General features: G+C 33.1%; 4 protein-coding genes across 6 annotated transcripts; 3 read left to right on the forward strand and 1 right to left on the reverse strand.

Annotated features, from left to right (window-relative positions):
* Nucleotides 1-8,660: 8,660 nt before the first annotated feature.
* On the forward strand, nucleotides 8,661-13,598 carry LOC106775044 (calcineurin B-like protein 4). 2 transcript variants are annotated; one of them, XM_014662074.2, is made up of 9 exons: nucleotides 8,661-8,809; nucleotides 10,507-10,717; nucleotides 11,505-11,587; nucleotides 11,689-11,748; nucleotides 11,977-12,085; nucleotides 12,259-12,311; nucleotides 12,502-12,582; nucleotides 12,690-12,802; nucleotides 12,898-13,598. In XM_014662074.2, the coding sequence occupies exons 2-9, from the start codon at nucleotides 10,609-10,611 to the stop codon at nucleotides 12,959-12,961; spliced, it is 672 nt and encodes a 223-aa protein (XP_014517560.1). In that variant the 5' UTR covers nucleotides 8,661-8,809; nucleotides 10,507-10,608; the 3' UTR covers nucleotides 12,962-13,598. The 2 variants fall into 2 exon arrangements, with proteins under 2 accessions (XP_014517560.1, XP_014517561.1); XM_014662075.2 differs by having other exon boundaries at nucleotides 8,662-8,809; nucleotides 10,507-10,690.
* Nucleotides 13,599-19,184: 5,586 nt separating this feature from the next.
* On the forward strand, nucleotides 19,185-23,879 carry LOC106775917 (dipeptidyl aminopeptidase 4). The gene is given in 6 exon segments (XM_022787198.1): nucleotides 19,185-19,239; nucleotides 19,242-19,621; nucleotides 20,297-20,524; nucleotides 21,130-21,159; nucleotides 21,444-22,553; nucleotides 22,984-23,879. Coding segments are annotated over 6 exon segments (2,340 nt in total). The 5' UTR covers nucleotides 19,185-19,199; the 3' UTR covers nucleotides 23,536-23,879.
* Nucleotides 23,880-42,277: 18,398 nt separating this feature from the next.
* LOC106776253 (phosphatidylinositol 4-kinase gamma 3) lies at nucleotides 42,278-46,265 on the forward strand. 2 transcript variants are annotated; one of them, XM_014663645.2, is made up of 4 exons: nucleotides 42,278-42,437; nucleotides 42,992-44,755; nucleotides 45,667-45,853; nucleotides 45,937-46,265. In XM_014663645.2, exons 2-4 carry the CDS (start codon nucleotides 43,379-43,381, stop codon nucleotides 45,951-45,953), a joined length of 1,581 nt encoding a protein of 526 aa, XP_014519131.1. In that variant the 5' UTR covers nucleotides 42,278-42,437; nucleotides 42,992-43,378; the 3' UTR covers nucleotides 45,954-46,265. The 2 variants fall into 2 exon arrangements, with proteins under 2 accessions (XP_014519131.1, XP_014519130.1); XM_014663644.2 differs by having other exon boundaries at nucleotides 45,667-46,265.
* An 11,863-nt stretch (nucleotides 46,266-58,128) lies between these two features.
* On the reverse strand, nucleotides 58,129-62,411 carry LOC106775959 (probable pectinesterase/pectinesterase inhibitor 34). Its single transcript, XM_014663222.2, has 3 exons — nucleotides 61,321-62,411; nucleotides 60,474-60,610; nucleotides 58,129-59,023 (listed from the first exon to the last, which is right to left on the reverse strand). Exons 1-3 carry the CDS (start codon nucleotides 62,208-62,210, stop codon nucleotides 58,323-58,325), a joined length of 1,728 nt encoding a protein of 575 aa, XP_014518708.1. The 5' UTR covers nucleotides 62,211-62,411; the 3' UTR covers nucleotides 58,129-58,322.
* Between the last annotated feature and the right edge of the window lie 9,678 nt (nucleotides 62,412-72,089).

Consider the following 72,089-nt stretch of genomic DNA (forward strand, 5'->3'; position numbering starts at 1 on the left):
TGACTCTAGTTTATACACTAGTACAAAAAGAGCTTTACACGTTTGTTATTTTGGGCTTTTAACGTCAGATCGAGATCCGACATCTTTGTGGGTGACGTTAATCAGACGTCGAGCTGGATATCCCCGACGTCTATATAGACGTCGGATGTGTATACAACAGACGTCTATATACACGTCGGATGTGGGTACACCAGACATCTATATAGAAGTCGGATGTACCCATATCTGACGTCTATATAGATGTCAAATGTATCCATATCCGACGTCTATAGGCCTTGGAACGAAGATCAATCCTAGGAATTCCACATATACGTCCTGGGTGTTCGAGCTTTCCAATGGCCGTTGTTAGAATGTCGTCCCTACCTTGGCCAGTAAATGTTCCCTGTGTCTGCTGCTCAACCAACTCATCCTACACATAAAAAAAACTTTGTTACTTAAAAGACATGCTATGATAAATACACAAGCAAACGCAAAAGCCAATAACATGCATACACAAAAGACAATAACACGCATACAATAAAAGTTTTCAACAAAGAAGTTAACTTTTTTAGCAAATTAAAAAAGCAATGGAGGGAAATGGAGGACTGCACGCCCAAAAACGTAGGCCAAAGAGGGTCAAAAACGTCGCCCAAGAACACGCCACAAACTACACCAAAACATAACGAAAACGAATTTTAATCGGTTCAAATGGAAGGTATTTCATCAAAGAGTAATTTAATCAGAGTAAAAGTAAATTTAAATGGTTCAAAAGAGAGAAAACGCACCTGAAAATGCGATGCCAAGAGAGAAAATTCAATGAGGAAGACGATGAACAATGACCGTAACTGCTCGCGGGTTCGCGTTTTCCTGTATAAGAGCCTATAGACATCGGGTGTTGGGGGGGACTGACGTCTATAATAGTATAGACATCGGGGCCCTCACTAATATGACGTCTTTATGATTTAAAAATTAATATCTGCGGGACATATAGACGTCGGTTACTAGGGGCACGACGTCTAATTGAACTTTTCACCTACCTGTCAAGCACATAGACGTCGGTTACAGGGGGCAACGTCTATAATCGTATATAGACGTCGGTGTGGCGGGATCCAATGTATATATGACGGAAAATAATGATTATTCACTTACCCGTCAGGCCTATAAACGTCGGTTAGGAGGGACCCCGACGCCTATAATATTATAGACGTCAGGGCCCTCCTAATTGACGTCTCTAGGTCTGACTTATTTACGAAAATGTCATCGGTCAATAATTTACGTTAGATCCCCTCCTAACAAACGTTTATGGAATAACGTTAAAAGCCAATTTTGCACTAGTGATATAAGTTGATTTACGAAAAAATATATGTGTACAAATTTAAACGGAAAAATGTAAAAGAATCCTTCGCATACATAAGATGAAAGCCAAAGAAAAATAACCGAATCATATAAATTATAAAATTACCATGATATGAAAGATAAAAAAAAAAGCAATTTTCATCAAAATAAAGCAACCAGAATCAATTCGATTTTTTTATATTATATATAATACAAATAATAAAATAAAATAATATGAATAATAACAATATAAATAGTAATAATAATATAAAATAATAATAATAATAATATTAATAGTAACAATAATCATGGTAATAATAATAAAGACAATAATAATTATTTATTTAATAATATTAATATTATTATTATTAATGTTAATAATAATAATAATAATAATAATAATAATTCAATTAAACTAATTATATTTTATATTAAATTGATTATAATCACAAGAAAAAAAATGATAAGTATATAATTTTATTAATTAAAATATTTTTTTAATTTAATAAGTTCAATATATTATTCACTTATATTTATAATTTTTTTTTTTGTTTTTTAGTGTTTTATATTTTTTTAATCCAAACAACTTAACTGTTTCTAAATTCAGTATTTTAAATATATTTTTAGAAACAAACACAATAAAAATAAAATTATGATGAAGTTCTAAATTTAGAATTGAAAATATATCGAATGTGACCATTTTTTTTTGTAATGGATGTGATCTAAGAGAATTGAAATATTAATTATGTTGGTGAAAACTCGGAGATAAATTTCAACCTTCAAAAGTTTTTTCTCGGTATTATTTCAATAAATCTGAAATAATAACTATGAGATAAGAGAGGAAAAGGAAAAGGAAATTTCGGCCTTTGTATTCGATCAATCTCAACTTTATATTTTTTTAATGTATTAATTTCTATATGGTGGATTTTTTTTAAATTATTTATTTTAGAGTGCTTATAAGATTAAGACTAGTGATTAAAAGTATTATAGATTTTATAGTGGTTGTTAAATCAAATTCAGAAAATGAAAAAGCAAACACAGTACATTGTGTTTTAAGGTGACACCTTTTCTTTTTCCTATTCATCGTTACTTTTACTGTCAGATCTCTTTTCCTTTCTTTTTCCGACCTTTCTCGTTTTTCCGTTTTCCTTTTCCTCCACACAAAAGAATAAAAATTAAAATCTTCGATGTCATTAAATGAGGTTCTTGCATCTTCCACCAAATCAAATACTTTTGTAAGAATTAGTGGACAAAATTGAGAGTGGAAAGCTGAAAGTTGAAAGCTGATGGTTTGTAATTATTTTAGAGTGTTTTTCTCACTCCATTTATGAATGTATAGTGTAGATAGTAAGTTGGTGGATTCAATTAAATGTAAGAGTTTTATTAATATCCTAAATCATATGAATAAATGTCATTAATAATGAAGAATGATGGAGATTTATTCTAATAGAGAATGAAATATAATTTTAACTTCATAAATGTCATTTTCTTATATAAAATATATATCTAATGGCATGTCGTTTATACGTCCCAAATTTTATGGTTTAAATTATGTGAAAAATGATATGGTCGGATATGTTTAGAAGTAATAAATACTTAAAATTTGATCATGAACTATATTATATAATCAATTACATATATCCCATTTTTAATAATATAATAGTACTAAATAATACGTTACACAGATTATATAAAACAATTATATAAAATTAAAGCTTCTTTAAGGAAAAGATCTATACCTATAATAAGCTCACATTTTATTTTTTACTGTAATAAACTCATACCATTTAGATGATCATTGCAAAAGAGAAACATACACAAAGACAGATAACACAAAAGCAAGAGTAAATTAGTGTACAAATAAAGCATCATATAATAATTTGGTTTAACAATTTACAACATTCAAGAACGAATAATTCATATAACCACAAGACCACTAAACTCACTTATCCGGATATGATGTTGATATAGACTATTGAAGACCTACACCAATGGTAGTATTTATACTCTGTAAAGTCATAAACAAGGGTAACTCAACTTACTACCCATGAGGTAAATCTTTCACTTCTAAAACCCAAAGGTGTAGGGTAAAGAACTCCTATGATTCTCTCTGCCACCTCATTTAACTCTACATGAGTTAATGGTTGGTAGAATATCATGATTACCCTCTTATTCTAGCCTCTCTATCAAGCATCTGCCATAATTTACTTGAATATGGAATCTCTCCTTGAGATCCTTATCATAGCACACTTTTCTCATTCCCATATAACATTTCACATATATACAAAGTACTCAAAATCCAACAATAGTAAGAAAATAGGTTAATATAACTCATAAACCAAGAAACTAGAAAGACACTTTAAAATCATAACTTTGGAAGAATTAATGTCAAAGATGCAAAGTTGCAACCAGAGAGCTTCACAACCTAGCTGTGAACATTTCCACAACTTGTGGATTTATCTCGAGAGAAACAAATTGAAAACCAGCAAGTTCAACAATTGAGTTGTGACTTTTTCCACAACTTGAGGATTTACTTTAGGAGTAAAAAAAATTGAAACTAGAGAAGAGCACAAGTAGATTGTGGATTTTTCCATGAGTAGTGGAATTTTCAGAGCATATACTAACCTTTCATAGATACACTTCAAATCTTGACTTGGACATTTTTTTCCCACATTCTATTGATTCTTATGACCTTCTATACCCATAGAAACATTGAAAAACACCTTCCTAACTCAAATTAGCTATCTCATGCTCACTTAACAACTTAACACCAATCAAACTCCATTCTATACCTTTCAACATCAATTCTCTCCAACTAAAAGTTTACACAATTCTTAATAGACTTAATAACAGCCCCCAAAACCTCACATTATGTCCAGACCTTCTTAATCAAAATACCACTAGTGAAAGCCCCTAAACTGAACTAAAAATCATACAAAACACCTCCAAAAGATGACCAATCATTTTTACATCAGAATTTGTTGTCATAACACTCAAACAAGTCAAAATCAACCCTTAGACCCCTGCCAAAACACAATTTAACCAAAATAACCCTTCTCTTAACTTTTCACCTATCAAAACCCCCTTTCTAGCCTAAAAGTTACCTATTTTTTCTGCTGAAATGTAAACAAAGCTTTATACAATTTGACAACTCCTACTTCACCCAATTTAACATCTTCAAATTTATCATACATAAACTTTACATCAAAATCACATTGCACCTCACAATTAAATCAGTTTTCTCATCACACATATTATACACAATCAACTCAACATACTAAATTTCTCAATTCAATGCAATTTCCCAACTCAATCAATATTTCATTGTACAAACATTAATTATAACTTGTTTAACAAACAAAATCAAAGAAAACTAGCTTCCCTTACCTTTTTAGAAGACCAAACTGTTCTAGAAGTCCTTATATCGCTTTCACAGCTCAAAGAGCTTTATCTGCACCTATAGACCACATAACCATGATCAGGATACTCTGTTAGAACCACTGATCAACAAATAACCTAAAAGAAGACTCATACCATATATGCGATAGAGCAAAACCCCACATGCAATGGAAAACGTGAGACCAAAGAAAAATAACATAAAATTGACTTACTATATTTGAAGAACTGATTGGGTAGACTTGAAGATCTAACCGCGAGGAGCACACAGGCGGTCTCTGATCTTCAAACAAAACAAGGTGCAAGAACTCTTAGAGAGAAGACAAATGACTCTAGAAAAGTGACTTCTAAAGATATAGAATGTTTTAAACAATGAAACTCGTTTATAACAATTCATTTTATATTAAAACTTTTTAATATTAAAATAATAGAGTCTCATTATTTTTAACTCATACCATTTCTAAAGTACTATTTTCTAACTTTTCACATATACTATTTATTTATATAATAAAGAAAATTTTCTATTTTAATGTACATATTTTGTTTTCAACTTTATCCTTTTTAGTATTTTTTTAATTTTTTATAAATTTAAATATTCTTATAAACTAAAATAATTATTTATAATAGAATAATTATCTAATAATACAATAATTATCTAAAACATTATTTAAATTATTTTTCTAATAATTATAATAATTTTTGTAAGGCCTATTAAAAATATAACAAAAAGTGTGTAAGCGCATGGCAGCATAGGATAGGTTGAACAATATTAGTAAAGTAAAAACTTAATATTCTAAGTTCATAGCCAATTTGTTTCTGAAGAACAATTTCCCCTTTTCTTTCAAGCATTCTCTCCTTTTCTTCTCTGCCTTACCACACCTTCCATCTCAAACTCAGATTCTTGATCCTTGGCTTGTTGAACAGAAGATACTTAACTGATCAGGGATTCAAGAGCAACGTTTCTATCGTTTGAATTTCCGTTTCCTCCAACCGGTAAGAAAACCCTTTTCTCGTTTGCCCTAGGGCTGTAAGCATGCGATTAAACTTGTTGCATGCAACCCATTTCGTTTTCTTCCATAATCTAGCTTCTATTTAATTCTAAAACTCATTCTCCATCATCAATTGATGATTTATAGGTGATTCTAATATTTTGGGAGTGCAAGCGAGTGGTTTAGGGTTTCTTCTTGAGCTTGGTTGTCTACACTAGAGGTAAGGGGAGCTAATTGTATTTTTGATTTTACTGTGTGAAGTGAATGCATGAAAAACTATGAAGTGGTATGTTGTTGGAAGCATGAAATTGATTCTTTAACTTGAGATGCATGTATGGAAGGGTTTAATATGCGAATTTGGTGTGTGAGGACCGTATGCTGTTTTTGAACGATTTAGAATGCTGAAATTGTGTATGTTGGAACTTTTTGTATGAAAATTCTGTTGTAGTACTGTTAAAAAGGAAATCAAGTGTCTTTAGGGTCAATTTTAGGTCATTTAGAGGAAGTGAGGTAATGATTTTGAGCAAATGAGGTCTGCAACGTTTTTGAACTGTTGGGGCAGTTTTATCCACTGCATTTTGACTTGTTTGAGTCACAAAAATTGGTCAAAATAGGTGCAAAGAGGTAAGATTGGGGTTTGGGTCTCTAACTTGGAAAAATTGGTGTTTTAGAGTTAGAATGGAGTGTAAATCGCTTTAGAAGGGTAATGGAGATGTTTAGAATCATTGAGATAAGTTTAATTGTATCTAAAACAAGAATTAAAGGTGTTAGAAGTTGGTAAAAATCGTTAGGAATGGTCATATAGGGTGTTGTCCTGATTCTGCATAATTTTGCAGAATTCTACAGAATTTGGCCGTTCGGTCTTGTGTGTTCTCAGTCAGAGAAGAATTGGTTCTTCTCATAGTCGTTCGGTCTTGTGTGTTCTCGGTCAGAGAAGAATTGGTTCTTTTCATAGCCGTTCGGTCTTGTGTGTTCTCGATCAGAGAAGAATTGGTTCTTCTCATAGTCGTTCGGTCTGGTATCGCTCTTGGGCCTTGTATTGTTCTCAGTCTTGTGTGCTCTCGGTCTAGTATTGCTCTCGGTCTTGTGTGCTCTCGGTCAGAAAAGGTGGTTGGTTCCTCTTGAGCCTTGACAGTTTATAACCGTTAGGTCTTGTATTGCTCTCGGTCATAAATGGGTTCATCCCTCTTTCGTTCGTGCCAGTTCATGACCGTTCGTTCTATCAAAGAGTGCTTGGTCCTGCACTGACACTCAGTTCGTTCCCAGTGGTCGGCCAATGCACTAAGTGCTCGGCTCATGCTTAAAATGTTTGGTTCAAACTTTCTAGTTAATTGCTTTGGGTAAATTAAGGGTGTAATAATTTTAGTGCAAAGTAAGAATGGTTGATGTTGTATGATGTGTATATGACTTAGTATAGCATTGGAGGTACATTATTGATTTCAAGAGGAATATCATGTGATTTAAAGTGGTCGGATTGATTATGAAAGTAAGATCTCTCGGTGAGATCAATTAGTGTATTGAATGAATGTGAGAGACTTCCATATGGGGGTTATGCCTAACACTCCAACGGTCTTTGATTCTCACTTAGAGAGGATTGACACGTGTGGTGGGAGTAGTGGGAGGTCCTAAAGTAGGCGCTATCACTGGAGGTCTATTCCGCGGTAACGGACTAACCTTGTGTGTGGTCGGATGAAACGCCTCGACAATGGCTTTGCAAAGCAGTAGAGGCCACCACAAGTGCACAACCCGCCCCAGCTCTACATACATTCTAAGTCCAGACGAGTCTAGAAGTCTTAACATGATAGGATGCTTGTTTTGATGAGTTTTATGAAATAAACGTTTATGTTTATGATGACTTACATGTTTATGTGTGTATGGATATTCTCGGAAATGCTAGATTGATTTGAAATGAATTGTATGTTTGTTTGAGACCTAGCTCACCCTTGCATTGTATGGTTGTATATGTTTGCCTTCCTCTTTGCAATGATCATTCAATCCTTTGGATGTGAGTAGTAGGTGATGATGTACCATTGGAGCAAGCGTTGGAGATTGAGGAAGAACCAACCCCTAGTACTTAGGACTTCTACTAGCTCTTAGTTTAATTAGCTCGTTATTTTGAAAAACTTCTAGCTTTATTTTACCATGATCGGTATTTTTTTTTTGGAAACACTCCTTAGGCATCTTTAAAGTTTAGTTAGCCTTACATTTTAGAGAACTTTGGAAAGTTGTACTCAAGTTTTATTTCGTTTTATTTTCCTCTATATTTTGGATGACTGTATATATATTTAAATACTGTTATCTCTATCTCTCAAGTGCTTTTATATATTATAATAGTTAAATCCTATTATATTATACGTGTATATGATATTTTGGGATGTCACAATTTTATTATATATTTAATATAAAAGAAGTGGATTTTCACTTTTTTTTATGATTTATTATCATGAAATTAAATATAAATAATTTTTATAATATTATTGTAAATATTTTTTTATTTATTTTATAAATAATTTTACAATTAAGAAAAGTTAAATTTAAAAAAAAACCTATCAAATTGAAAATAATCTATTAAGTTTTTAAAAATTGATTATTTAAAAATAAAATTAATAAAATAATTACTTTAATTTAAGAAAATAATTAAAATAACAAAATTAGAAAATAAATATAAATAAATATAATTCTAATATACCATCATAATGTTGGCTATAAGGTCCTGAGTCTATGGGTCTGAGTCGTGTACAAATTGGCAAAGAGAAGATGTGATGACTTAAACAGCTGGAATAGGTAAAAGAATTGGAAAAAGTCTTTTTAATAATTTTTTTTACAACTCATAGACAATATATACGTAGTGGTTTGTAATTGGATCCGTTTCAGATATTTCTTTAAGATAAATTCAAATAGATCAATTAAATGATGACACGTGTTTTATTGTTAAAAAGTTGTTAAAATATTACTGTAGGAACAAATTTGTGCCTCGATTATGATGCCACCACTCTACGCTCTAATCTAATACCTCCTTCCTTATAAATACATTATAAATATACAACGCCCCCATTTGCATCTCAAGCAACTTCTCTCCTCCGCCATCTTCATCCCAACACACACAACAGGTTTGTCCCTCTTTTTCCCATTTTCTTCTCTCATTCCTCTCTGTCTGTTCTAAATTATGTCTTCCTTTTACGTCTATCTATCTTCTCCTTCCTCCATTGCCAGCTCTTTTTAGATACAACAAATCTACATTTCCAATTTTCTCGGATATAATACCATTATCTTTTTATTATTTAACCCTTTCTGATTCATCCTTCACTGCAATTTTCTCACTGCCTGCGCTGACTTCTCTACTAACTGTTTCCATATTCCAACTACTCTGCTTTTCCTTTTGCACCTTACCTGTACCGGATGAATGGAATACAGAATCTAGACAACAAATGATTCGGAAGACTAAAAATAAATAGAAAATTAAAAATAGAAACCTTCTACTTTTCCTTTACTAAACAATGATTCTCTAATATTTTATTCAGTTCCATTCTTCTTTTCCCATTCTCTTTCTTTTTGTCTAAAAGTATATACTGAAACTTAATACTAAGTGTATTGTATACTTTGAATTGTAATATATGATCGTCAGATTCGTCTACAACCTCGAGTATTGTGAATTTTTTTTTCACTGAAGAGGTGAAGATTAAATATAACTAATACCTTTTTAGAAACTTTATTTTTAAAATATTATATTAAAATATCATATTATAGAAAGATATTAATTAATAATGGATGAATGAGTCAGCGAGCTGCTATTGTAGTCTCATTGATTTTGGTTTTTACGAATTTTATTTGCAAGAATTGCTTTTTTATTTCCATTAAAACCAAACAATTAACCTTGCCCACCCATCCTTCGTTATTTTGATTTTGATTTCGAGCTCTTCTAATGGCTTTTTAATATTTGTTTTTACGAAGAGAGCCTTTTTTTTTTTTTTTCATGTCCTTTTCCTTTTGGAAAACGAATTTGAGCCGTCAATTAAATTTATTGAAAGTAAAATTAAGACAGTGGAAGTGTATTATAAATATGTATGTTGAGGGTGTGCTGTCAAGTTGTTTTCATTGTAGGTTTTTTACTCTTGAGAACAGTTGACTATAATCCGATATTACATACAGACAAAAAAAAATTGTTATTCTTAATATCAAGTTAAAGGAAGAGTAGGTTAGATTTTCTTTTTTAATTAGTATTTTCATCTTTTTTTATATTCGATACTAGAGAAATGCGTTGAAAGATCTGAAAAGAAATATTACAAAGAAGGAAAAAAAAAAAAAAGAATCTGTCCTTAGAATCTTAGAGCATGCTTGGGTCACCAGAGTTGTTCTGTCTGATGTTTTTTTCCAAAATGCAAAAGGAGACACTAGTTTTTTCTTCCTTTGTCTCACTTGACATCTTTGAAAAAACTTGGATAGTAAAATGTGGTGAGTTGTCTGGCAAACGGATAATCATTAATTTGCTTCTTGCGCTTATCTTGCAAGTATAAGGGTCACTAATTGACCATGTTCATGAACCTTTGAGGGATGAAATAACGTAAATGAATAATGAAACAGAGATATTTTATATGTTTTTCTTTTAAAGTTCTTGTCAGCTTTACGCAATTTATCCGTGGCTAAATTTTTACTTTACATTGGAAAGTTGTAAACTGAGATAATTATGTTATTTTTGTTTTTGTTCAATTTTGAAATCACAAGTGAATTGTCTTGAACCTGAAGATGAATATTGGTCGATAAGAGTCTTACGTATTCCATGCAATTGAAACTTGAACTAATGTTGCAGATATTCATATTGAGCATAACTGTGATAAAAACTTAGGCCCTTTCCTGGAATGAATCCATTGTTTATCAAAGAATTTGGGAGAGAGTTTTGCAGTTCTCTTTAATGGGCTGCTGCTATTCATCTTCAAAGAGAACCAGAACGCCAGGTTATGAGGAATCCACCGTTCTTGCATCTCAGACACCTTGTGAGTATCATGATCCATCATTGAATGGTAAATCCTTGCTGCTTTTCTGTTCAAATTTTGATTTGGCTTCTGCTAAGAGCCATCAAGGTCCTTTTACTAATCTACTAATCTTATACTCTTGGGGGCATTTCATCTCCGGTTTCAATCTGTAAATTTACTCAATTTATGATTTAGTTTGCCTGGGACTCGCTAATCTTTAATATACAATACAGAATAAGCAAAAAATCAAATTTCCAAATTCAGTGTCGCAGTTCTTTCAGTTACTCCTAATTACTGATAGTTGATTGTGACAAATTATATTCTAATGATCATGTATGGAAAAATATGGGTTTGCTGTTCAATATTGTAGAACTTTCTGTAGGGGCATCGAAGTATTGAAATCTGATTTTTCACCGTAAATACAGTTAACTTGCAATTCCTATACAGCAGTACTCTCATTTTTCCCACGGATAGTTTCTTTACTCTCTTTTATGTTTTATGTTTTCCTCAAAGGATAGGTACAGATTTAAGTTCAAGGTCAAGGAAATTTTAAACTAATTGTTTAAAAAGGAACAGAAATATTTTAAATTTAAAGAAAAGTTTTTTATAATCACAAACTTTCGAGCGTTTATATTTTATACAACTTGTTAGAATGTTATAAATACAGTACCAGTGGATATAGAATCAATGTACTTAATCCTAATATCTTCTGTTATTAGGTTTATAAGATTCTAGCACAGCTGTTTGTTGAAACCTCGTAAGTGATTCGTGATTCTTTATGAGCTCAATATTAAGTTTCAAAGGTGATAAAAAGAAACTTTCTTTCTTTCAACAGTTACTGTTAGTGAAGTAGAAGCTTTGCATGAGCTCTTCAAGAAGTTGAGCAATTCCATTATTGAAGATAATCTTATTCACAGGGTGAGTTAGGCTTTAAAATTTCCAGTTTAGATGAGATGTCCTAAAGTTGGCACCTAAGTAATCTCTTTGACAATTTACTTCTTGATCTTCTTGCATTCCAGGAAGAATTCCAGCTGGCACTATTCAGGAACAGAAACAAGAAAAATCTGTTTGCAGATAGGGTTTGTGAATCTAATCCATGTTCTATAGTTTAAGATTATTTGCCCATAAAGTTCATGGAGGCTATATGCTAGCTATACTTACAATATCCGAAGTTGCGTACTTTTTTCTGTGGAATCTTTTTATCTGATGTATTGTTTTGTTCTACATTTACAGTCATATCACTTCTTTTGACTCTCATCCTTGCACTTTTTTGATTCTGATGCATACTCACATTTGTTTCTCCGTAGATTTTTGACTTGTTTGATGTCAAGCGCAATGGGGTCATTGAGTTCGGCGAATTTGTTCAATCATTGGGTATTTTTCACCCAAATGCACCTTTAGAAGACAAAATTACTTGTAAGATTGACCTTCCAACATAAATATTTCCTGTTAATTTCTTCTATCCCCTTAATCTTAGAGTTTCCTATATTAAGTTTATGCACTGGTTGTTCATGTTCAGTTGCATTAAAGCTTTTCAGTCACCTACATGATACTTATATTTCCTTAAATTGGGAATAATGAACTTGCAGTTGCTTTTAGGTTGTATGATCTGAGGCAGACAGGGTTTATTGAAAGAGAAGAGGTATGGTTTTCTTTCCTTGTTGAAATCACAACTTGATTTTTTTTTTTTTGGTTATTGATTTAATTTCACGTTATTGTTTCTATAGCTTTATCCATATCTATAAATACATATATTTATGCTCGCTCAGTATAAGTCTAGATCAACCCTTAGCTTTCACTCCTTAGCATAATAGTCTGGTTTATGTCTGCAGTTGAAGGAGATGGTATTGGCACTTCTGCACGAGTCGGATCTTGAGCTTTCAGATGATATGATTGAAAGCATTGTGGACAAGGTTCATAAATCAGAAAGTTTAGCTTATTTTTGTTACTTTTAAGTTCTAAGATGAGCTCCCTTTGAACTTGGCGTTCCTCACGTTGTTGTATACCTTCTTACCCACAGACTTTTAGTGATGCTGATATAAATGGTGATGGAAAGATAGATCAAGAAGAGTGGAAAGCATTTGTATCCAAACATCCATCCTTGATAAAGAATATGACTCTTCCATATCTGAAGTCAGTATATTCGTTCTCCATGAATCTTATTTTTTCAGCAACTCAAATTTCAGAAAACTTTCCTTTTCATCCATGTCTCCTCCCCAATGTTTCAGGGATATTACGTTGGCATTTCCAAGTTTTGTTGTAAGAACAGAAATTGAAGAGTCGGATATGTGAATTTTGAAGGTTTTGGCTTCATAAAAAATGCTATATATACTATATACTAGTTTATAGTATCTTGGATTTCGTCTCTTGATATTGTTGCTGCCAAGAGATGACCTTAGCTGCGGTGCTAAAGAAAAGAACATAATATGGTTTCCCCTGCGAAGTGTGTAAACCCGGTTTCGCAAATGCACAGCTACCAAGTGAAATTCTCTCTAGTTAGGTAGATATACCAAAGGGTACGAGTTATTCACTTGAATTGTTCGTTCAAATTCAAGGTTAGCTTGTACAAGCATTTTGTGTATATAATATATATGCACACAAGAGATGAAAGTAGGGTATGGTAACCCAAATATGTGTAACTCGGCCATCAATGATCTCTGTGTTGGATTTATGAATCATAGATCAAAATTAATAAGCAATAAACTCTTACAAAATAGAGTAATTCTCAATTCTCTTTAGAACAAAAAACGAAGCATAATGGAATGATTGACCATTGGGAACATTTAATGAATCAATCTAGATTGGTCTCTAATATTTCCTCTATAGAACAACTTAGGTTTCCTCTTATATTTTCTTCTATGATGGGGATGAAAGAAACATGAATAATGAGCATGCTCATGACCCTTTTATGTAATATTTGTTGGTAACTTTTCTTAAGTTTCAATGTTTTCAATTTGACCTTTTAATAAATTAAAATTATTATTGGTCTTTACACAATAAATCTTTCATGACATATATTCCCTTAGTCATAATTTACTTAATTAGACTATTTTATAATTGGCTAATAAAATACAATGACCCTAACATTTAATGATTTGTTATATATATATATATATATATATATATATATATATATAAATCTTTACAAATGTGTTAGACTTTATTGTCATTATATATCTATATCTTGAGTATATCAAAGGTCCTCCTGTCCATTGATTATATTTGCATGTAGAACCAAAGCAATTTTTATTGCACCAATCGCAATCAAACCTCATAATGATCACTAAGGCTGGCATAACCAAATGATACGGATTCATCATGTAATGTGTAGCATGAAAATTACGTGAAGGTGACATGTACACATCTATTTTCAATTGGTCCTTATTTTATCTCAATAATATCAATACAATAATCTTAATATACAAAGTGCAATTTCTAAATAATGAACCAAAATATATGCATACATGAAAGCCAAACATAGAACACAAACACATAAAAATGACTAACGCTTACTTAACCAAAGATTACTTAAATTGTAAAACACTCATAAAAGCAATATGCTTATAAAAGACCTTGGGTGTAAGAACCTTATTAAGAGAATATACTACAATGTTAAAATTCAATTCTTTTGGGTGGTGACTCATTTTTAGTATGTCATCATTATTCTATTTTAGTGTTCAAAATGTATAGGAGTAACTCTCTTATTCACGAAAGTTGGATGTAATGTATTTTAATTCTTTGTGATTTGTACTATTCTTTCATCAGTTTTGTGTTCTTTTCTCATTCTTAACTATATGATCATTTATTGATTTCATATTTGTAGGTATATGATTATTGGACACAATGTTAGAACCTATACTAAAATAGAAAGAAAAAAACCTATACTAAAATAGAAAGAAAAAAACCTATACTAAAATAGAAAGAAAAAAATTAATTGTGCATCTAGACATAGAATTCATCAATTGATCATTCAAAGCATCCAAATTTAATGCTAAATGTAGACTTTTAATAAAAAGATTTAAGACATTAGGATTTTTATTAATAAGCTTATACTTATTTCTAAAACTTTAGGAGTTGTTAAATAGTGGTATATAATGTTAGAGTATGAATTAGAAGTACATTGTTTAATGTTTTTACATTAAATTAGATTATGAAATCTAACCTTAACGAATTCTTTATTGCATAAGTACTTTCATACATTTAATTACATTCTAGATCTGCAATGGTTCTCATAAAATTTAATTATTTTCATTTTTCAGAAATTTTTTTTAACCTAAATCAATAAAAAAAAATAGTTTTCTAAACAATTTGAGTATTTGTGGAAAACAATATATAAACTTATCTACTTTATTATTATTTTAAAATATTATATAATTGATAAAAAAAATCATAAACAAACGTACAAGTATATAAGATGTATTTACAAATCCTCCATCAGAAAATCAAAACTAAACTTTTAAAAGATACTTAATACTTCATTAGCGAGAATGATTTATACAATACAAAACTTATATATATATATATATATATATATATATATATATATATATATATATATATATATATATATATATATATATATATAAAAGCAACTCTCTTTAAACAATCAATAGTCTTATTGCTTCACAACTCTTTCACATGTAATATTTCTCTTACATATAACATATAATGATTGCAGTGGACAATATATCATTGTACTTTATCCCTAAGAGTCACCACATTCACACCATCCACACATATCTAATCTTTCTTCAATCCAAATTCATCAAACATGGAATATTAACCCATTCATCATTATCCATGAATAATCATATAAGCTTAAAATAAAACATTTAAACATGGAAGATAGCATGTTGCAATGGTAGCACCCAACAAAACTCACTACACTCAACATCCAGCAAAACTCATTGGCACTCAGTGCCTAAAGCCCTTAAACCCTTGGAATTTAATTCCAAGTGGTGCTAGTGTGAGGAATAGGGTGCCCAACTCAAGACCTATGACACCTAGTGTAAACCCGCTGAAGCCCACTAACTTGTGAACGCCTAAAGGTACTAAGGTAGCGCCTAACGCCCTGAATCCCTAGAGCTCGCTCTCTTGAGTTTTATGAAAGACATCTAGCGGTCTTGTGATACCACTTGAGGTTGTATAAAAAATATAGCTTCTAATTTGGTTAAGATAGGTTATTCAACTTGCATATCGATCCAAGCAATTCTAACTAAATCAAATGAGTTCCACAGATGACATTTCTAATTCAACCAAATCAGTAATTCAAAGTGATACGACAACTATTCAAATGCATCATCACACTTTACTCATCATTTTAAAATAAATTAGTCCTTTTGAATAACTAGCTTCCTTTACCTACATAGATGCTCCTAGCTAAAAAAAGTGTTTCACACAAACTCTACCTTACACATGTTACTCTACTTGCACACAAATCATCGATCAGAACACATCTTAATAATTCTAACTAAACAAAGATTCATCTCGAGTCCTTAACGTCACATACAAGTCTAAAATACCTCACATACAATATATTTCTTAAAAGACCAAAAAGAAAAACAAAAGATAAACTTACTTTAATCAAGGTTTCAACCATATAGGATTGTAGACCTTTTTGTTGATCTTTAGTCACCAAGCAAATGAAAAATAAGTTCCAAAAATTAGAGAAAAGACAAAGGAAGTTCTACATTTCTTTTCAAGAAAAATAATGACTTTTTATAAAATAAAACTCATAATATTAAATATATTTATATTTAAACTTTTTATAAATAAAATAATAAAGTGTTATCATTAAAATCATTATTATTGTTTTCTAGATAAATCAAATTTAAACCATTATTAATCAAATGACTTTTATAAATTTAGCACTTATTTCTAAAATCCCTTTATTTATTTTACATACTGATAATTTACATTAACAAAATACATAATGCAATTTAACAAAATATATAATCCAATTTCATTATTTACATACAATATTGTTGTATACTAATGTTCTCCGAAATTTTGACTTCTACAACAAAATTAATTAAAAATAAATTTACTTACCACAGTATATTAAATTAAAATATCGAACTACACAGCGTTTATTAAAATTCAATATGTCAAAATCTCATAACATTTTATTTAAGGCATTATAAATAACCTCTATGTTTTCTCACTCACTTTACATATCACGGATATTTTCAAATAATATTAAAAGATAATACGATTGAAAATAACTTTTTAGCTTCATTAAGTCGAGATACTTAATCTTAAAGTTGTAAATTTTATAAGCTTTTATGATAAAATATTAGTGTATTTATTTTATACGTAATTAATTATTTCATTCATTTTTATTTATTGCAAAAATTTGAATTTCATTTTTAAATTTCTCTCCATATTTCCATAAAAATAGGATTATGAGCTCCACACTTAAAATTGGTGACTACAATACCTAAATATGACTATGTGAATATCTTTTGTATGATGAATATCTTTAAGCCTTTTAATTTTTGTATGTTGTTCTTTTCTTTTTGGTCATGAGGTAAATGATTGCACCAAAGCACTTATTGATTTATGTGAGAGGTGGGAGCCAATTCTTTATGCTCAATCACTTTCTTAGACATCACAAACTCATCTCGTAAGCTTTGTCATTTCTCTTCACCAACAATAATTTAAATTCCCTTTCAATTATTTTAACATTATAAAAAATTAACAATTATATCTTTATTATTTTTAACCTTAACTTCACCTTATATAACTTCTTGTTCAATCTTACAATGAAATAAAATACTATAGTTACCTCGTGATCCACACTCATACGTAAACTATGTTTGAATTTTATCATTTATTCGGAATTTTCGAGGTCATCACATAAGAATTTTCGTATGTTTCTCGATTCGATTGGTTTACTAGAATTCTAGTGATTGGATTCAGAAACCAAATTATTATAAATTAGTATGATGATTCGGGTGATACCATTATATATATATATATATATATATATATATATATATATATATATATATATATATATCATTGTGTTAAATCAATCATAATTACTAAATAAATAAGCTTTAAATCTCTAAAACATCAGTTATTTTGAGATGAAAAAAAGTTAAAATACCAATCTTATGAGAAAGGGATGATAGTTATTTGTTTCCTAGAAAAACATATGCATTGAATAATTTTAATAGAAGCTTCTACTATTTTCTTTTTTTTTGTTGTTTCTTGATATTTGGCTTTTTTTAGTATTTTTTTTATAGCTATCTATGCAATTATGAATGAAGTAGCAGAGCTAGATGGGGCATGGGAATCATCCTGTGTCCTCTTAGAGTTGTTTGATAACATCGAAAACCATTTTTAAGGCAATGATAATATATAAATATAAATAAATTAAATTCTGCAAATTTTATTCAACCTTTGTTTCCCTACCTATCCATCTATCAGAGTCCAACGCCACCAACTGAACACAGAACAACATCAACAACAACCTCTACTTGGTGCTTCCTCTTCCTTCTCCACCAAACCTTAAACTTCCACATAACCCAATCAAATTTTGCTTTAGATTCTCATTTCCCGTCAAACTATATCTTTGTCTCTCTCTTTCTGCGAATCCTCGGAACCCAAAATATTCCAACTAAACATTTCTTCTTTTTCATGGCAGATCCTACCCGTCTTTCATTCAGGTTAGATTTCAATCACCCTTATACTCAATTAAACTGGGTCAGTTTTGATTAAGGTTAGTCAATTAAAAAAATGATTTTTTTTTTGGGTTTTCTGGGTTCTAGTTTTACACGCAGTTTGCGATCGGATCCGGTTACAGTGGATAGACTCACAGGGTTTTAATGGTTCTGCCCTCCTTAGTAATTATAAGGGACTTGAAATGGGTTGTAGTATTTTAAAATCTATTATGTGATGAGGTGAAAACCAAATAAACGCGAAATTCGCATTCTTTCCTTTGGTTTGTTGCTCACTCCATCTTCTATCTTGCTTGGGGTCCAAGGTTTTTTTCGTGTTTTTTCAGTTTTGCTGCATTAGTTTATATACAGGTAGAAGCTTAGACTTAAAACAAGTTTCAAATTATTCGTGCCTGTCAGTATCAAGGGTAACTTTTATCTTCTTTTGTCCCTTTTATTAATTTTTGTTTTTAGTCCTCCTTTTGTTATTCTCCACCTGGATAATATTCTCAAATTTTTAGGTTTCTTCTCTACTCATATAATTTCTATTGATTTTATGTCCTTTATTACAAAATTAAAGTTCTCCAATTTTGGTCTTTCGAGCACATTCTTCAGTCGGGATCAATGGTTGGGGAAGTATTCGTGATAAGGATTGAAGAATCCTTTAATTCCTTTCTATTAAATTTATTGTAATTTAATGTTGGTGCAAATGTTGTTAAACTATTTAGCTTGCTTATTGTTTCTTTGAAGTTAAACTGTTACTTTTATTTTTTGTTCCGTGAAAATGCTCTCATCCTAATAATCCATGCTCTGTTGCAGTTCAATCTCATACCCTTTGGCATATCTCTGATGCAATCAGTTGATGAATGAGAAGAGAAATTCGAAGCGTCCAAAATCACTGCCTTACAACATGCCTGTGACAGACTCAAATGAACCGCAGAATTTTGATGATAACATTCTTTTCCCCGTTGAAGAGATTGTACAATACCCATTGCCCGGATACGTGTCACCAACTTCAATAAGTTTTAGTCCTGATGATAGTTTAATCTCTTACTTGTTTAGTCCTGATCACTCTTTAAACAGAAAGATTTATGCTTTTGATCTGAAGACCAATGCACAAGAATTGTTATTTAGTCCCCCAGACGGTGGACTGGATGAAAGTAATATTTCTCCAGAAGAAAAGTTGAGGAGGGAGAGGTTGAGGGAGCGTGGTTTAGGCGTGACACGATATGAATGGGTGAAGACAAGCTCGAAAAGGAAAGCAGTCGTCGTGCCATTGCCTGCTGGGGTTTGTTCCTTTATCCTGACATGCAATTGATTGAAAATTTGTCTTATGTTTTTAATCAGAAGAGAAAAAGTGGTAACAGGTTTTAAACATACATGTTAAACTTTAATTCCTAATGCTGGTGGGCACATCCCAGAAACACATGGACACACAGGCTTACATTACTCTAATAATTTCATCATGATGCCACCAGAATATTATTTCTGCCCTGAAGTGTAGCACCTCCTTGGAACTAGCTGTCAGGATTTAGATGTTCTATACGAATAAAATTGACNGAAGCTTCAAATGCTGATTTTTATATATTTATCTTTTTTGTTTAGGGTGGCCTATCATTCTGCAACTGCTAACATAATTGAAAGGAAGTTGCTGGAATTATTACTAACCTCTGCAATTTCTTGTTGTACCTGAGTTTGAAAGTTGTTTTAACTGAAATAATTACTGTTGCGTCATTGTCATTGGTATTTAGTAGGCTTAGACAACNCTGACCTGATACTAGTATAGGAATCTTATTTACATAACAATGCTATATCAAGCTGTTTACACACTGTTGTGCTTTGTATAGGTGTGTTTTAGAATGAATATTTTTCTCTCCTTTTGTATTTTATGTTGAATTTGATATTGATTATTAAATTCAAATAGTCAAGTGTNTAATGATTATCTCTTTTTCCATATGAGCAGATTTATATTCAGGACCTTTCCCTTTCAAAACCAGAGCTCAAGCTTCCAAGTGTATCAGGTTCACCTATTATTGATCCACATCTCTCTCCAGATGGATCAATGCTTGCCTATGTAAGAGATTGTGAGTTGCATGTTCTGAATCTCTTGTCAAATGAATCAAAGCAGTTGACCCATGGGGCAAAGGAACATGGTTTGGTAAGTTCAACACTTGGTTGTCCTTTACTGTATGTTACTAAATGCATTTGAGTTCAATGAAAAGCCGTTGATGATTCTTATATATTGTCACCAGGCTACTTAACCTAACCTTTTTAGATAAAATGTCATNAAGGAAAAAAAATTAGCATTAAAAGATTGTATGTATGGTAATGTTTCTTTTTAAAACATTCCAAGGTTTTCCTGCTTTAAATCAACTNCACATATTATATTTAGTGTTTTTAACTCTATCTTATGCTTTTGACTTGACATTAATTATGAGGTATTTACTGCTGAATTTGGTTAAGCCTGGTCCTTCTGTCTTTGTTGCCATTGATTGTCCTGGATGATGGTAGTTTAGTGTGCAGTGTTGATTCTCTTCTAGTTCAATCTAGTAGGACTTCGATGTTTTTCTTTTCTTTTTTTCTTATGAAAATAAGCGAGACTGAATTTGAAAATTGGAACTTCAGAACAGTCANTTNTTCTTGATGATCCAGTAGGATTTAGGTTTGGACTTGTACATTTGTCATTCATATGATTGCATAAAGTTTTTAGTTTGTTTTGTAGGAGAAGAAATGTTTTNTTTGACTTTTACATTATTTCAGTATGAGAAAATTTGACACTGGGTTTGGGTTTTGCAGATTCANGGGCTTGCAGAATACATAGCTCAGGTGAGATTTGGTTTACACTTATTTTTGTGTCTATATATCTTTAGACTAAATATAATGCTTTGCATTCCTTGTACATATTAGTCCTTCATTCTAGTTGTGACTGAGCAAGTTGCATAATAAATAGGTTTTGAAATGATGGTATTGCTTTCTACGTCATTGTTAGCTTGTTAAAATTTTCATTACCTTTGAAATGCCAAAAATAAACTCTTTTTATAGCTTAATATGTTATGTGTTGTGGGAATGATTTTTATATTTAACAATAACATGTATATTTTGGATTTCAGGAGGAGATGGATAGAAAAACTGGATATTGGTGGTCACTGGACAGTAAATATATTGCTTTCACCGAAGTTGATTCTTCTGAAATACCACTTTTTAGAATTATGCACCAAGGGAAGAGCTCAGTTGGTTTAGAGGCACAGGAAGACCACCCTTATCCTTTTGCAGGAGCTTCAAATGTTAAAGTGCGCCTTGGGGTTGTTGCAATAGCTGGAAGCTCCATTACTTGGATGGATCTTCAATGTGGGGGCACAGAACAGCAAAACAACGAGGAGGAATATTTGGCAAGAGTCAATTGGATGCATGGAAACATTCTCACCGCTCAGATCTTGAACAGATACCACACTAAAATAAAGATTGTTAAATTTGACATCAAAACAGGCAAAAAGAAAAATTTGTTAGTGGAAGAAAACAGCAATTGGATCAATATACACGACTGTTTCACACCTCTTGATAAAGGAGTTACCAAATTTTCAGGTGGATTTATCTGGGCTAGTGAAAAAACAGGATTTAGGCATCTTTATCTTCATGATGCAAACGGGGTTTGTTTAGGATCCATCACTGAAGGTGAATGGATGGTTGAGCAAATTGCCGGAGTGAATGAAGCTACAGGTCTAATATACTTTACTGGGACCTTAGATGGGCCCCTGGAGTCCAATTTGTATTGTACTAAACTTTTCATTGATGGAAGTCAACCACTTCAGGTCCCTGTCAGACTTACACACAGCAAGGGGAAGCACATTGTGGTCCTTGATCATCATATGCGAAATTTTGTTGATATTCATGATTCTCTTGGTTGTCCTCCTAGGGTGTTACTGTGCTCATTGGAAGATGGAAGTGTAATCAAGCCTTTATATGAGCAGTCATTTACAGTTCCAAGGTTCAAAAGGCTTCAACTTGAGGCACCAGAGATTATTGAAATACAGGCTAATGATGGCACTACATTGTATGGAGCTTTATATAAGCCTGATGCTTCAAGGTTTGGACCTCCACCTTACAAAACTATGATCAATGTTTATGGTGGTCCAAGTGTACAGCTTGTCAGTAACTCTTGGCTCAGTACAGTTGATCTGAGAGCACAATATTTGAGAAACCAAGGCATCTTAGTTTGGAAGGTCAGTTTTCTGAATTTTACACGATTATGCTCCACTTTTTTTTTTTTTTTTGGTTGTGCTTGCTTTTAAATCTTTATGTATCCACATTACAATGACAACTGCATGATGAAACTCAAATGTGTAGGACATAATTATGTAAACTATGAACCACACTTCCTATACACATCTTTAATTGTGAAAATCTGAAAATGTTTTCACCCTTGCATTTTATATTTCCATTTGTGGCAGTGTTCTGATGTTCCAAATGCATAGCCTCTTGTCCCTGGAGTTTTTAAACTGGGAATGTTTTTTTCTTTTTTTTTGGTAACAAACATGGAAGTTTGCCATTATTTTTAATGTACGATCAAAATACATAGAGCTTTGGCCTCTATCATGACCATATATACGGTCAGCATATTCTCATGTTAAACATTGCTCTCCTTGTTTACAGTTAGACAATAGAGGAACTGCAAGACGAGGGTTGAAATTCGAAAGCTATCTAAAACACAAACTCGGTCAAATTGATGCTGATGATCAGCTCACTGGAGCAGAGTGGCTTGTGAAACAAGGGCTTGCAAAAGCTGGTCACATAGGGTTGTATGGTTGGAGCTATGGCGGATATCTCTCTGCAATGACACTGTCGAGATATCCAGATTTCTTCAAGTGTGCAATAGCGGGCGCCCCTGTTACATCATGGGATGGATATGACACGTTTTACACAGAGAAGTACATGGGGTTGCCATCTGAAAACAAGTCAGGCTATGAAAGTGGTTCTGTTATGAACCAAGTGCACCAGTTGAAAGGGCGGTTGTTGCTTGTGCATGGCATGATTGATGAGAATGTTCACTTCAGGCACACTGCAAGGCTTATCAATGCTCTTGTGACAGCTGGAAAGCCATATGAGCTAATAGTTTTCCCAGATGAACGCCACATGCCGCGGCGTCACAGTGATCGAGTTTACATGGAAGGGAGGATGTGGGACTTCATTCAGAGGAATCTGTAACATAACTTTTTATTTCACCTCTAGTTTTTGGGTCTAGTTGAATGGACATAGTGGTTTTTGAAGTTTTTTTACCCAATAATCGGTTCTATTTCTTCTTGCCTTATACCTGATACTTCGATGGCTATTTTTCCCAACTTCCCACCCTAAAAAGAAACTCTTCTGGTATCAAAGAACTGATCAAGTCTTTAAAATTCAGATAGTTTCGGAGGAGGTATTATCAATAGACTAGTTTGATCTAAATTCTGAAATAGGTTGCTCTTCCATCTAGTACCAAATGAATGCTGTGTGATATACTTGTAGCTGTCTAAGTATATTTTTGGTACAAAATGAATAGCCTTCACATATATTAATGTCTTTCATCAACTTACCAATACTTACCAGTGAGAATGAAGTCTTTCGAGACTCCATAACATGCAGATGATCTTTTTCTTCTACTTGAGGTTTCTTAATTTGAAACACATGTATGTGATAATTTTAAATTAAATCAGTTACAAATAATAGGTACATAAGCCTAAATTGTTTTTTAAAGATGTTGTAGATGATTTTTTTTTTCTTGTTGAATCCTTTCGGTTGAGGATCCCATTCTTGACTACTTGTCATGTTTACCTTGTGAATTTGTTGGTTGAAGATCACTATAAAACATTGATAATGGAAAAAAATAAATTTTAACAAGGATGTGATCATGAAAAAGAAGTTCCAACAGAGACATAATGATCAGTTATCTAGACATATCATCATGAAGAAATATAAAGCATAAAAAAGCCTTAGACATGGTGGAAAAAAAAAAACCCTAAATAACAAATGGTATGATACTCAATGTAATACTTTTTAAGTTAGAAAGTTCAAAAAGTGCAAAATGTTATGATCTAGTTATAGACGTGTAACAAATTTGTGCAAATATAACAATTGAGTAATGGTACACAATAATTTAAAACAAATAATATCAAATAACATAGAATCTAATACAATATAATCATGTATTTGAAAAAAAGAATAACTTTTAGTAATTTTTTTAACGTGTATATAAAATAACAAACTTACACTAACAAACAAGCACATATTCACAAATACATCAATATTAATCACATCATACATTCATATATTAACCATATCAATGAATTGGGTGTTATAATGAGATGCATGAATGGTGTGAAATTTGACTTGTCTTCTTAAGCAATGTTTTTTAAGAACTTATATTACGTTTCTGAGTTAGAAGCCTAACTAACTCACAAACCCACTCAGACCAAGGCTCACAAACCTATTTACACCAAGGCACACAAACAGAAAAGAATAAAGAAAACATATGTATTCACAACAACGAATAACGAATACAATGATGAATTCGGGAGTCTAACCCTCTTCACAAGGTCTAAGACGTGTTTATACAAAGAATATGTCTAATCAACTAACTGAAGTACAAATGATTCTCCTTTTATATTCACTCTTCCCGCCTTCTCCTAACATTACTTCCCTATCTTCTTCCTTCTCTCATAAACTTTCCAGCTCCTAACATTATCCCCTTCCTGAAGATCAACCTTGTCCCTAAGGTTGAACTCAAAGAATTGCTCTTGAATGGTGATCCTGTCCTCCCAAGTTGCTCCATCCATCCCTTCTTCATGTTATTCGATCAACACCTACTCTTTTACATCTCCTTTTGTTGTTGTTGTCTTCTATCCAGAACATGTATGGGCCAACAAGAAGGTCCTTCCATATGTAGATCGGTTGGTAACTCCTTCTCTACACTCTTCGTTCCAACTGCTAACTTCAGTTGTGATGCGTGGAATACCAGATGTGTTCTAGCTGTGTCAGGCAGTAACAATCTAAAAGCCACTTCCCCCACCTGTTGCACCACCTTGAATGGCCCACAGTACCGAGTAGACAGTTTTGGGTGTATCCTTGCTGACATAGATGATTGTTTGGGTCTAATCTTCAAATAAACCCAATCATCCACCTTAATTGTTACTTACTTCCTGTTGTGGTTCGCCTGTTTCACCATTAAATCTTGAGCCCTTACCAAATGAAACTTAAGCTGTTGGAGCGCTTCATCCCTAGTTTGTAATTCTTGTGCCATCGCCTCCACCGATGTTTCTCTTGAAATGAACCTAATCAAGGTTGGTGGTGCTTGCCCATAAACCGCTTCCAAAGGTGTACATTTTGCTACTCCTTGGTAGCTTGTGTTGTACCAGTACTCTACCTAGGGAAGAATGATGCTCCGAACAAAAGCACCTCAGGTATCCCTTTAGTACTCGATTCAACACCTCCGTTTCCCCATCCAACTCCGGGTGATATGCAGTGCTCATATGGAGGTTTGTTCCCTGCAACTTAAATAATTGTTTCCAGAACAAACTCAGAAATAAGGGGCCCCTATCACTTACTATAGACTTGGTCACTCCATGCTACTTCACTACTTCTTTCAAAGATGCCTCTACCACTGTGTGAGTTGTATAAGGATGCTTCAAAGGGATGAAATGTCCATACTTTCTTAGACGATCAACCACTATTAAGATAACATCATAACCCTTGGATTTTGGGAGTCTAACAATGAAATCCATGCTGATTTCCTCCCATGTTGCTTTGGGAATGGGCAAAGGTTGTAGTAATCCTTGTGGTGAAGCTGCCAAGTACTTATGCTGTTGACACACCACACAATGAGCCACATAGTCCGTCACAGTTTTCTTCATTCCTATACAGTATAGGGATTGAGCCACCCTCTTGTATGTGCGTTACACTCTTGAATGCCCCCCTGTTGTAGACGCATGAAGCTCAGCTAGGATCCTAGGAATCCATTTTGATTTGGTAGACAACACTAACCTGCCCTTATAGTGTAACCTCCTGTTTTTCAAAGTAAATGCTGGATGCATAGTAGGGTTCTTTGTAGTATCTTCCACAATCTTCTTAAGCTCTTCATCCTCCTCAACTTCATCCAGTACCTCCTGAAAGTCCCTTGAATAGGGCCTCACTATTATTCTCAATTCTTTATCCCCCTCCTTCAAACTCCTGGACAACCCATCTTTTTCCTCCATTGCCTTCATTCCCTTCCTGGACAATGCGTCCTTCACTTTATTCATAGCTCCAGACTTGTATATGATATCAAAATCGTAGCCCAAGACTTTGGCAATCCAATTTTGTTGATTCTTGGTTGTTATCCTCTATTCCAACAAGTATTTCAAACTCCTTTGGTTTATATGCACTACAAACTTCTGGCCTCAAAGGTAGGGCCATTAGTGTTGGCTGACCATCACTAGGGCCATGAGTTGCTTCTCATATATGGACTTGCTCAAGGATCCTTTAGACAAAGCTTTACTGAAGAAGGCAATTGACCGCCTGTTCTATGTTAAAACTGCTCCAACTCCAACTCCAGATGCGTCGCACTCAACATGAAAAGGTTGTGGGTGAAATCAGGTAGTGCTAACATAGGTGCAGTTGTCATGGCTACCTTTAACTCATCCATTTCCTTCCTAGCCAAATCTGTCCACACAAAGCTGCCCTTCTTCAGCATATCAGTTAGAGAGCGCACAATCTTGCCATAATCTCTCACATATCTCCTGTAATATCGAGTAAAACCCAGGAACCCCCTTAGCGCTTTGATAGTTTTGGGCTCCTCCCATCCCAAGACTGTTTTCACCTTTTCTTGATCCATTTCCATCTCCTTCTCATATATTAAGTGACCCAAGTATCTTATATGAGTTCTTCCAAACTCACACTTCTTGTGGTTTGCTACCCACTGATGTTGCAACAATATATTCAACACACATCCCGCGTGCTCCAAATGTTCTCTCCAAGGCCTACTATATACCAAAATGTCATCAAAGAACACCAGAATAAACTACCTCAAGTGTTGTTTCAACAAGGCATTCATTGCACTTTGGAATGTGGCAGAGGCATTGGTAAGCCCGAAGGTCATTTACCAAGAACTCGTAATGCCCTTGGTGTGTGTTCTAAAGGCGGTTTTCTAGACATCTTCCTTACCCCTTCTAATTTGGTGGTAGCCTGCTTTGAGATCTATCTTGGAGAAATATCGCGCCCCTCTCAACTCATGGAGTAACATGAGAAATTTATCCAGGATAGTAGAGCCCTATTGAGAGCTTTATAATCTATGCAGAAATGCCAGCTCCCATCCTTCTTCTTGACAAGGATGAATGAGCTAAAATATGGGCTAGTACTTGGTCGAATGATCCCTATTCTCAACATTTCCTCCACTTGCTTCTCTATTTCCCCTTTCAAAAAAAGGGGTGCACCTATAGGGGCGTACGACCTGCCCCCTCCTTCAGAGCTATCATGTGCTTCATCTCACGGCCTGAAGGTAAACCTTGGGGCTCCTGGAACACTTGCTGGTATCTTTCCAGCACATTCTCCAACTCGCCCCTATGTTCCATAGTCAACCCCTACTTATCTTCCTTTTCACCAGGCACTTCCATTTGTCTTAAACCCTATATCAACGTCACTATATCTACTTCAGTGATCTTGAGCAATGCTTCTGGTGCTATCACTTCCCGAGCTAGAGTCGGGTCTCCTCTGATTGTTATCTCCTTTCCTCCTTGTTTGAAAGACATGGTTAATTTGTCCCAACTGATCACTACCTCCCTCAACTTAGCTATCCATTCTACTCCTAGAATCAAGTCTACACCCGAAATTCGAAGACATAATATTGCTCTGTGATTTCGGCTCCTCCCAACTACAACACCACCCCCTTACAACTCCCCTGGGTTTTCTTCCTCTGTCCAACTCCCAAACAAACTAGATGAGACTGAGCCTCATCTACTTCCAGTTTCATTTCCTCAACCAACGCCCTGGATATAAAATTGTGGCTGACGCCACTATCAACTAGGACCAACACCATCCTTCCTCCTAAAATTCCTTGGAGCTTCGTGGTTCTTGGTTGGGTCAACCCTCCTGTATAGAAGGATGATAATTCCAACAACTTATGATCCAACTCTACCTCTGCTTCTCTAGGTTCATCTACCTCATCCTCACCCAAAATTGTCACCCTCAAACTACGTTCAAGATAGTGGTGACCAAGGTAAAACTACCCCCTGCATCTGAAACAACGCCCTTCTTCTCTCTTTTTAAGTTCTCTTGATATGACAGATTTCAAACCCCTCTGCCTTTGGTATCGTTTCCCATGAAACTTGCGCTTCTCACCATACTATTCATTGGGTTTCCTTCCTTCCTCATAGATCCTACGCTCTCCACACTCACTGTCCGCCCAGTATGGTTGCGATTGGGTTCAACTTTGGTTACTGCCCCTTCTTCGCCCCTCCTAGGTTGTCCTTTACATCTCTTGCGATTCACATTGCCGCCATCAATTCTTACGGATCGTGCAGCCTGATGCAACTTCTTATGTTATCCTGTGGACCCACAAGGAAATATCCCAAAAGCTGTTCGTTTGACACCCCACTCGTTTGTCTTACCATGATTTCGAAATCTTGGATGTACTCCTCTCAAAGATCGAACCCCAATTTCTTTCCCCAAATCTTCTAATCATCACTACCTTCAATCCTTCCCAAGTGTGATTCTTTGCTTTCTCTCTCCAAAACCTAAACCAATAGCCAACACTCCTTCCATGCTGACATAGGCTAGCCTTACTTTCTCCTCTTCCATCACCCCCTATAACTCAAAAAATCTCTCAGCCTTGTTGATCCAGTTCAATGGGTCCACTCTTTCGAATACGAGTATCTTCACCCTTTTACTCCAATTGAATTGTCCTTCTGGTCGATCTGTCTCTTTCCCTCCAATTTCCTCCTGTCATCTTGCCCTTCGATTGACGTTCACGGACACCTGACTTACATCCGATTGGCCCTCGTGATCGTAATTGCGTCCTCCCAACATTCGCATAACTTCTTGAAGATCTTGGCATATGGTCGTCGAGTCTTGTCTTAGCGCCGCTACCTTGGCCTTCATTCCATCTACTGCAATCTCCATAGCTTCCAGCTAACTCTCCACCACATTTAAGCGTCCATCAATCCTCCCTTCCATCTCATCTTTCTCTCACAATTAGATCCGACAGGTTGGACCAATTTGTTAGGTTTCTGAGTTAGAAGCCTAACTATCTCACAAACCCACTCACACCAAGGCACATAAATAGGAAAGAAAAAAGGAAACGTATGTATTCACAACAACGAATAACGAATACAATGATGGCCCCCTCATAAGGTCCAAGACCTGTCTATACAAAGAATATGTCTAACTAACTAACTGAAGTACAAAGGGTTATCCTTTTATATTTACTTTTCCCACCTTCTCCTAACTGCTTAGGAGTTAGGAGTTCTCACTTACTTCCGGTCAGTTGAACCAAGAGTTAAAAAATGTTTTTTTTTTTTGCTTTCTTGTGTTGACTCAAATGGAAATGGATCAGCATGGTCAGAGTATAGATCACTCCATTGTAAGTGATTTCTTGGATGTGTTTCCTAAGGAGGTGCTAGGATTGCCTCCTTAGTGGGAGGTTGAATTCTCTATTGATTTGGTGCCGGGTGCAGGGTTCGTATCAATAGCCCCTTATAGGATGACTCTAGCGGAATTATCTGTGTTGAAGAATCAGATTGAAGATTTATTGGAGAAGCAGTTTATACGGCCTAGTGTTTCGCCTTTGGATGTGCCAGTGTTGCTTGTTAAGAAGAAGGATGATAACTCCAGGTTGTGTGTGGATTACAGGCAGTTGAACATGCTAACCATCAAGAACAAGTACTCGTTGCCTAGGATTGATGACTTGATGGATCAGTTGCATGGAGCTACAATGTTCTCCAAGATAGACCTGAGGTCAAGATATCATCAGATTCTGGTCAAGGTAGGAGATGTGCAAAAGACTACTTTCAGGTCCAGATATGGTCATTATGAGTATGTGGTTATGCCATTCGGTGTGACTAACGCTCCAGCCATATTCATGGACTATATGAACAAAATCTTCAGGCCATTCTTAGATAAATTTGTTGTTGTCTTTATAGATTATATACTTATTTATTCAAGACTCGGGAGGAGCATGGGGATCACCTTAAGACAGTTCTTGAAGTGCTAAGAGAGAAAAAGTTGTATGCTAAACTGTCTAAGTGTGCTTTCTGGTTGGAACAAGTTCAGTTTCTAGGTCATGTGATATCAACTGACGGGATTTCTGTGGATCCAGCAAAGGTTCAGGCAGTGCTTCAGTGGGAGAGACCCAAGTCAGCCATTGAGATCACAAGCTTTGTTGGTTTGACGGGCTACTATAGTCGCTTAATTGAGAATTTCTCCAGGATTGTGGCACCGTTGACTCAGTTGGCGAGGAAGGATCAGCCTTTTGCTTTACAAACATGTGCGAATCTAGCTTTCTAGAGCTACAAGAGAGGTTGACAAGTGCTTCGGTGTTGGTGATCCCTAACATAGGTAAACCTTTTGAGGTTTTCTGCGATGCTTTTTATTAGGGACTGAGGTGTGTGCTGATGCAAGAGAAGAAAGTAATCGCCTGTGCTTCAAGGCAACTCAAGGTTTATGAGAAGAATTATCCCACTCATGACTTGGAGTTGGAAACAATCATGTTTGCTTTGAAGATTTTGAGACACTATCTGTATGGTACACAGTTCTAGGTATTCAGTGATCATAAGAGTTTGAAGTATGTCTTTGATCAGAGGAAGTTGGATATGAGGCAGAGAAGATGGACGGAGTTTCTAAAGGATTATGAGTTTGATCTCTTCTACCACCCTGGGAAAGCAAATGTGGTAGCAGATGCTCTGAGTAGGAAAACAATGCACATGTCTGCATTGATGGTCAAAGAGTTGGAGCTGGTTAAGAGCTTCAGAGACTTGAGGCTACAAGTGGAGTTTGAGGCAGATAACATCAGATGCAATAGTCTTGTGGTGTCTAGTGGGTTGTATCAAAGAGAAATAAGTATCAAATGTCGAGCTTCAGAGATCAACATGGTTGATTGGTACAGATCAGGGCATATACTTTGTTTTGGGGGCTTTCAGAGGCAGAGTTTGTGTTCCTAATGATTCAGAGTTGAGGAGCTTAATCCCTGAGGAGGGTCATTAGAGTCGTTTTAGCATGCATCCTGACATGACTAAAATGTATCAAGACCTCAAGGAGTCTTTTTGGTGGCCTGGGATGAAGGGAGATGTTGCACGGTTTGTTGTTTCTTGTTTAACTTGTCATAAGGCTAAGGTAGAGCATTAGAGACTGATGGTTTGTTGCAGCAACTTGAGATTCCTAAGTGGAAATGAGATAGCATAGCCATGAATTTTTTTACCCATTTGTCATGCACGATTAGAGGTCATGACGGGATCTGGGTGATTGTAGACAGGTTGACCAAGAACGCTCATTTCTTGGCAGTTAATTTGAGAATGTATATGGCGAAGCTTGCACATTAATATATCAGAGAAGTTGTGAGACTGCATGGGGTACCTTCCAGTATTGTATGAGATAAAGATCCGCGGTTTACTTCTAGATTATGGCAGACGCTTCCGAGTGAGATGAACAATAGACTTCAAATGAGTTCAGCTTATCATCCCAAGACTGATGGTCAATCAAAGAGGACGATCTAGTCACTTGAGGATTTGCTGAGGAAGTATGTCTTGGATCACTTGGGAGTCTCAGATGAGGTGTTGTAGTTGGTGGAGTTCACGTACAACAATAGTTATCAGATCAGCATAGGTATGACACCGTTTGAGGCACTATATGGAAGAAGATGTAGAACGCCTCTTTGCTGGTTTCAGGATGGAGAATCTGTGTTGATTGGGCCAAAGTTAATTCAGTAGACTACAGAGAAGGTGAAGCTCATTCAAGTGAGGATGCAGGCTTCTCAGAGTAGGCAGAAGTCCTATGCTGATCAGAGGCGGAGACCGTTGGAATTTGTAGTTGGGGATCATGTATTCCTCAGAGTAACTCCTACTACTGGTTTAGGAAAAGCCATTCGTGCTAGGAAGCTATCTCCTAGGTACATTGGTCCTTATCAGATCTTGAGACGTGTAGGGCTAGTTGCTTATGAGATAGCCATGCCACCCCAACTGACGAATCTTCATTCAGTGTTCCATGTCTCTCAGCTTAGGAAGTATGTGCTGATCCTTCTCACGTGTTAGAAGTTGAAGACGTGCAAGTCAGAGATGATCTGTTCATAGAGGTGCAGCCTGTCAGGATTGTGGATAGCCAGGCCAAGCAACTTAGATGCAAAACCATCAGTCTAGTCAGAGTTGTCTAGAATAGAAGGACAGGTGACTCTACTTGGGAGTTAGAGGAAGTGATGAAAGAATCCTATCCTCACTTGTTCTCTAGTAAGTCTAATTTTCGAGGGCAAATATTTTTGTTGTTGTGGAGAATGTAAGAACCTAGAAAATAGAGTATTAGAGTAGATAGGTGTATTAAAATAATGAGACGAACATTTTACTTTAAAAATAATCTTATAATATAAATAGAATTTTCTAAAGCTCGGTTCATTATCTAAAACACTTCTATCTCTCTAGAACACTATTCACCTAGAGTTTTTTTGCCTTCTCACTAGATTTTCCATCATTTGAGCTATCTGATTGGCAATCAGGAGGTGCCCATGTTGATCAATTTCTTTATTTTAACTGATCGATCAATTTCTTGATTTTAACTGACCGATCAATTTCTTGATTTTAACCGGTAATATGTTTTTCTTCTTTTCACCATATGTTCTTGAGTTGTGCTGATGCTATTTCTTCTGCTACATGTGTCTTGTGGTTTTCTTCTTCAATTCCTATCTCAATTCAAGCTCTAAGAGTTGTCTCCTATCACCAATTGGTGAGTTGTAGGTTTCTGTTGATTTTCCTTGTGGCGCAAGCTTCAATCGAGGGTTTCTGTGAGTTGGGCAGTGTTTAACTTAGGTAAGGGGAGCTAGAAATGTCTTTAAAAATTCTAATGTGGTTGTGTATGTTACTGAGAATATATTGTCTGAACTGTTCTGTGTGAAATCACGTGGTAGAGTAAGTAGACATGATGAAGATGGATAATTTTGAGTATGAAATGATAATATGAGATTGTGAACCTGAACCTGCATTGGATGATGTTAACTTTTTTATGGAAGTGCTTGATGTGAGAAATATGTTGTAATAATGATTAGATAGAAAACATAGTGAATTAGGCATGTTTTGAGTCATTCTAGAGGAAGTGAGGTAGTGAAAATGAGAATTAGAAGTCAAGGACTCAATTGGGCTGTTGGGATAGTTTGGGTAAGTATTTTGTGACTTGTTTGAGTCATTCAAATGGTTAAAAACATGTTCAAAGGGGTAGATTTGGATTTGGGTCCTTAAGTTGATGAATTTGATGTTTTATGGTGGAAATTGGTTCACAAACACTTTAGATTGATGGTAGGAAGGTTTAGAATCACTTAGACAAGTCTAATTAGGTATATAACACAATCTAGGAGTGTTAGAAGTTCGGAAAAGTAGTTAGAATTGGTAAATATTGTATGAGTTGCATAATTCTGCAAAATGTCGTTCTGTAGATTATGCAGACTCGCTGAGCGAATGGTTTCGTACAACAAGTCTGGGCATTCACACAACGAATTGGTGCGATGTGCGAATGACTTAAGAGGGTTGCTCTCTGTCTGGTCATTCGCACAACGAGTTTGTGTGTTGTGCGAATGATTGGGGAAGGTTGCTCTCTGTCTGGTGATTCACATAGCGAATCTAGGCATTGTGCGACTAATGGTTGCCTGAGATCACTACCAGTTTAATTCGAATAATGAGAGGGGTCGCACAACGAGTGTTTGGGGGGCTTGGTCTTTGTTTGGCCTCTGTTTGACCTCTCGCATAGCGACTTGGGGGCACTGTGCGAGGAGTTGAGGTTTGGTACCTCTGCGAGTTAATTCGCACAACAAGATGTGTTGTTGTGCGAGAAACTCTTGGTTTCGCTCTACGAATGGGGTGCGCTGAGCAAAAAGTCTAGGTTATTTTACTTTTTTATTCTTTGTCGTGACTTGAATTAAGGGAAGTGTGGATTGACATGTGCAGTATCATTGAGTGTGTATCCTATATATGTATATGATTGAGTATGTGGCTAAGTATAAGTATGTAATTATAACGTGATGAGTGTATGTTTCAAAGTAGAATCTCTTCGTGGGATTCTGGGTTGTTTAGAATGAATGCAGAAGCTTAGTCTTGGGGGTTATCCTGATACTCCAATGGTATTTCATTCTCAAGTAGAGAGGATTGAACCATGTCGTGAGGAGTACCAGGAGGTTTTAGTCTTGGGGGCTTCCAATATACCTCAAGGCCCGAAACAGACTAATCTCGTATGTGTGGTAAGGTGAAACCCATTGGCAATGGTTTTGCAAAGCAGTAGAGGCCACCAAGAGTGCACAACCCATCATAGCTCGACAATCATTCTAAGTCCGGAAGAGTTAAGTCTAGAACATAATATGCTAGGATGTGTGATTTAGTTTAGTTTGCTTGATTTGATATGTGTTATTAAATCACATGGATTCTTGTTATATAGCTGACCCTTTTGCTTGTGTTTGTATATTGTATGTGTAGTGTTTTCTTTTGCAATCATACAGATGATGTTACCTCCTAAACTGCAAGATCTAGGGAGTTTCACCATTCCATGTACCATTGGAGAGTTAGAAGTTGGAAAGGCTTTAATTGATTTAGGGGCTAGAACAGTTACGAGGTGGGGAATGTGTATTGATTATAAGAAGTTAAATACAACTACTAGGAAGGATCATTTTCCTCTTCCTTTTACGGATCAGATGCTAGAAAGATTGGCTGGCCAGGCTTATTATTGCTTCTTAGATGGATATTCTGGGTATAATCAGATTGTGGTGGATCCTAAGGATCAGGAGAAGACAACTTTTACATGTCCCTTTGGTGTTTTTGCGTATAAAAAAATGCCATTTAGATTGTGTAATGCTCCAGCCACGTCCCAAAGGTGTATGCAAACTAATTTTGCAGATCTTATGGAGAAGTGTATAAAAATCTTCGTGGATGATTTCTCAGTGTTTGGAGATTCTTTTCAGAAGTGCTTGACCAACCTGGATGTTGTTCTTAAAAGATGTGTTCAAACAAACCTTGTTCTTAATTGGGAGAAGTTTCATTTTATGGTGACAGAGGGATGTTCTGGGCCATAAGATTTCTGCCAGGGGGATTGAAGCGGACAAAGCAAAAGTTCAGGTTATTGAGAAACTTCCATCGCCTACAAATGTAAAGGGAATCAGAAGTTTCTTAGGTCATGTTAGGTTTTATAGAAGATTTATTAAAGACTTCTCGAAGATTGGTAAACCTTTGAGTAATTTGTTTGTCAAGGATGTACCATTTGTAATGAGTGATGAATGTCTACAAGTGTTTGATGTTTTGAAGAAAAGTTTGGTGTCTGCTCCAGTGATTGTAGCCCTAGATTGGAGTAAACATTTTGAGCTAATGTGTGATGCCATTGATTATGCTATAGGTGTTGTGCTTGGCCAAAGAAGAGAGAAGGTATTCCATATTATCTACTATGCTAGTAAAGTCTTAAATGAAGCTCAATTGAATTATGCCACTACGGAGAAGGAATTTCTAGCGATAGTTTATGCTTTGGAAAAGTTGAGCTAATATGTTTTTAGTCCCTATACTTTGGGGCGATTTTGGTTTTTGTCTCTCTTTCAAACTAAGGTACAATTTAGTCCTTCAACTTTAGAAAACTCTGGTTTTAGTCCTTTTTACCAAATTTTTTTAATTTTATTTGTTGTTTCAAACGCGTTTCTCAGTTAACATTAAAGCAAAAATGTGTCAAATAGTGTAAACAATCCAAATGCTATAATGAAACGTGCTTGAAACAACAAATAAAGTTAAAAAAGAAATGGTAAAAAGGACTAAAACCAGAGTTTTCTAAAGTTGAAGGACTAAATTGTACCTTAGTTTGAAAGAGGGACTAAAACCAAAATCGTCCCAAAGTATAGGTACTAAAAACATATTTAACCCTAAATTTTATAACCATTTTAGATGACCGTAAGGTTAATACTTTATCTGCAAGTCTACAATTGTTCTATTATATTATAACGATGACTACTGTTTTATATAGTTTATACTATATTTTGGGACGTTATAAGAAAAGGATTTGTTTTTAATTATTTATTTTTGGAAATCACACATCATTCGATACAATACTGGTCAAATTTAATAAAATCTGATATTACTCAAGGCAATAACATTTTTATGATTATTAAAATAAGAAAATAAGGTTATTTAAACGTCAATCGAAATAAAATATTGGGTATCAACATATAAACCCGATAACGTTACAAGTTTTATTCATATCACGGCTTTATTAATATTTTTTCCTTGGTAATTCAATTAAATATTGACAAGTAAATAGTTTCATACAAAATTAGTAGAATTATTTTTTTATTGTTAATTAAAGACTGAAACTATCGGAATTTAGCAATTTTCTTATAAATTTTTATCTAATAACATAAGATGTTAGTAGAGGTATAATTTCTTTTACCAAATAATATTAATACCAGTTCCATTATTCAGTGTTTTTCTTTTATTATAATCAATTTCACACTAAAATTAACACTTCAAAATCAGTTTAATTTTTTTTAATTTCTAGTGTAACATTTTATTTAAATAGTCTAAACATTATTAAAAAATAGTATAACATATTTAATAAAATTAGAACAGTTAACCACGTGAAAAGTATATAAAAGTGTCGGTATTATTGAAAATATAATTATAAGTTAAATTTATCTACATAACTCTATTATGAAAAGTATTTAATTATATATAAAAGGTTTTTACAACTCAAAAGATAACATTAGCTATACTAAACAAATTATATATTTGAACCCTTGCCTCCTAGGACCTAGTGTATTGTTTGTTAATCTTTCTGCTCACACTTATCAGATAATCATTTCAAATTCATACAACAAGCACAAATTACAAACAACACAAAAATGGTAAGCTAATATTGACATAATCAAACATGAAGTTCACAAATTAGCATATAATATCTCAAACATCAAACTAAACATAACACCTAAGTATATTATAACATATAGATTCAAAACATCTGGATACATGTGTTATTGTCAAGCTATGGCGGGTTGTGCACTTATGGTGATCTCTACTATAGCCATTGCCAATGAGTTTCACTCTACCACACACAAGATTAGTCCATTAAACGCCTTAGGCCAAGATATAACCCCTAGACTAAGACCTTTTTCTATTCTCCCCGCATGTCTCACCTCTCTCTATTTGAGAATGGATGACCATTAGAGTGTCAAGATAACCTCCAAGACTGAGCTCCTACAATAATACATACACTACTTGAAACATCAATAAATAATTTCACCTTAGAAACTCTTTTCAAACCATAATTTAATACATACATAACCTCATTCATAAACCTTAATTCCATATATTCTACCAAACAAACTTTAAAGTATCAATATATTCTTCATCCATAAGAAGTAAAAGAAAAGAACAAAAAAACCTAAAATATTAATAGGGCACCCAACATCAGAACCCTAGCCCTCAGTGTCAGACCTGTAGTAGGCAAGTTGCACTTAGTGCACAAATACGCCGCTTAGTGCCAAAATGTCAGAGAGCTCACTAACTTTGTGGTGCTTAGCCCAAAGTGGTGCTCAACGTCCTGGAGCCTAGGGATTCTCGGGTTTGACAACGCTAAGCAGCACACAGGACCGTTTAGCGTCATATCAAAAGACAACAACTTGTTGTTTTGATCTAAATGAACCTTGAACCTATCCAAATGACCAAAATGACTTCTTTGACACTATTACTAATGCATAAACATGTTTATTGATGAAAATGGATACATCTTTAATCATTTGGTTTGAAACAAGGTCCACTTGATCAACTCAACCACTTTAAAACACCTACAACCAATTCTACACATTGGAAACCAGAAATTTGCAAACTAAGGGTCTAAATAAATTTCAATTGACCCAAAAACAGACCATAAACCTTCATTTGTATCCCAGACGTTCTCCTTCAAATTTTTACTTGTTAAAACCTCTAAAAAATGAACCAAAAACCGTACAAAACTAAACCTACCAAATATTTGCCAATTTAACATCAGATTTTGTTAGCATAAAGTTGAACAAAAGAAGTTTTGATGATGTCTCAAAGTCAAGTCTCAAATGCTCTTATTGCAAGAAGATCTTAATGAAGACTTGTATTGTGTTAAAGCTTTTGTAATTTAGTAGACTTATGTATAAGATGTGGTTTATCTTTGATTCTGTGTTTATTTTGCTTTAGGTTGCGTTAAAATTCGTTTTAAACCAAGAAACCTTATTTTATACTAACAGTAATCAATTATGACTTGTCATAATTGATTATCATGAGCAATTATGAAATTTTTTAAGCAAGTTTTTTACCATTTTGCATTCATTAAATGCATAATCAATCACCATAAATGAATAATTGATTATCACACGTTAATTAGCTGACAACGGATTTTTGGAGGTATACTTGAGTGAGATCTCTATAAATTAAATTGGGACTCTCATTCTAAAATACGAAACATACAAGTAAAGTGTAATTTCAAAATTCTTATTTGTAGTGTGCGGTGATAAGTGTTCTAGGGTTTGCTGAACTCTTGTCAGCTTTGAGAACTTGGCGGTTGGCATAGAGCGAAAACTTTCACAGGGAGTGTGATTGAGTGTTGTTCCTATTGAAACAGAGCGAGAAATTTCATAGGGAGTGTGATTGAGTGTTGTTGTTGTTGGGATAAAGCGAGAATTTTCACAAGGAGTGTTGTTGTTGTTGTCGAGTTGAAAGCCTATCATCCTTCGTGAAGCATGCAGAGGAGGTGTTCATCCTTTGTGAAGATTCATATGAGGTGTTCATCCCTTGTGGGTTACAGGAGAAGTGATTTTCATCTCTTGGGATAACAAGAGAGGTGTTATAACCTTAAACTGTTTTATTTTCTTTGTGAATGTAGTAGTTTGTTGGTTTGTGCTAGGGGAACGTTAGTTCTCGGTTGAAATTAACAACTGGACGAAGGATCTCTGTGATCCGAGTTAGTATAAAAATTACCTGTGCAATTTTCTCTGTTCCTTACTCTTTAAATTGTTTAAGGGAATTTTTATATTTATGAAAAAATTATTAAAAGAATGATTTATTATGAGAAACCAATTCACCCCTTCTTGGTTTGTTGAACACGTTAACCATTCCGCTTCACCGCTCTGACAGATTTTGCTTAACTCCAGGTCTAGACAAGTTTTAAATGACTATAAAACAAACCCAAAAACTTGGTTTCTCCCAATTAACCATTTTCTCAAATTATCACCTATCAAAAACCCCTTTTTGACTAAGACCAACCTACAATTCAACCTATTTCCACTTCTCAATGCCACATCAGTATTCTACCTAATCACACTCCAAAATAGCCATCTCAAATACTTTTAACCAATTCCATTCACAAGCATAAAACCCAATATTCATCATATTTCAATAAAACATGGATTCAACAACATACCAGTGTAGATAAATAATAATCTATCACACAAACTTCAAATTTCAAAACATTTCAAGCACACAACACAGTTGATCAAAACATCTACAACATTAAAAGTAATAATTACCTTCTCTTACCTGATTCGAAAACTCAAACAACTTTAAAACGCAAACTACCCCTCCCTTAGCTCAAATAACTCTATGGACCTACAAACCATAGAACTATGACCAGAGTATGTCCTTAAGATCATTTATTTACAAAGAACTAAGAAAAAGAGGTTGAATGACACATGCATTTGTTAGCAAAATGATGAAGATGAAGTTTTGATGATGTCCAAATCAAGTCAAGATATATCAAGATTCATGAAGATCCTTTGAAGACTTATTTTTGTTATTAAAAGCTTTTGTAATAATTGTAGTTTATTGTTTAGGACTTAGATTTTCATTGGTTTTGATTCCATGTACTTTCATACATTGTAACTAGTGTTAAGAGTCAAAATCGCACTATTTTAATCAATTAAAACTAGTATTAATCGATTAAAACGAGTAAAAGCTGAAAACTCAACTTTTGTTGTTTTAGTAGATTAAAATTCATTTTAATCTATTAGTTAATCGGTTAAAATTCATTTTAATCGATTAAAAGTGACCGTTGGAGTTTTCTACTTTTGAAAACTAGTCGTTGTACTCATTTTAATCAATTAACACCATTATTAATCGATTAAATGGGTTAAATGGCCAGTTTCAAAAAATGGAAGAGTTTTTGCTCGAGTCTATAAATAGGCTCTCTTTATCCATCAACAACAACTCTTCCCTTGTGCTTAAGAACTCAGAAACTCTTGAGAAGTGTGTGTTCTTGTTCGGCTTATGAAACTCTTGTCTGTAAAGTTGGTGAAGTGCTGCTACGATGATAGAGGAAATAGTCGGTTCATACTTGGTGCGTCTAAGGAGGTCTGTGGAAGAGGATCATCCTTCGTGAAGTATTCGAAGGAGGTGTTTCATCCTTCATGAAGTATTCAGAAGAGGTGTCTCATCCTTTCTGAAGATTCAAAGGAGGTGCAGGTTCATCTCTTGTGGTATCAAGAGAGGTGGTTTCTAAACTTTTACAAATTGTTTCTTTGTGAATATAGTTTGTAATTGTTTTGTGCTTAGTAAACTGTTTATCTTGATTTGAGATAAGCGACTGGACGTAGGATTGGTAAGATCTGAACCAGTATAAAATTCATCTGTGCAAATTTCTCTCAACCTTACTCTTTTATTTGTATTTATTATTTGCATAGTAAGATAAATTGAGAAGAAATTAAAAGGCACACGTTTATATTAAAACCCCTCTTGGTTTGTTATTCCACACTAATCATTCTGCTGCAGCCGCTCTGACAGCATTCAAATCTATTTACATATGTCTTAAACTGAAAAATCAAATGAGAAAAATAGTAAAACCTAACTCATTCGATAAGGAAAACTGATCGAGTGAAGAAGAAGAGCTCATTGCCATCATCACTTAGGTACATCTTTATTGACGTCTCAAGAGTTAGAACTCTTAAAAAAATAAAGAGATAACTCAGAGAATAAGTTTAAGAGAAATAATGAGTGATTTAGATGATAAGACGTATTTATAAAATTTTATTTATAACTTTGAATTATTTTAACTTTTAAATAATCGGTCTTATTATTTTAAAACACCTATCAACTCTAGTATTTTATTTTTTGAGTTTTTAAATTTAGTTTACTATATATCTATATTAAGATGTTAGATTTTTAATTTTATTTTAAATATCAATAAAAATATTAAAATATATAGTTTTTATTATAAATATTTAAAAATAAAAATTCTATACAGCTTCATGTTTACATTTTTAAAATAGATTTGTCGCTTTTACATCTTCCTTCTCATAGTTGTAATTTTTAAGTTTTTAAAATCTACATATACCTTTTACAAAAACAATTGTTAAGAGTATTACTATATATTTTAATAAAATTATTATTAGTTTACAAAATTTATCCATCAAAATCTTAGGTAAAATTTATCTAATGTCTTAAAAAATAATAAGATATATTATAATATTTAAAACTTAAATGTAAATAAATAAAAAAATATTCATATATATATATAGGAAAGAATTTTATCCTAGCAACAGTATTCTAGAAATTTCTTTACACAATTAACTACTATTTCCTATGTTTCAAAATAATTATTCATTTTGCGCTAGAACGGTTCAAAATCCTGCACTAATACATTACGTGGGGACAAGGCTAATGTCTTTAGTTAATTATTAAAATATAAATAAAAATGCAACGTGTTTTAACTTCCGTTACAAGTCAAGAGTCTATGCCTATAAATGGCACTCCCGTTTCGAAACCGTAATTCTGACACTGTCTCAATTTTCTGCATTCCACAACACTGACTCACTGAGTTGCTTTCTGCCTGAAAAATTGGGAACCTGAGAAAATTAGAACAATGATGCTTAATTTCTCCTATCACATTCATCGCACATGAGTCTCCTCTTCCATTTCGCTTCAGTCTCTGTAAGTCTTCTCTTCATTAAATTTTATTTCTTAGTTTCATATAGTTCTTTTTCTTCTTTTCTTTTCTTTTAAGATTCGTATCCTGGATTGTGTTTGTTAGCATATGTAGCTTGTTTTTATAGAAAGCAAATTTGAGAATTATGGAAAATATCTTGTCTCGTTTCACCTAATTCAAACAATTGTCTGTTTCGTTGGCATGTTGTTGGAAATTGTTTTGCTGTGCATTTTGCTTTTTTCCGAGTTTCGATTTTTATGTATGATTCTACTAATATCGGAATTCGAGAGTTAAGTTTTGTCTTTAGCTCGTCCAGTTTTATTCCTTTGCTTAGGTAATCGGATAGAAGAAAATTTCTCAAGGGAGGCACAGTCCTGTACTTGATTTTTTTTATCGATTGAATGTTTCCTCTTGTTTGGAAATTAAACTGGATGTTCTCCATTTTACTGATAGATAGGTTTATAAGTGGATAAAGAGGTTCTTCTTCTGTTTTACTTTATTTTTCCTTTCTTTGACTATCGCCATTTTCTCCTAATGAAGATCTTCTTTCCTCTTGTAGGGAAATTGGAGTCCAATTTGCAGGGAATCTCTCCTCCCTTTCTCAGCATCGAATTTTCCTAAGCATAGAATAAAAGACTACAGATATGAAAAAAATCATATAATCAATTCAAGGAGATATGTGATCAGCTGTTATTCATTTCTGTAGATTTGTGTTTTCTGAAAGTCTTGATTTCTGGAAAGAAACTTAGGATATAGATATATTAGCTATGTAGTTCTTGTTTACTGCCTAGTTTCAGGCATGAAGAAAAAAAAAGGCAGTTGAGCTATCCTTTTTGTGATTTCCTATTATATATCTGATGGGAAACGGTTGAACTTTGCTAATGGTTTTGAGGTTCATAACTTGTTTATTTTTGAGCCAGCAAGATTTTGAACCTGTAAATTGATAATGGCTTGTGTTGCACTTCGTCCTGTGCGTGAAGAGTCTTTCAACACTGGTGGTAAATTCACCGGCTGCTTCAGTCCTCGTTTGAGGGACTCAATTTTGATTTACCTAACTGTTGGTGGATCTGTGATTCCTTTGCGTATTATGAAGACAGATTCAATTGCTTCAGTGAAACTGAGAATTCAAACCTTTAAAGGATTTTTTGTAAAAAAACAGAAACTGGTTTTTGAAGGGAAGGAGTTGGCTCGTAACAGATCCTGTATCCGTGATTATGGGGTTGGTGATGGGAATATTCTGCACCTGGTGCTGAGGCTTTCTGATCTCAAAGCTATTACAGTTAAGACTGTGTGTGGAAAGGAGTTTGGGCTTTATGTTGAGAAGAGTAGGAGTGTCGGTTATGTAAAGCAGCAGATTGCAAACAAAGGGAAAGGGTTAGTAGATCTTAAGGATCAAGAACTGATATGTGAGGGGGAGGCACTTGAAGACCAGAGGCTTATTGAGGATATCTGTAAGGACAACGATGCTGTAATTCATTTTTTGGTCAGAATATCAGATGCCAAGGTAAGGACTAAACCAGTCGAGAAGGATTTTGAATTATCAATTGAGGCATCGTATGTACACAATCTGGTGTCAAATTTACATGAAGACCAGTTAGGGCCAGTTTCTGTAAGAAATGAGATCCTGGAGAAGAATCAATTATCAAGGGATTATCTTGTGGAACCAATTATTATGAATTCCAACATGAAAATTCCACCAGTGATTCACAAGATAATTAAGATGACTTTAGAGGGGTTAGAAAATGGCTGCAAACCAATTCAATCTCCAGAGGGATCAGGAGGAGCGTATCTCATGCAAGACTCATCTGGCTTGAAGTATATTTCTGTTTTCAAACCCATTGATGAAGAGCCAATGGCAATTAATAACCCTCGAGGCTTACCTATTTCCGAGGATGGTGAAGGGCTAAAGAAAGGTACACGGGTTGGGCAAGGTGCGTTGAGAGAAGTTGCTGCTTACATTTTGGATCATCCTAAGAAAGGACCACGCTCCTATCATAACAATGATGAACCAGGATTTGCTGGAGTTCCACCTACAATCATGGTCAAATGCGTGCATAAAGTGTTTCAGAATGTTGAAGATTATCAAAATGTTTCGGGTAATGCTAAAATAGGATCGCTTCAGATGTTTATGAAGAATATTGGAAGTTGTGAAGACATAGGTCCTAGTGCTTTTCCAGTGGAAGAGGTACACAAGATCTCTGTACTGGATATCAGATTGGTAAATGCAGATAGGCATGCTGGCAACATTTTGATTTCCAAGGATGGTGAAGACGGTCATACAATCCTCATTCCAATTGATCATGGCTATTGCTTGCCTGAGAGCGTAAGTCTTCGAACAATATAAATGCATCTGTACTATTTTTGAACTGTATGGATATTTTAAACTGGTGGTGTCATCGGCAGCTATGTCGTTTCATTCTTAATTCTACTTATGCATTTCAAATTCAGAATTAGTGCTAAAAACGCTGTAAAATTCTGCGTGTAACTCTTGCATATCTGCCACTGATCTTTAGTGTTATTTGCTTAACAGATTACTCTTACAATTATGCGTAAATATTTTTTTTTCTGAGATTTTCATAGGCATTATATTGCATGAGAAGTAGAGTGTTGGCTCTTCTTTATATTCACTACACTTACGAACATCTTCTGATTTTTTTGGTTACTTCTACGCGTTCTGGTTTCTTGTCATTGCTCTCACTCGTCCAGTGTTGAAATTACTTTTCATAACAAAAGCATTACGATCATTTTCAACAGTGCCTATCATTCACACTTAACTTCTTTTCAATAATCTCATCGATTGGTTTCTATCGCCTTTGCATTGTCTCTATACCCTAGGTTATTTGCAATCCTTGCTGATAATGTGTGAATATATATTACACAATATGTCGTCCTGTCATACTTAGTGTACATCCGATATTACCTTTTCAGGAAAATAATCGTTCTTTTTCTCAAAAAAGCTCTATCATAAGTTAAAATACGAAAAATTCATAAAAATATGTTGATAAAAACAACATGCAATGTACATTGTTAATGGTTTTCTGATGTTTTCTAAATCAGAATGTGATTATGCTGCATGGCAAAGGCCTTGGCAGCTTACTGTATGTAGTTATCAATTCCTCTTTTTCTGTTGTTATTCTTAAAAGGGGTTAAACTTGTTAGCATTTGTTAAAAGTTCGGCAACCGTCTTCTGTTTCTTGTACTTATTCAATTGTTCCAATATATCCCCTTTTGCAGTTTGAAGACTGCACTTTTGACTGGTTATACTGGCCACAAGCTAAGGAACCATACTCTGCAGACACCATTGATTACATAAAATCTCTGGATGCTGAAGAAGATATAAAGCTTTTGAAGTTTCATGGATGGGATCTTCCTCCTAAGTGTGCCCAGATCCTTCGTATATCAACCATGCTTCTTCAGAAAGGTGCAGAGAGGGGACTCACTCCTTTTGCTATAGGAAGCATCATGTGTAGAGAAACACTAAAGAAAAAATCTGTGATTGAACAGATTGTGCAGGAAGCTGAGGAAGCTGCATTTCCTGGAGCAAGTGAAGCTGCATTTGTTGATCTCGTTTCAGTGATCATGGATTGTCATTTGGATGAGGTATTCCCGTGACTGAATAATACATAATAATTCCGATACATATTCCTACTATATTCAAAATATACTGACAAAATGATCTTGCTTCTTCGTCATCCAAGAGGTTGAAACTTGCTTGATGACGGTGCTATTTGCAATATCCACTTCTCTTATAATATATATATACATCTCAACATGGAAAATATTTGAAAGTTTATGAAGGTACTGGACTGGCAATATTATCCCTTTGTTATTTATGAATATGAGTTTGTTTAAATAGAGTTGTACTTTGTAAAAAAAATCTCATGTGTTTTGTTTCTCTAAAAATTTGAAAGGAAAGAAAAACCCAACCAAATGATACAGATCAAGACAGACAAAATTTTAATTGACTTAAATTCTGCATTTTAAAACATGTTTTCTATTTAAAAAATGAAAGTAAAAAGTGAAGTTGTATTTCGTAATTTATTTCAAAAGTAAAACTCAATAAAATGGTAAAAATATACCATTTTATTTTTATTTTTTATTTAACTATCATTTTCGAGATGAAATTGATTATTTTTGTCAATTATATTTTTATACGTCTTATCTAATATTTAAATATTTTACATATGTAATAAAAAAATTAATAAAATAATTTTATAATTATTTAATTATAATCATAAACGTCGATGAAACTGAGGAAGTGGCAACTTGACGATAATAACAGTGAATTTCGTGAACCTTCATCAAATGGGAATAAAATATTCATTTGCGTTGTCAAGTTGAAGTCAGTGAATATAGTAATTAATGTGACAATAACTTCCACTCAATGTTGAACACAGACGAAAATATTTTTTCTTTTTTTCTTATATTTTTATCATATGTTATTTATTACATTGAAATTAATTTTATTTAACGTTGATTTGATGTATTTAATACGATGAAAACACCTGCTTGAAAAATCATCCCATTCTTAAAAAGGTAAGAAACGTAAATTTGTAATGCCACTTTGATTTCAGTCAATTTTATTCTTCATAGTTCATTCATTTTCAGAATATGGAATTATCATTTTAACTTGTTAGTATAACTGTTTTAATATTTTGAATTTCTTAATCAAAATGAGGTTGCATATCCCGCATAATTTCTCCTTCGTATAAAACACACAGTAATATATTTATAATGATAGAAGTATATGTGACAATCAAATATATAATATATAAGGCACTATTAAAAATAATATTAATAATATTTATTAACATTAAATAATAATAAAAGTTTATATTTTTCTAATTAATGTAAAGAATTAGGTATTTTGAAGTAAGAGAATTAAAAATAATGAGACTTTATTATTTTAATATTTAAAAAGTTTTAATATAAAATAAAGTTTTATTGTTTTAAAACATATTATTTTTCTAAAAACTATTTTTCCAAAATATTTGTTTTCTCTCTTAAGGTTCTTGTATTTTATTCATCACTTTGAAGATCAGAGATCACCTATGCGATTTTCGCGGCGAGATCTTCAAGTCTACCTGATCAATTTCTCAAATAGAGTAAATCAATTTTATACTTTTTCTCTGATTTTACGTTCTTCAATACATTCAAGGTTTTTCTCTATTGCATGTATGACCTCAGTCTTTCCTTCAATTCTCTACTGATCAGTAGTTCTAATGGTATACCTTGATCATGTTTTCATTGTCTATAAGTGTTTTTCCAGTCTCTTTGAACTGAAAGAGCAGAGTAGGGTTCTCTAGACCTAGTTCGAGCTCTTAAAAAGGCAAGGGAAGCTAGTGTTTCTTATTACATTTTAATTTATAACTATGATTTGTGATTATTTGGAAGATAATTTGATTTAATTGAAATTGTGATATTGTACTAGCATTTATTGTGTTTGCATGATGTTAGTTGATGGTATGTTGATGTAATGTTTGACCTGATGTGACTTTATTGATTATTAAATGTATGAATTGTGTGTGATTAAGTTGTATCTGATGGTTGGAATTAGATGTTAGGGTAAGGAGTGAGGAGTTGTCAAATACATAGATTTTGTGGTTGAAAATGGAGGTTTTAATAGGCAAGTAGGGTTTTGATTAAGAAACCTGATATTTCAGGTTTGATTATATATTATTTGAGACTTGTTAGAAGTATAAATTAGTTGAAACCCGATCTAAAACTAAGGGATAGTTCATTGGTGGTGTTTTGGATAGTTTTAAGTGCAAAAATAGAGGTTTGGAGTAGTGAGATTTTGAATTAGAAGTCTAGGCTAAAAGTGATGGTTTGTAATTTGTGATTGAATCTATTAGGACTTGATCAAGTTGTTAGGTTGCAAAAACTAGGTATGGAACATGTAAATATGAGTTTGGGTATTTTTGGAGGTGTCAAATGCTTGAGTGCACCTAGTTTAAGTAAAATGATTAAAGGAGTACTTTGCTTTAATTTTAAATATGATTTTCCATCAATTATAGGGTGTAAGGAATCTTTTTTATCATTAGAACAAAGCTCAAGTGATCAAAGGCTAGTTTTGAAGTGTGTTGTTTGCTGTCACGAGGCTCGAGCGTCCAATTACAATGGTGGCCTTTGCGATAGCGATGGCGTGTTCGCTGTTTTCGTCTTGCGTCGCAACAGTGATGGCCTTTGTTTTGTTGTTCCGGTTTCCTGCAGGTTAAAGATATGGCTCGACGCAAGTGAGATAAGTAAAGTAGTCTTGTGATTCTGTTTCGCGATTTATATAGGGGCTCGTAGTGGTGGAGATCTGTTTAAAGCAGTGGTGCTCCCTGGATCTCGTTCACGGTGACCTTCCTTGTCAGGGTTCAGATCTGGTCTTCTCGTGCTTTGGGTTGGTGTGATGGTGCTCGTGCTTAGCCGCATATGTGGGTTCTCTTCCAGATCTGGTTCTCTCGTAGAGGGGTTTCGGTAGTGGTTCGTGCATTGGGGTTCACAAAGACGTTTGCGGTTCTGTTCGTGGACCTTGGGTATATCCTAATATGGATTCAAATCATATCCGTTTTGAAAGCCTCTAGTTTTGGATCTTGGATTTCATTTGGATAAAAAAAAATTTAGACTTTTATGAATTTTAAAATAAAATTCTAAAATAAAGTAAAATAATAATTAATTAGAAATAAATAAAATCTAATTTTGGTCTTGTTTATAATTTTTAAATAGACTATTGATAATTAAGAAATCACTAAAGTGAGTCTTTTTTATCCTAGTAGTTCATAAAGAAATTATGAATGTTTGTGTTTATGCATATCCATGCGAGTACTGGTCTGCCCAAAGGAAGATTAATATTTGGCCGGACTGTATACGCACCTATGATGGTAACATGTGATAATTATAAGGTTTTACGTGCCAATGATAAAATCAATGCAAAGATAGGTTTGTTATTGGACATGTTTTTTACTATCAATTTGGATCATTACATCAAGATACCTCTTACAGTTAATATTACTGTCCAAAGACTTGATATTGGTGGGGCATTGGGTGTCTTGAGATGGGATAAAACATTGTTTGAATTATATTTTTATAATTATTAATTTTATGGTGTGAGCTTAATTCCTTTGTTTCTCTTATTCTAAATACAACTATTATTGCTTCAATATATGCCAATTTCTTTAAAGATTGGAACAAAAACATGAAGATAGTCCTTGATCATATGAGTTTTAGGCACAATCTTGCTTTGGTCTGTTCCGAGTTCAATTTAGCTTCAATACTGATAAATCCTTGGTGGTTAGATTCTAGCGCAACTACTAACATCAGTGTTTCAATGAAGGGTTGCAAGCCAATTGATTCTGAAAGATGGATCTATGTGGGAGATAACAAATCGGTGGAGGTGGAAGCTATAAGGCATGTTAGGTTACTATTATGCATCGATTTCTACTTGGATTTACAAGACACCTTTGTTGTGTTGTCATTTAGATGAAATCTGGTCTTAGTTTCTTATGTGGACAAATTAGGATATTTGTTTTCATTTGGAAACCGTGAAATCAAATTGTCTTTAAATTCAAATATTGTTGGGATTGGTTCACTTTCGAATAATGATAACTTGTATATGCTTGATATGATGACTTCCTATAGTGAATCATTCAATATAGAATCGTCTGGTACTAAGCGTAAAATTGACAATAATGATTCAAGAGCATTATGGCACAAACGTCTAGGTCACATCTCTAAAAATAAAATTGAACAATTTCTGTCAAATGGGATTTTGAATTCCATTGATTTCACAAACTTTGATGTTTGTGTTGAATGCGTTAAAGGAAAACAGACCAAGACATCAATATTAGGTGCATATAGAGCTACAAACGTCTTAGAACTGATACATACGGACATTTGTCAACCATTCCCTACACTTTCATGGAATGATCAACAATATTTTATATCATTCCTAGACGATTACTCTAGATACACATACTTATATCTTGTCCATGAAAAGTCTTAATCATTGGACGTGTTCAAATCTTTCAAGGCTGAAGTTGAGAATCAACTCAATAAACGCATTAAGAATGTTAAATCTAATTATGGTAGTGAATACTATGGCAGATATGATGAATCAGGTGAACAACGTCCAAGACCTTTTGCCAAGTACCTAGAGGAATGTGGAATTGTCCCATAATACACCCTTCTAGGTTCACCTAGCATGAATGAGGTGGCTGAAAGACGAAATCAAACTCTTCAAGATATGGTAAGGAGTATGATTTGTCATTCCACCTTGCCAAGTCACTTTGGGGAGCGGCATAAAAGACTACAGCTTATATTTTAAAATAGTGTGCCAACCAAGGCAATTTCTGCAACACCTTACGAGCTTTAGGTTGGCGAAAGCCTAATCTAAAACACTTATGTGTGTGGGGATGTTCAGCTAAAGCAAGGTCTTATAAGCCAAATGAAAAGAAATTGGACTCTCGAACAATGAGCTGCTACTTTATTAGTTACTCTAAAATATCAAGAGGCTATAAATTATATGATCCCAAATCAAAGAATTTTTTCGAGATGGGAACAACCACATTCTTTGAGGATATTGAGTTTGGGAGGAAGAATAAGGTAAGAGACTTTATCTTTGAGGAAGAATCAATGTCAACTCTAGATTTGATTCATACAGTTGCTTTTGATGAAGCAAGTTTGGCACCTTTAAGGTCTCAACCTCTTCAAGAACAAACTCAAGTCCTTCAAGAACATGTGTTTCATGAGTCAGTATCATTGTGGAGATCCATGAGAGAAAGGATAAGTGTCATTCCAAATTATTATGTAGTATTTCTCTAAGAAAATGAGAAAAAAATAATAGTATGATGGAAGATGAACATGTCACCATACATCAAGCTATGCAAGATCCTAATTCAGAAAAAATGGATTGAAGCAACAATGAATGAGGAGTATAAGTCCATGCAAGATAAAAAGTTTGGAAACTTGTCCCATTACCAGAGGGTGTGAAACCCATTGGTTGTAAATGAATATTAAAACAAAAAGGAATTTTAAAGGTAATGTGGAGAGGTGTAAGACTCGTGTTCTGGCAAAGAGATGTACTAAAAAAGAAGGGATTGATTTTAAAGAGACTTTCTATCCAGTTTCATCGAAAGACTCTTTTAGAACAATCATGGCTCTTGTTGCACATTATGATTTAGAGCTTCATCAAATGGATGTGAAGAAGGTGTTTCTCAGTGGCAACATTGATGAGACAATGTTTGTAAATGGCAACATTGATGAGACGATTTATATGGTGCAACCAAAAAAATTGGTGTCAATGGTAAACTGACAAAATCTATTTATGGGCTAAAATAGTCATTTCGTCAATGGTACCACAAATTTCATCAAGTGATTATCTTATTTGGTTTCGAGATAAATGTGGTTGCACGAAACCAAGAGATTTCAATCTAAAAATTTTGAAATGAAAGATCTCGGTGATGCCTCCTTTGTATTAGGAATTCAGATACACTGAGATCAATCTCGAGATATTATAGGATTATCATAGAGGAATTACGTTGATAAGATTCTTAAAAGGTTTGGTACGTAGGATTGTAAAGCAAGATATACTCCAGTCGCTAAGGGAGACAAGTTCAATCTCAGTCAATGTTCAAAAGGTCTAGAAGTTCAAGAAATGCAAAAGATTTCTTACACTTCAGTAGTAGGGAGTTTGATGTATGCCCAAGTATGTATGCGTCTGGATATAGCCTACATAGTTGGGGTTTTAGGCAAATATTCAAGCAATCCATTAATGGATCATGGGAAAGAAACAAAAAGAGTTATGGGGTATTTATAGAGAACAATGGATTATATGTTTACGTACAGGAGATCAGACCAGTTAGAGATGATTGGATATTCTGACTCAAATTTTGCAAGATGCCAAGATAGTTTGAGATCCATTTTGCGTTACACTTTCATGCTAGTTGGTGGTGCAGTTTCTTGGCATAATGCTAAGTAAACCCTTACGGCTTCATCCACTATGACTGTAGAATTTGTAGCATGCTATGAGGCATCAAGGAATATGGCTGAGAAACTTTGTCACAGGGTTGCATATTATGGAAGGAATTGAAAGACCACTCAAGTTATACCATGACAACAAATCAATTGTAATGTATTCTAACAATAACAAAACCTCAAGCAACTCATTGACATCAAGTTCCTGGTTGTTAAAGAAAGAGTATGGACATATTTCTAAATAGCACTTAAGGACAAACTCCATGTTAGTAGATCCTCTTACTAAGGGAATTACATCCAGGGTCTTTCACGAGCATGTTGATCACATAGGTGTTTTAGCTTTTAAGAAATCTTTAGTTTAGTGGGAGTTAGTCACTTGTATTTTTGTTCTATGTTTGGGCTAATGTATGCATACATTGTCCTTGAACATATTTGGTTTAATAAATATATGGTTTATTATTTGGTAATTATACTCTATACAATAAGGTTATTATGTTGATTTCATTAAGATAAAGTAAGGACTAGTTGAAAATAGATGTGTATACCTTCACGTAATTTTCATGTACACATTTCATGATGAATCCATATCATTTTATTCATCAGCATTAGTAATCATTGTCAGGTTTCATTGCGATTGGTGCAAAGAAAAATGCTTTGGTTCTATATGTGGATATAATCAATGGATGAGACTTTTGGATATGCTCAAGACATATAATGACAATTTTGAGCTCATAAAGTCTAATATATTTGTAAAAATTTGGTTTAAACCTCTTTTTGGTCCCTAAGTTATAAACGGATGTTCAGTTTAGTCCCCGTTTTTAAAAATGTAAATCTTTGGTCCCTAAGTTATAAAAAATGTATCAAATGAGTCCTTTTTTAACTTGAAATACTGTTTTTGGTTGTTTCTTAACAATTGTTACATCTTTAGATTGCTCTGATTTGTTTCTTAATAATAAGGTTTAATACCTATTTTGGTCCCTCCTTTGGGAGGGTATGTTCAAAGTGGTCCCTCCTTTTTTCAAAAGTTTACTTAAGTCCTATCTTTTGCAAAAACCGTTCAAAGTGGCCCTTTTTGTTAACAGCGTTAAGTTCAGTAACGGCAGACGTGCCAGGTGTCTAATGTCTGATTATGTGGCATTGTTATTTGTTTTTAAAAAAATATTTAATGATGACGTGTAAATTATATTAATTAGGGTTAGATTAAAGAATGATTTAGGGGAGAGATGGAATGGACGGAATGAACCCTAACGGCGAGCGATTGAGAGCGCTGGGAAATGGAAACGAGGAGGGAAGAAGAAGAAGAAGGGTTGTGGAGAAGGAGGGGACGAGTTAGGGTTTTGGAGAGAGGGTCCCAGTGGTTGGGTGCCATCATGAAGAAGGCGTGACTGCAGACTGCTTGCTCCAACTGGAATGGCTCTGTTTTGGAGGGAAGCTCCATGTGGAATTCGAACCATGTTGTTCCTTCTGGGTGCTCGCTGCAATGACGGTGGCAACCCTGGTTTTGTGTGTCCTCCATTAGAATTATCTCAATCTCTTCTCCGAACATACCAAACCAATCATTAAACTGGATTTTCTCTTAGGTTAATGTGTGAGTGAGTATAGTGCAACTGTGCGAAGTGGAAGGTTTTGTTCCATGAGTGAAATTTTAGATAGTTTTTATACAACATAATTTCAATCTTCTTACCCCAATTTGAATNGCNCTGACGAACCNCCAAACCTAAGACCCCAATTTCAATCCNAATNCCAATNGCAATCCACGAACCACGAACCCTAANCTGACCCCAATTACCCCAATCTTCTGACCCTAATTAATTACCCCTAATTCGTTTTTTTATTTTACCCTAATTAATATAAAATACACGTCACAATTATATATTTATTAAAACAAATAACAATGCCACATAATCAGACATTAGACACCTGGCACGTCTGCCGTTAATGAACTTAACGCCGTTAGCAAAAAGGACCACTTTGAACAGTTTTTACAAAAGATAGGACTTAAGTGAACTTTTGAAAAAAGAAGGGACCACTTTGAACAAACCCTCCCAAAAAAGGGACCAAAATAGGTATTAAACCTAATAATAACAGCACTTTAGATTGCTCTTTGTACTTTGACCATGAACATAAAAAAAGGACTCATTTGATACATTTTTTATAACTTAGGAATCAAAGGTTTACATTTTTAAAAACGGAGACTAAACTGAACATCCGCTCATAACTTAGGGACCAAAAAGAGGTTTAAACCTGAAAATTTATATGGATAAATATAATTATGACAAATAAGAGATTGTTAGCAATTAATGACCATTATATATATATATATATATATATATATATATATATATATATATATATATATATAAAACGAATTATTAAATGTGTTAGAGTTGTTATATTTTATTATCTAACCTTATAAAGTGATCTAATTAAGTAAATATGAAGATATATGTGTCATGAAAAATATATTATATAGAGAGCAACGATAATTTTAATTTGTTCTGTTGAAAGCACCAAATTATAATATTGAAACTAAAGAAAAAAATCGTCAGAAGTTATATAAAACATCATGGTGGCATATCTGAGGACATCGTGTCATTCTAGTTTTTTTCTTTTTATCCTCGTCAAAAAAGACCAATTCAAATTATTTTTAACTATACCTAATGTCTAATTTTTCATATGCACTTTCACTCTATTGTTACAAGAGATATTAAAAACTGGTCTGATTGTGAGATTTAATGCTCATTAATTATTAATATATTATTGATATATGAGTTTCACAAAACTAACAATGTCTCCAACTCTGCACACAACTTGTAATAAATAAAAAATGTAAGTGATCCTGACGACAAACTCACTGGATAAAGCACGACTTTTTCATATAAAATGGTTACATCTTTGCACGACTTACCAATAGCTTGTAATTGTTTTAAATCCTGCCAATTTTTGTAATTTTATTTTCACATATGGATCCTTGGGTAAAAAAACCCCACTTGACATAAAATCCTAATTAAAATTTCGAGTTTATTAAAAAGGGTAAATGAACTAATTCAGTAGTAGAAGGATGTTATACTCTGATTGCACAAAAAAAAAATGATAAATATAATTTTGCTAGTATTATTGTTATTTTCATTATTCGTGTAAAAAATTTAGAATATTACGCTCTCTTTATTAAAGACCCTTCATAAGAAATTGTTAATATGAACAGAAACATAAAGGTGGAAGTGGGACAATTCATTTGACTAATCACTTCGCATGCATCATGCATTCTCCTACGAAGTTTCTACGCAATTGCCCCACAAATAAGACAATCTAAACTTCCAATTGAACATTAAATCAAAAAAGAAAACATATATATATTTTCCTCAGCTGTCATCTAACCTAGATACTGTGAGTGAAATTATGCTCAAAATAGTATAGCATTTCTTAGTCGGTTATAAATATAAACATTTCTAAATATTAGATTTATATGTTGGAGAAATCTAGGATCTCACATGATAATTAAAACTTTTTTATTGTCTTAGTCTCAAGTCTAAAGTCTCAGGTTTCATATAACTTTGTTTATTGAACACATAACCAATCATATATTTGATGTATGTAGAGATTTAGCTATACATAAGTTGGTAGGCAAATATTCATCAAGCTCATAAAATATATCTAATTGCTATCTTTTAAAATTAAAAATAAATAAAGGGACTACAAATCAAATGGACAATTTCTTTTTAGAAAAAAAGTTAAAATATAATAAAAAAATCTTCATATAACACATTTATTAAATATAAAATAAAATTGTAAGTCTCAAAAGAAAGATATTCTCATTTTTTTTTTACTTCTTTTTGTCATTTTTTCTTCCAAACCAATTTAATAAGAGACTTTTATTTAACTTTTTTTTTTTCATACGAAAATGTTTTTTGATTAAAATTTATGATAGTAATTATTATTACTATTTTCTTAAAAAACATAAGGAGGTAGCTCACTTTTATTTGGAAGCATATTTGTTGGACTTGAAAGACATAGAATCCATTAAAATAGTTTATGCTATTAAGGATTATTTATTAAATAAGGTCTTTTAATTTTGTAATTTTTTTAATGGGATTTAGCTTTTAAAATATCATCATATAAGGTGAAGTCCTATGTATCTATACAAATTTAAAAGGTGAAGTCATGTCACTTAGCATGACTTTATTTTATGTGTGACAACTAATTCTGTTAAAGTTGAAGTCGTATAAGTTAAAAAGATTGATAAATGTATATTATTTGTGATCTATTCATTATGTGATAATGTATATTCATTTCAATTATTTTATTTTAATTATTTTTAAATTTTCTTAAATTCTTATTGATATAAATCACTACAAGTCTTACTTGCTTTATTATCTTTTGTCATATATTCAATTAATTAAACTAGAAAAAAAAAACATAAACACAATATAATAAAAATTAAAAGAAAAATCACAAAATAAATCCAACTAAAGTCATCACTCGTATCACGATAGGTTATTTACTAAAATTCACTTTTGAATTTATGCAATATGGTTGAGTTTTTAAAATATAACTATATAGGGTGAAGTTGTGTGAACTTTTATGAATTTAAAAGGTGAAATCATCTAGCATGACTTGATTTGACTTCACCTTATTCGTGACACTCAATTCTAGCAAATGTGAAGTTGTATAAGTTAAATAAGTTTCAATTTTATTTTTAATTTCTTTTTAAAGTAAAGTCATTATAGGAATAAATACTTCAATTTTTTTAAAATGAAATCCTCGTAGGGTTATTTACAAAATGACAATTTATTTTATCATTTCCTTAATAGGTTTCAATTTTTAAAATATTACCATATAGAGCTTACCAAAGCAAAGTGGTCTTACTAAAAAAAGTAAATAAGTAACCAGTCTCATTTCAAGTGACATGGTTTTTCACTATTCTTTATTCTTTTTCAGATAAGGTAGTTTATCCAGTCCAACAGATTCATTATTTATGTGGCAGTGTGATGCAGGTGACATCAAGTTATGTATACAATATATAAATAAAAGTTGTTATTATTAATTTTATCATAATTTAATTTTAGTTTCAACTATCAATTTAAAATTTTAAAGATGAAATGATAAAACTAATATTATAAAGGATAATGATACTTAGACAACATTTTTTGACAACATTTGAACATCACCTATGTGTCATTGTGTGATTGGTCCATAATGGTGTTTATGACTATTATTATTGATTGTAGAGTAATTATGGATCAATCATACAATGATACATAAATGATATTCAAATATAAAATAATGTTGTTTAAGTATCATTATCTTATTATAAGATCGTGGATGGCATATGTCACGATAATGACAATGATTTTATGCTAAGAGTGGTAATTATAACGATAAGATAAAATAAAGTGAAAACAAAATGTATAGAATACATTCATGGAATTATGATTTTGATAGGAAGAGTAATGATAGCTATAATGTTATTGTTATTATCTCTATATAATAATGAGTTCCTTAGCATCTTTCTATTTTTCTCTTTTGCATATTTCAGGAAGACTTTACAAATGAATCAAATAACAATGATAAAGTGCTATTCACACATCAAATTGCCACGTGGCCACTCAGTCAATATAAACTGTGTTCTATCCCTTCTTTATTTTCTGTCGGTCAGTTTTTCTCCTCAATTTTCTGTCGGTAAAACGAAAATACTATAACGGACAACTATAACAACTCTGACATGGATTGAGGAGAGGAACAAAAGTATATCACATTAAAACACTCTTTACATTATATTTTTATTATTATCATTGGATTAAAAAAATAAAAACTCTATTGGACTTTAGTACAGTTACCAATAAAAGATCTAAAATTATATTGGCAAATTGATTTGGTTTAAGCTGTGAACCAATAATGGAAGGTGTCTGAGGTGGTAATGGAACATTATTTCAAGTTGATAACCCAGCTACGAATGAAACTCCGGTAGACGGCAACCACGATGACCCTAATATGAATTGCCCTACCGTGAATTTAGAAGCTTCAGCGGAGGAATTGATGGCCCGATATCCGACCCATTTCACGCGTTGCCCCAAGGCCGCACCCGGCCCAGAATTCATGTATTCACCATAGTATAACGTGTCTAAAGCAAACGAGGACGTGTTCCACTCCAGCCATCCACGTGGGTGCACGTGATCCCCTATGTAGGACATCATGTACACGGTTCTAGCATAAAGTTTCCATGGACGACCTAGATAAGTAGAATAGCTACCCTTGGATGCTTCTAGATCCGATGTGGCAAGGATCCGACAGTTGTGGATGGAAATGCCCGTGTTCTGATTCGGGTCTTTGCGATTCTGGGCCGTGATGGTGTTCTTCTGTTGGGCCATTGGCTTGCGGGCCCAGAGACTGCAGTTCTGGAACACCACGGCAGCATTGCCGAATATGAAGTCGACGGTTCCGTAAATGTCGCATTCGCGGAAAAATTGACGGTTGGAATGGACATACATAGTGTCCTGGTATCCGATGACGTTGCAGCGGTACACCACCGCGTGATCCGCTCCGATACGGAGAGCCACAGCTTGGTGCTTCTCTGGTCCGGCGTAGTTCTCGAATGTGATGTCCTTGGCGATGAAACCAGAACCACTGGCAGCTGCACCACAGGATCAACATTTTACTATTATTGTAAATAAAAATAAGGTGAAAAAATTATTGTATTGGTGGTTGATTTGAATTAATATTTGCTCTGAACTAGTGGACTTGTATTTAATCATTTTGAATATTCTGTCGCTGTTGGACATAATGTGACTTTGTTTATCAATTTCCCAAGCATTGCATGACCCACTAACAATAATTTGATTTTGCTACTTTAATCTGCTGCCCTTCGTTAGAGGATAAAATTAAAATTTAGGTGTACTACGGTTGCGTGAAGCCAGAGGATCCCCATTTGCTATTTTTTTTTTTTTCTCTTTGTTCTTATGCCAGCATTACAAAACAATAAAACAAAAAAAAAAACCAGTGTTGTTTTCTGATCATTAATAAATGTCAAATGTCTTCTCATTAAATAATTTGATTCATTTGACAAAATATCAATTTTACAGAAAATCATGAAGACGACATAATGATGTATTTTTAAAACTTTAATACAAAATTTCCAAAACAAAAAATTAAAATGTCACTTTTACAACTACTCATGGAAATGCAAAATGAAACGAATAAGAGAAACATGGCTTTCAGTCTACTGACTTGGAAAGTTCAAAGTTTATCTAAATATAGGAATTAGACGTACGCAAAGAGCATTATATAATCAGCAATATATAATGCAAGCGACCAAGCACTGATATGCTGACGTCGATCAAACATCAAATGCTATTCTGTTGTTTTATTTTTAAATGCATAATGCTCGGTCTGGACACGCCAAACTAGTGATAGTGTAAGTTTTGGTTGTGCTGTGATACCAAGACTCAAGAAACAAAAGAACAACTAAACTATACCATATTAGAGCACAGAGACTTTGACACATATAGGGAAAATAAAGACATTTTACATTAAGGAAAGGGAAACTTCCCATGTTAAAACATTGACTAAAACTAGAATTGAACAGTATATCGGCTGAAAAACATTTTTCTCATAATATGAAAGAGGGAAAAATAGTGCTGAACATTTCTAAAATGTTTTAGAAATTGGGTATATATGTAACTTCATTCTCTTAAACATTGACTTTGGTTATACCAACAAGTAAAAGAAAACAATATAATCGGTGGTGGAGATCCAAGACTCCCTCAGTAGACAAACTATTAAACAGGAAGGAATCTTAAATATGGCAACCAGGAATAACAGGCCACGTGCAACGTGTACTAGTCTTCCTCATCATCTCCATCTTTTGACCTTTTCCTTACCTCTTTTCTCTCTCTTAAACACTGTATTTTCTTTTAAATTATCACCAAATATTGTCAATTTTTACTTTTGCGACCCATTAAAATGTGTTGATACTGTTTATGACTCTTTTATAGCTTTTATTTAAATTTTGAAAAATTATAAAATACATTAAGTAAGGATTAAACTGAGGAAATCATAGTAATAAGCATGAGGAAGGAATTTACCGAAGGATGCCGTGTGAAATGTGGTGAGGTTGTTATAATAATTTTTCCCTCCTGTGATGACGGTTTTGCCCTTACCGTCCCCTACGAACATCACATTTGTTTTCTTCCTCCCCACCTTTAAATTATCCTCTTCATACCTGAAATAAAATTTGTATCAACAAAAAAATGTCAGAGCTTCTATCTTTCTTAACCTCCTCAACTACCATAACCAAACATCCTCCATTCATATATACATACATGTTCTCCTAAAATCAATACAGTTAAAAGCCATGCACATGCAACTCTTTTTAAACATTACCACATCATTAACAATTTAATAATTATTTCCTTTTAAAAAGGCTATTTAATCAGTTTTAATAATTAATACTGTATTTTTAACGCACTTTTACCGTTAATATGTCAAGATCAATAAATGGGGATGGTGGCATCGAGACATTAGTAAATACTACGTTGTCCTACACCACATGCAAGTCATTATGATGACAAATATTACATGTTTACACCAAACAATGTTGTCAGCACACTTTTTTCTAATCAGTGCAATAGAGGAGGGAAGAAAATGAAAAATAAAAATATTATATAATATTATTGTTAAAATTTGTTCACGTGACCACAGTGCCGAGTCCAAGCATGATGATTCAATACCAACAAGTCCACCACGCAATCACCCCCACAAACCACAGTGCACGGTTCACAGACACCTTTTAACACTAACTTAGTACAACAAAACATTGAAACAACAATTGTTAAAAAAGTAATGGTTAACGTGTTACGTGGTTAAAAAGAATTAGGAGAGTTAAAAAAACAGAGTAGCTGTATTTTTTGTGTTTGGTATGGGGTATTTTACCTTCCTGCCCTGACGTAGATAATGAAGCGGCGTGAACTGTATTCCGGGACCTTCTTAATGGCTTCGGTGATGGTCTTAACGGTTCCGTTACCGTCCTTGGAAACCACAACATCGGCTTGTATCGCCGACAGAGGCAAGTTCAGCAATCTCCTATCTCGTCGATTCAACCATCTCGGGAAATTATCGGCTCGCATTGTCATCAACCGTCTCCTGTTCTGAATGGGAACGCCGGAGAAGTCGTCGCCGTTGGAAGCTGCCGAGAAAATGGCGAGGCAATTGCTGACGAGCTCGGACAAGTCCTTTAGGTTGTTGGTCATCTGGTCCTTCACTGGACCGGCGGCGTCGGCAAAGCCCTCCGCGCAGGTGTCCTGGTTAGTGAGTGCGGCGCTGAGCCAGGTGAGGACGTCTTCGTTGGCGGAGCCAACGGCACCGAGGGAGACGGTGCTGAGTGAGCGCGCAAGCGCGTCGACGGAATCGTCGAGGAGTTCGAGGCAGTCGTCGTAAGCGGCGCGGACGCGTGGATCCATGGTGGAGTAGGAAATTGCGGCGGAAGTGTAGAGCGCCTTGGAGAAGTGCTGCAGCGTGACGTTGAAGGAAATGTGAAGCAGGTCCTTCTCGGAAGCCGCCTGGGATCCGGGAAAGTCCAGCAGCGAATTGACGCACACTGTCTGAAATCGTGTTTTGCTGCACGTGCGTGAAATGGCCTGTGTAGGCTTTCGACGAAGCCTTGAAGTATCCGGTCTTGTAGCGGTTCGAGAGAGTAGCGCAAAGGCCGTAACCGCCGATGCAGCGATTAATATGACTCCAAAGAGTGACAAGAAGGCAATCTTCTTCTTAGCGAAAGATCTTGGATTGATGGGCTGAGAGGGTCCAAGTCTTCCGTAGTCCATTACGATGTGTTTCTTTGTTATGAGAGAAGGTGTAGATTATGGTGAAGGGTAGAGAAGGAGTGGTCCTTTATATAAATGACGGTGCTTAGTTACTGTTAGTGAGAAGTGAGAGTGTGTTTTGTGTGGAGGGGTTGGTTGGTGTGAAGTCGACGTCTGAGAGAATTAGCTGGCCGCTACTAAGCCCACTCAACAATGTGTATAACACTGCCTTCTACTTTCTCTTTCTATTATTGCTTTCATAATTATTAACCTGAATTTGATAACTATGACATAAGAATCCACAGATTTCCAATTAGCGTCTTTGAAACTTTAAAGCAGGGATTAAAGTACATCCCCGTTTGGAGCTATACATGATGTAAGAAACACAGCAAAATAGACAGCATCCAACCATGTCTCTAAATAATTCAATAAATCCAAGGTCAATAGCTATATCTATCTATTTCACACTTTTCATTTTCTCTCTAATCTTTTTCTAATCCGCTTATTCTCGATGCTTACTTCCGTAATCAATCTCAACATAGATCACCTTTTCCGTCTACTTCTTCAAAACCAACGTCAAAACGAGTCGCCATCTTAAATCTATGAACTCTATACATTTATTATAATTAATACAAAATTTTATCAAATATGAGACGATATATACAGTAATACTTGAACAGTTTAATAATTAATGTAAATAATAAATTTTAAAGAATTAATAGTATTGATTAAGAAAAGTAATTGAAAGGTTTGATATACATTTTATTCTAGACGGTTTAGATGACCTACATGTTTGTATTTTAATAGATGGCATGCACCATCGCTGCATCCATACATACTGCTTCATGATGTGATGATCTTATAACTGTTAGGGGAATTCTCTTACGATCCAATCCTATCTTTTCCAACCTACTCTTTTTTACGCATAAATTAATATGCTCTTTCTGCTTTCACCAAATTTTTAATTCAATTTATTATCATATTTATATTAAAACTTACTAAAAAGGTTGGAGTAAGAACAATACTGTGGGTGACATATTGCAGACGGTGGTGAGTTACTTTCGAGTTAGGAAAAATAGAATATATCCATACTCAGCTTTATCCCTTCGCGTTAAAATCCCCGAACCAAAATTACTGGAATTTCACAAAATTTACTAATAAATAATTCAAAATTTGTAATTTACGAATCAATTGTGTATAATTACTTTATTAAATTTTATAAAATACTTTTTATAATTATGATGATCTATAATAACCATTTTATACAATATGGTTTTAACACTTAAATTAATAATAAAATTACATGTATTATATAATATCGTGTTTTCGGTTTTTTTTTTTTTTTAACTTTATTCATTTTTTAGATTCTTCATGACATACAATTTTTGGATTTGTGAATTTGAGTTGAGATTTATCTTATAAAATGTTCTTTTAGCATTCATTTTCAGTTTAATGCTCGTGTATTCTGAATGTAAAAGAACTTCACAGTGACAGTCAACTAAATTTATCTATTTTATTGCACCATATCATATTATTTCCTTTAAATTTGGAATAAACATTGTCGGAGAAACACTATGTTAGTTATTGAGAAAGGAAGTTGGTAGAAAGAAAGATACGGAGTTTGAGTTTTGCGATTGAAACGTGACGAAAGGGAGAGCTTGACAGAAAGAAAGAAAAAAAAAAAACATAGGTTTTGATATCAGAAATTGTGATCAAGGGAAAAGAGACAAAATGGATGAAATCAACATTTTAAAACAGAAATTAGACAAGGGAAAGTGATTTAGGATGTATCAATTAAATGGAAAAAACACAATCTAGAATATTAGCTAAATTTTTTTATTTGGTACCAAACTCTCAATCTTACTGAAATAACATTAATGGTCTCATAATTTTTTTCATAAAATAAAATTATTTTATATATAAGTTCTTTAGAATATTGTCAATTAACATGCATGGTAATTTTAACTTGAATTTCTTTTCTTCTTTCTTTCTCTGCCAAAAGTACTCATAACGAAAAACTCAGTGCAAGCAAACATTATATTTTATTTTATTATAACATATAAATACTTTTTATTTTTCCATAGTTGGTAAGATGTTATGGAAGCAGTGAATAACAAATCTCACTTAAACCCTATATGCAATGAAGAAAAACAGCGTTGTTCAACAACAACAAAATATTGTATATATAAATAGTATCATAAGAATTCTAACATGGCATAATCTATGCAATTTAATTATATTTTAATTTTATGAGTTTTTTTTTCTTTTTTTTTTACATTACTACGTATTAGTCTTTTCTTATTTCTTATGATTAGAAATGAAATAAAAATCAGATTAAAAACCGAGCACACATGTTACATAAAAGGTATTTAGAAAATAAAAACATTTAATGAGTGAGATTGGAGTATTAATTTAATGATAAAATACAAGTGTGGCTCCTATGATTTTTGCAATAAAGCAAAAGTGAACATTTAATGTAGAAGCATTTAAAATACTAATATTCAGTCTTAAGTATTTATGCACATTATTGAAGCAAATGTAGTGAAGAAATAAGTGCAGGTTTTGTTTTTAAAGAAAATATAATTAGAGTGATAATAGCATTAATGGATAAGATAATGGACAGTGATGGGATGTGATGATTTATAGGTTGTTTGGTTAGCAGTCTCCATTTAAGAGCCATATCACTTTTTTTCGCTTTTCAATTGTTCTTCTGATGTTCCTTCATACCTCAGCTTTGCACTTACTAATTAACGTAATAATTCCGGAATGTTGCTTTCTTTCTCCTTCTTATCTTTCACTTTTCTTCCTAAGGGCCCAATTTTTTGCCTTAGTCAAAATTTCTTCTCATCTCCACTTTTGTATTAAATTATTGCAATTTTTTATTTCAAATTTATTATAAGAAAAATATTTAATTTATAAATTAATGAATGTAATTAAGTTATGTTTCATGGGTCGAATTACTTCTAATACTTTCACAATTTGTTTCCACTATCGTCTCTCATATGTTGTTGAACCTCCTGTACGTTGTTCGTCCGGAATGGTACCTGTCAAAAGTACTCTAAAAGTCTAAGTTAATATAAGGTCTGTTCGGTAACAGTAAATCAGTAATAAATGAGCATTAAAATCAATCACCTATTTCTTATCTTTGACTCATATTTATCGTTTTTTGTCTTGGGCTCATGATTAATGATATCTTAATTCTGGTCCAATCACGATTCATTATTGTAAATCGAGATTTATCTTAATCTTAACAAAATTAGATTCCATGTCGTCCATCCGGTTCAATTGTCTCTCTTTTGTGTGTCTTGCCCTTAGTACATTTAGAGTAGAGATATTGTTTCTTGTGTTGTTTGTCCTCTCCGGTCGTTCGGTATACAAGATCTTTCGTGTACCATCCAACATGTTCGATCACGCGATACAAGTTCAAACTTAGTTTTAAATATATTATTGAAACTTATTTTAATACAATTGGTTAAAATTATTATATTATTCGTTATCGAACTATAAAATATATAGTCAACTAAAAATAAATTTTATTTATAAAACACTCTTCATTTTATTAAAATATATTAAACTTAAATTCAATTTTTCAAAAAGAAGAAGTTGAAAATAAATTTGATTTTCTTCATTCTTACTAATATGATAGCAACTTAACCAAAATTTCCATAGCATTTATTGTGTTTTGTTTTTGTATGCCTCATTGGTGAATGTATGAACTGGGCCTTTTGTTTAAGGGACAGCGAATCGATTATTTCATATAAGCTGTCTTCATTTGAAAGAGAGTGCCATTAATTTATTAAAGAAGTATGTATGCGTACGTACTAATCCAGCTTATCAACCTAAACTAACTTGAAATTATATTAACTTAATGATTACCAGTTTAAAATTTAAACATGTAACCATGTTAAATTCTTAGATATTATTTTATCTTTAATAGTTTTTTCCGATTTCAAAAAATTTTCGTAACTAAATAATGGTTCACTGTTTGTCCAGAACGTAATCAAAGAAAAAGAAAAAGAAAAGTCAATTTTTTAATGGTATTTGTTTATAGAGAATACATTAAAGTTTGCCAAAAAATACTATTGATAATTTTTTTCCAATACTTTTAATACAGATCAGTGATTTCTGATAAAAGAAAATGTTGCTAATAACTTCTTAAACAATAGCATTAAAGGAATGGTTAAAAGTCCTAAATATTTTTTTTGAAAAAAGCACTGGTTTTATTTAAAATCTTATGTGAGAATTAATTAAGGACTTAAAAAAGAATCACAATTATAAAAAATATGCATTTTTTTATATATTTATTAAAATAAAATTTAAAAATATAGTCAATTTGAAAAAAAAATTATACTGTTAATTAAGGATTAATAAAACACAGGAAAAGCCTGCAAAATAAAAAGTGTTTGTTGTGGTAGTTATTCGGTTAATGCCTAATGATGAAGCAATTGTGATGAAATAACTAATGATGAAAAAAGTAAGTGAAACTTCACCTACAATAGATATAAATAAACTATTTAAATGAAAACAGGAAAAACCAAAAGCGCGTGAGGAGCCACCGACAAAGGCTGCGTCGGCCCAAAGAACCACAAATCATCAGACTTTTTGACTGCACATGTGAAGTATAAAGTATTCCTCGTTTTACAACTTGAAACTAGGTTATAGTTTATCCTTAAAAAAACATTTTAATCTCAATTTCTAAAAGGATAATATATTTATACAACATTTTTTATTTACAATATTTAAATATTATTTACGTGTTATTTTGTAATTGGGTCAAAATTACTTCATAATTAATAATAATAATTACAAATATTACTATGAATCAAACACAGAATAACACGTAAATAATGTTTAAATATTATAAAAAAATGTTGTCTAAGTATCATTATCCTTCCTAAAACTATTAGCTCATGAGAATACTGAATCAATTTGTGTAGTAGAATCGAACATATAATTTATATGGATATCTATGTTAATACTTCCCTTGGTCTTCGTATTTGTGTGAAAATCTCAGTTCGGTCTTCAAGTTTTGAACTGTCTCAATTGGGTCATAATTTTTGAAAAAATACACACATTTTACCCCAATCGCTAACTGATCTCACTGTGCAACAATTATCTTCTGCTATCAGTGGAATAAATAGCTTAAAGGCTGGTGATGAACCTATAGATTACCAAGTTGGTTCATTTGCAGAAAAGGCTGTGAGACTGATTGCACTGGTTACGCGAGTTTTCCGGTGACTTTATTTTTTGAGTCGACGAGATAATATGTGTAAAATCCCTGATTCTCAGAGAGATGAATAAAATCCCTAATTCAAATAAACTAAATAATAGGCATTGTGCCACGTGAAACACTGCTTATTTTAAAAAATAATTCATATAATTAAATAATACACGTCAGCATGTCCTCTGGCTACCACGTCAGCTAAACTTAACGTTGTTTGAGATTAGTTAACGATTGGTGTAAAATGTGTGCATTTTTACAAAAATTATGACCCAATTGAGACAGTTCAAAACTTGAGGACCGAACTGAGATTTTCACACAAATACGAGGACCAAGAAGGGATTAAGCCAACATGTCAGCATACCACGTCAACTAAACTTAACGCCGTTTGAGATCAGTTAACGATTGGGGTAAAATGTGTGCATTTATACAAAAATTATGACCAAATTGAGACAGTTCAAAACTTGAGGACCGAACTGAGATTTTCACACAAATACGAGGACTAAAAGAGGTATTAAGCCAATATTATAAAAAAATGTTGTCTAAGTATCATTATCCTTCCTAAAACTATTAGTTCATGAAAATACTAAATCAATTTGTGTAGTAGAATCGAACATATAATTTATATGGATATCTATGTTAAATTTTTTTTTAATAATACTATAATTATTTTATTAGTTCGTTTATTTGAAATGGATTAATCACATATTATATATGTGGGTTGTTGTAAAACTGTTGTTAAAAGAGTATTATTTTAATTTATTTTTGGTCTTTTTAATTTTTTAAGTTTTTAAGTTGAAGTTATAGAATTGTAGAGCTTTCAGGTAAAATCTTTAAGTATATGTATCCATAAAGTGTCTTTTAAGTTAACACAATGGAAAAACACATGTTGTACTTTTGAAGCGTAGGTTGTATTGTTTGGTGTGTGTGGTTCTTGCTTTTGGCAGTGAATGTCGTACTAATTCAAAGTTCACAGCACGGACAATACTTTATAGGATACCCTCCTTCTGTACTTATGTCCTTTCATATCACTGTTGCCGTTCGACAAATATCTTAAGTATATGAAAAGTGTTTTTTTAACACAATGCTTAAGTAACATCTTATTCTTTAATTTTAAACATATTTAAAGAAAATAATAAAAGAAAATACAAAATGTATATCCGTATGTATTATTTTCAAAAATAAAAATATAAGGGAACAAAAAGAAGGTTAGCTGCATGGTTTCTTTTTGCTAAATTTGATTATAGATCTGTTTTCGTTTTCGTCATGATACTGTTTCGTCATACTGAGTAACTACGCGATGATTTTGAAGGAATTAAATATCCTTTTAATATAATAAAATTATTATATTTTTATTTTGTTTTTCATATCTTTATATAGTTTGTTCACAAAAAAGATTAAATTATTGATTTCTCACTACATAATAAAATTTGATTTTGATTCCTGTAAATTATTTTATATGTTAATTTCTTTCAAGTTTAAAATAAATATTTTTTTATCATATAATTTATTTTAAGATCGATAGATAATAGTTATGTTAGAAATTTAGAGCTTTTTTAGAATTATAAGACATTATGTTATACATAATATTTCCTTTATTCTTACTAAAATTAAGGAAAATATTTGTTTTTATTTTTAATGTAATTTTAAATAATTTACTTATTAAACTTTTAATTTTTTTCTTTCATGCCCAAACAATTTTCCATTCACGGTAAAAATAGAAAGAAGAATACAATTGAAAAAGAAATGTTATTTAAACTTTTAAAAGTCAACAAAAAAGTACTTTTTATATATAAAAAAAAAAAAACAAGTACTGGATTATAAATTAACATTCTTTTCAACATTAATGTTGAAAAAAATCGTTTTTGCCTTCAAACAACTTTTTTTCTACTTGCATCTGTCTTTTGAGAATCAACATAAAAGAGGTTGAAGATGAAGGAGAAATCGATTCTCTTTGACCTACCACCGATTCCACAAAGCAAGAAGCGAATTGGAATTTATTCCAAGAGCTCGTGTATCCAATTCCACAAGGTCACGTATCTAGTTCTAGGAGGTAGTATATTGCATTCCAGAGCTTGCATATTCAATTTCAAAGCTTCCATAACCAATTTTAAAGATTGCATGTCCAATTACAGGACAATGTAAAAAATTCCAAGATGTTGAAATGGATTCTATGACCTTTGAATCAATTCTTTCAAGATAAGAAGTTATTGTGATTTGATTGATATAAAAAAAAGTTAGCTAATAACCAAATAATCATTTTTACTTTATTATTTTTTCTTTTTCTTCTACATGGGTGTACCGGGATATCCTGAATGGACGGTTTCCAAACAGCAAGAAGACCAAACGGTCACAACAGACGAAGCGATCATGACGAATAGGTTACCAAATGTGATTAAAGTAAGAGGAAATTAAGGGTTATTGGGTTGTAATTGGACTCTGATTAAGGTTTTCTTAATTCAAGACCCATAACCAACACTATAAATACATGTCAAAGGTAGAAGCTATGTAGGTTCATTAATTGTACATTAAATACAGTTCTCGTATTACCAAACGGATTGTTACAGACTTTAGCATCGGATAACCTTTGACAAGTATCTTCCAGAACAATGTTTGGACTGAGCAGGAGACGACGTCAAAAGAGAATGACCGATTGGAGAAGACTAGGATTGAGAAGAATGCGGACACAAGAGAGATTGAGTGACAACAGAAGAAAATTGTATAGGGATTAATGTTTGCTTGAGTCTTTTTTTTTTTTTTAAATTTATTTTCGTTTTAACAAAATAAGTTTAGATAAGAAATTCTTTTTTTTTCTTACCAAATCTGCTCCTAAGACTTAACTTTTGTTAATTCTACTTTTTCAAATAATTTTTACAAAAGAAATATATTACTCATACATATTATTTTATATTAATATTACCATTAAGAAAAATTTAGTAATCTTTGTTTACTATCTATTAATTTTTTTTTTTAATTTATCACATTTTCAAATCCATTCTTAATCACTTTCAAATTTTTTCAAAAAACAAAACACGTTTTATTGTCAATTTTATCTACTCACTCTTCCTTAAATCTTTTCACTTAAATAAACAAAACCTTAAAAGTAAATTTTTATAGATAAAAAGAATATCACTGTCAAACTAATCATAATTCATTATATATATATATATATATATATATATATATATATATATATATATATATATATATTTCTAAAATAGATGTAACATACACCACAAAATGTTCATGAAAATTTAAAGTAGTACTATAGTATTTCAAATAAATTTGTAAAGTATAAAAAAAGATGAAAAATACTAAGATAAAAATATATTGTAAATGATTGATTTTTTAAAACTCCATACCTCCAATACCCGGTGCATCCCTAAGCCCATTTCTATCCATTTTCATTTTTGAAATGTCTCAGATAGCAATTTGTAACAAAATTATGATCATTTAAAATTTTTAATAAATCTTGACAACTCTAAATCCATGATCAATATGTGAATATTTTACATTTAAATACAACCCAATACAAATTTTCATAAAAACATTTAAATCAAAATCATTTTTTAACTATTTTTAGTGAATTTTATAAAATCAATATCATATGGATTAAACTAAAAAAGTGACACAAAACTTTTATGAATCAAACATAAATTTTTATAATTTAATTAAAAAGAATATAGTCGTGCATTTTTTATGTCTGGTCGTAAGACGAATGTAAAAATATGTAATAAGCATATCTTATATTAGTGAAAAATAACTATGTAACATTCTAATTATTTATAAGTGTTGAAATATAATACTTATAAGCTATTTGATATCTAAATATATAATTTTATTACAATTTAAGCTAAATACTTTTTTAAATAATTTGAAATAATGCAATAAATAATTACATGTTTAAAGATTAAACTCCCGGCGTAAAAGGATAAAAATATTTTAAGTTGTGCAAATTTAACCCACAAAAATTTAATTATGGATATAGTTCTCTAATATTCAAAATTAAGTAATTTTTTTATAGTAGTTAATGTAAAATTTTGTTTGACTATAAGTACCAAACATATAATATTACCAGCATAAAGTTTTATAAAATTATCACTCTTTCAAATTCAAATTTTCGGATTTAAAAATTATCTAAAGAAAAAAAGTAAATTGTTAATATAAATATAAATAATTCATGTTCATAAGTAATTCATGTCAACAATTCTGTTAAACTCTTATCAGTCCACCTATCAGTCCACCCATTGGTCGCCTTCAAATTCATGAGCTTTAACACCACTGACAACCGTGTGAACTTAGTTGAACCGACATACAAAGGTGTTTCTGCATCAGTCGACATCGTCTCATACACATGAGCTTTGACAAAATTTTCTACGCCAACATTGCGGATCATGTCCTCTAATTTGTCTTCATATGATCGATCTTCTTCCATGGTGGAATCAATATCATTTTCAATTTGGGAGACAGTTGGAAAGTGTATTTCTTCACCGTGCCATATCTATGTTATATAGCATCGTAGGAAACAATCACAGATAAGATGTTCCCTAATTTGGGTTGCTTTCAGCTTTCTCCCATTCAAACAATTCACACAAGGACATCTACACTTCACTTCATCATCACTTCTACCCTCATTGCGTTGCGCAAATTGTATAAATTCCTCTACCCCTCTCTCGTAC

Source organism: Vigna radiata, chromosome 10, assembly GCF_000741045.1.
Source record: "Vigna radiata var. radiata cultivar VC1973A chromosome 10, Vradiata_ver6, whole genome shotgun sequence".
NCBI lineage: Eukaryota > Viridiplantae > Streptophyta > Magnoliopsida > Fabales > Fabaceae > Vigna > Vigna radiata.

Bases quoted from the DNA above. Each gene is read 5' to 3' on its own strand.
- LOC106775959 (XM_014663222.2), bottom strand. From the start codon at position 62,210: ATGGACTACGGAAGACTTGGACCCTCTCAGCCCATCAATCCAAGATCT. The intron at 60,611-61,320 runs GTAAAATACCCC...ATTTTATTTCAG, and splicing joins ATCTACGTCAGGGCAGGAAG to GTATGAAGAGGATAATTTAA. The intron at 59,024-60,473 runs GTAAATTCCTTC...CCTGTGGTGCAG, and splicing joins ATTTCACACGGCATCCTTCG to CTGCCAGTGGTTCTGGTTTC.
- LOC106776253 (XM_014663644.2), top strand. From the start codon at position 43,379: ATGGCTTGTGTTGCACTTCGTCCTGTGCGTGAAGAGTCTTTCAACACT. The intron at 44,756-45,666 runs GTAAGTCTTCGA...CCCCTTTTGCAG, and splicing joins GCTATTGCTTGCCTGAGAGC to TTTGAAGACTGCACTTTTGA.
- LOC106775044 (XM_014662074.2), top strand. From the start codon at position 10,609: ATGGGCTGCTGCTATTCATCTTCAAAGAGAACCAGAACGCCAGGTTAT. The intron at 12,312-12,501 runs GTATGGTTTTCT...TTATGTCTGCAG, and splicing joins GGTTTATTGAAAGAGAAGAG to TTGAAGGAGATGGTATTGGC. The intron at 12,583-12,689 runs GTTCATAAATCA...TCTTACCCACAG, and splicing joins TTGAAAGCATTGTGGACAAG to ACTTTTAGTGATGCTGATAT.